Source organism: Sesamum indicum, linkage group LG12 (assembly GCF_026168435.1).
Source record: "Sesamum indicum cultivar Baizhima isolate 11 linkage group LG12, ASM2616843v1, whole genome shotgun sequence".
Classification (NCBI taxonomy): Eukaryota; Viridiplantae; Streptophyta; class Magnoliopsida; order Lamiales; family Pedaliaceae; genus Sesamum; species Sesamum indicum.
In genome coordinates this window covers 6,397,916-6,449,133 of record NC_142668.1, presented here as the reverse complement: position 1 = coordinate 6,449,133, position 51,218 = coordinate 6,397,916, and the positions used below count along the sequence as shown (strand labels likewise).

The 51,218-nt window shown below is 35.2% G+C and overlaps 3 protein-coding genes across 7 annotated transcripts; 1 reads left to right on the top strand and 2 right to left on the bottom strand.

The window, feature by feature from the left end:
* Positions 1–12,940: 12,940 nt before the first annotated feature.
* LOC105178663 (reticulon-like protein B8) lies at positions 12,941–17,187 on the bottom strand. The gene is made up of 6 exons (XM_011102183.3): positions 17,036–17,187; positions 15,794–15,981; positions 15,527–15,707; positions 15,302–15,443; positions 14,266–14,335; positions 12,941–13,439 (listed from the first exon to the last, which is right to left on the bottom strand). Exons 2-6 carry the CDS (start codon positions 15,975–15,977, stop codon positions 13,270–13,272), a joined length of 747 nt encoding a protein of 248 aa, XP_011100485.2. The 5' UTR covers positions 15,978–15,981; positions 17,036–17,187; the 3' UTR covers positions 12,941–13,269.
* An 18,665-nt stretch (positions 17,188–35,852) lies between these two features.
* On the top strand, positions 35,853–40,387 carry LOC105178664 (oxygen-evolving enhancer protein 2, chloroplastic-like). The gene is made up of 4 exons (XM_011102184.3): positions 35,853–36,328; positions 38,695–38,927; positions 39,027–39,077; positions 39,872–40,387. Exons 1-4 carry the CDS (start codon positions 36,073–36,075, stop codon positions 40,130–40,132), a joined length of 801 nt encoding a protein of 266 aa, XP_011100486.2. The 5' UTR covers positions 35,853–36,072; the 3' UTR covers positions 40,133–40,387.
* Positions 40,388–46,539: 6,152 nt separating this feature from the next.
* LOC105178665 (2,3-bisphosphoglycerate-independent phosphoglycerate mutase) lies at positions 46,540–50,794 on the bottom strand. Of its 5 annotated transcripts, none has more exons than XM_011102187.3 (10): positions 50,611–50,794; positions 50,341–50,511; positions 50,081–50,208; positions 49,557–49,707; positions 49,166–49,369; positions 48,471–48,895; positions 48,147–48,339; positions 47,957–48,052; positions 47,467–47,622; positions 46,540–46,895 (listed from the first exon to the last, which is right to left on the bottom strand). In XM_011102187.3, exons 2-10 carry the CDS (start codon positions 50,500–50,502, stop codon positions 46,731–46,733), a joined length of 1,680 nt encoding a protein of 559 aa, XP_011100489.2. In that variant the 5' UTR covers positions 50,503–50,511; positions 50,611–50,794; the 3' UTR covers positions 46,540–46,730. The 5 variants fall into 5 exon arrangements, with proteins under 5 accessions (XP_011100489.2, XP_020554998.2, XP_011100488.2 ...); XM_020699339.2 differs by having other exon boundaries at positions 50,341–50,504; positions 50,641–50,794; XM_011102186.3 differs by having other exon boundaries at positions 50,630–50,793.
* Between the last annotated feature and the right edge of the window lie 424 nt (positions 50,795–51,218).

Below are 51,218 nucleotides of genomic sequence, written 5' to 3'. Positions count from 1 at the left end.
TTTCATAAGGGGGTAATTTGCTCATTTGCGATATCACAAGGAGGGTGCTTGCATTTTTTCCTAAAATAATATGTCAATAAGGGGCAAAATCCTTTTTCAGTACTGTTGAAAAAGGTCATTCTCATTTTTAGTACCACAATTGTTGCAAGTTCAAATTTTGGTAGCATTAAACCCAAAAATAAATTTTTTTAGTACCATAAAGTCATGTGCGGCGCACATGACTGTTATGTTCCCGTTAACTCCACCATTCTGGGGGGAAAAGGCACATGATGCTGCGAAAAAAAAAGGAAAAATTAACATAAGTTAGGGTTTCCAACATTTCAATTTCATTTTTTTCTCATTTTTTGACCGACTTTGGCCACAAACTATAAGAATTTTTATTTTTTACCAAAAAAAAATATTAGAAAATTTTTATTTTAATATATATAATAAATAGTTATAAAACTATAATTATTTTTATTTCACATAATTTCTAGAATCTACTTTACTATTTTTAAAATTAATTTATTATTTGGTCTAAAAATATATTAATATTTGAGCACAAACTATAAATATTAAAATTTATTTTGAGTAAAAGTATTAGATAAATTTCATTTTATTAAATAATAAATTAATTTTTAAATTATAGTTATTTACATTAGAGATAAATATTAGAAATAAAACTAAAATTTATTTCTTACTTTTTTCTATCAAAGTTTATTAAAATATTTTAGAATAAATAATAATTTAATTTTAAAAATAATTAAATATGCTAGAACTTATCTAAAAAATTATTTCCTATAATTTATGGTCAAAGTTTATTAAAATATTTTCAAACAAAATAAAAATTTAATTAAAAAAATAATAGTTGTTACAATTTATCTCGAACGTAAATAATTTTAATTTAAAAATTAATTTATTATATAATAAAAAAATATATCTAATACTTTACTCAAAAAAGTAAATTTTTAGTTTTATAGTTTGTAATCAAATATTAATATATCTTTAGACCAAATAATAATTTAATTTCAAAAATAGTAAAAAAATATCTTAAAAATTGTTTGAAATACAAATAATTAGAATTTTTGAGCTATTTTATTATATATATTAAAATAAAAATTTTCTAATACTTTTATTTTTGTAGAAAATAAAAAAAATCTTATAATTTGTGCCAAAGTTGGTCCAAATAATTTTTTTCTTTTAATGGTACCAAAAAAATACGTTTTTTTTTGTTGTTTTGGTACCATTAAACATGATCTTTGAAGTCAAAGTCACATGAGCAAATAGGAGATAACGGTCACACCCACGACCTCTGCCGTTGACTTGGGACCAAAAAGGCATATTTTTGTATTTTATGGTACCAAAAGTGACAATCGCCACAATTATGGTGCCAAAAATAAAAATAATCTTTTTTGACAAGACCAGAAACGAATTTTTCCCTGTAACAAAGTAACAAATTTCAATGAAAATTTTTTGATAAAAATATTGATATCGAACTTGATTATTAAAATGAGCTCGTATTCAATATTTATACGTTTGGATCTTCAAATGAATGGTAAAATTAATCTAATGGTATGGTAAGAAGCTCTCAAAAACTCTTTTGAAATATTTTTAAATACTATAAAAGCTTCTAAATTTACATATAGAACTTTCATAAAATACTCTTTTATATTTGTCAAAAACTTTGCATCCACAAACTTTCATATTTGTATAAAATAGGATAAATTACAACTACTTTCTCTGAGGTTTGACATAATTATAAATACTTATTTATTATTTGAAAAATTACAAATACCCTCTAATTTTAACGTCTGTCTAACAACAAGCCTATTTTGTCAGATTTCACCACTCAATTTTTGTGATTAACCGACCAAACTGGCCCTTTGAATTAGAAATTATAATTATATATTTTATAATTTTTTAAAATATTTTTATGAACTAATATTCCCTCTAGATTATTTATGTTACACACCTCAAAATTTTTACGTTTTTTAATATAACTTTTTATTTTTTGGAAAATATCAATTGTGATAAAATAGTAATGTTCACTCCACTGTTTAGGTATTGCATAATTATTTTCATTTGAGGGGAATATTTGTAATTTTTTAAACAACCAGGAGCTATTTGTAATTATGTCAAATTTATGGGAGGTAATTGTAATTTATCCTATAAAATATTATATTCTTTTTAACATTCATGCAGCATTTAGTCCTTTTAATATTAACCTCAATATCTTTGTACACCCCTTTAAAATAAGTCATGTTGAAAGTTGTTCATATATGAAATGGTAATATATTGTAACACAATTTGGAACGATTTTTCGCAAATGTTAAAATTTCATTTCTTTGTCGAAAAAGAAAAATATCAGAGGTACAAAATTGTAATTTAAAGTTTTATTAATTTATGTAATTATATTATTTAATTAGTTCATTTATTAAATATTATTTATATTGAGCGATGTACTATTTAACCGGAATATTTTACGAGTTTGGCTATTTAAAATAGTGTCGGATTAAATATCAAATTGGATATAAAAATGATATCGTTGGTCAATTAGATTATTAAATTTATTAGATTTGAATATTACTATAGCTAATTTATACAATTTTATCGGAATTATTAACCAAATACGCAATCCTATGTTAATTGTTCGATTAAATTGTATAATAGCGAGAAATTGATAGAAAATTCATAAAAATATTCCGAAAGTTATATTTAATAAATGGTATGTTAATAAAGAGGAGAAATAAAGATTTGTATTTCGATAGAAATGAAATATTAAAGAATTATTAGAAATTATACGAATAATATTTAATATTATATTTAAAAGAAATTACGATATTCTTGATACATTAACTGTATGTGGTATAACTCATTAAATATTAAAGAGCGATGTTGCGATATGAAAAAGACGTGATATGAAAAGAGCTATGTGCGAAACGACATTGATAAGCCGGCTGTCAAGGGGATTCACTTAAATTTATTTAACGGTGAGATTGAGTTGACGAAAAAAACACGATATCACCTTCTGGTAAGCAAACAAGGAAAAAGGAAGTTTAATTGATTATCTTATTGTGAGATAGCTATGTGGTGTACTATAGCTGATTATGTTGAAATTTAATTGACTGTATTCCATGCATGTTGTCTACTTATCCTGTTTGGGCTGTGTTTGATATACATATATAGATAGGGCAGGTTATTTACTTACTGAGTGGCAGGCTCATCCCTTTGCTGATATTTTCTTTCAGGAGTAGACTTTGAGGTGTCTGCCTGTTGAAGGCTAGGTCTATACTCTATATTCAGGCAGGTCGGGCCAATATGCAATTTTCTCCTCTTTGTCAGTTAGAGTACAAATCACATTTTGTTTGTATAGAGAAAGCGTAAGCGTGGGGATTACCTGTGATAAATTACTTGTGGCGTTTGATATGTATATATAATGTTGTCGGTTGATTATGCCTGTTATGACGTTGGGGTTACGTATGCATATGGATTAGATTAATATGTGCATTTATATATATAAATATAGGGATTACTATAAGTATGACATTTAGGGTAGATGTAGCCCTTGTAGCGAAGGGGGTGTTACATTAGGTGGTATCAGAGCAGGGATTAGATTTTCTTGGGATAGTAGATGAAATGTAATATTATACGTAAGGTGTATATATTAGGAAGCTACTTAGATGTGTGCATTTCATATAGGATGGAAGTGTCAAGGGAAAACACTGCTGGCCGAACTGAGTCATTAGAGTTTGTGCAGGATCATGATTCTGGATCAGAACATCAGGGGTTAGAATCCCGAAATAGAAATGCCCCACAACCAGAAATAAACCCCTTTATGCAACAGTTCCTAGAAATGATGCAGAGGATGGCTCCGCCGCCACAATATCCAACCACAAGATGCAGTTACCGACAAAAATTATGAAATAGTGAGGAGACAGGGGGCGAAGGTATTTGCCGGTACAACTGATCCTGCTGAAGTAGAGGAATGGCTGAAAAACACGGAAAGGGTGTTGGACAGAATTGAGTGTACTTCTGAGCAAAAGTTGAGGTACGCAGTGTCCTTACTGGAGAAAGATGCCTTAGACTGGTGGGAAACAGTTCCGTGGAGCAAGAACCGACCTGTCACTTTGACGTGGAATGACTTTTTGAAAGAATTTGCTGACAAATATACTCCACCGGTCTACGAAAATCGTAAGAAAGTTGAATTCCTTGAATTAAAGCAAAAATGATTTATCTGTTGCTGAGTATGAGTTACAATTTGTGAGATTGTCAAAATATGCTCCAGAAGAGGTGAGTACCGATGAATTGAGGAGAGATAGATTTGAAAGAGGGTTGAGACTCCAGATTCGGGAGAAAATAGCAATTAAACCTCCGAGTTATGGTGCTCTGCTGGAAGCGGCACTGAGGGCAGAAGAGACGTCCATTGAAAGGAGCTCTACTGACGCTAAATGGAAGAAATTGACAGGTAACCTGAATCTTACAGCAGGACAAAGTGGTGCAGTTTCCTTTAGGGGTTCTGGTTCGCAGAGAGGTTGGTTTAGATGCCGAGGATTGGGTCAGACTAGTAGGTCCCATTCAGTGTTTTCGAGTAGAAGCGGCCCTACTTTAGTTGGATTTGGACGAAGACAAGGTTCAGCCAGATCGTTCAGTGGTAGATCTATTCCTTCTTATGCTAATTGCGGTAGGAGACACACTGGTGAATGTTGGGGAGCCCGACCAGTTGTATGTTATCGTTGTCATCAACCAGGACATATTGTCAAGGACTGTCCCACATGGAGAGATGATACCCGAGGACCTCAGACTTCAGGGTGGAGTAGTGTGGGAGAAAACTCACAGTGAGTGGGTACGAGTAGAGGACGAGGTAGGGGTGGTCGAGGTAGTTGGAATGTATCCACGATATCTACAGGATGAAGGGGTTCATCCGACCCTAGTATTTCACCATGGGGAGCACCAGTATTATTCGTAAAGAAGAAGGATGGGAGTATGAGATTATGTGTTGATTATAGACAGCTAAGCCGAATCACAATCAAGAACAAGTATACCCTTTACCACAGATTGACAATCTGCTTGATCAGCTAAAAGGTGCCACTGTGTTCTCTAAAATTGATTTGAGGTCAGGGTATTGGCAACAGCAGATTGAGGAAGAGTTGATCCTAAAGACAACTTTTAAGACCAGGTATGGCCACTATGAATTTGTGTTATGCCATTTGGGTTGACGAATGCCCCTGCATCTTTCATGTTTCTAATGAACAAGATGCTACAACCATTCCTAGATCAATTTGTGATTGTGTTTAATGATGATATTTTGATATATTCGAGTAGTCACGAGTAACATGAATAGCATTTACGGACAATTTAGCAAATGTGAGTTTTGGATGGAGGAAATTACTTTTTTGGGGCATGTTGTTTCAAAAGAAGGGGTACAACCTGATCTGACAAAAGTTAAGGTTATTTTAGAATGGGAGCCACCTAAAAAATATCCGAGATCCGGAGTTTTCTGGGATTTAGTTGGTTACTACAGAAGGTTTGTAAAGGATTTCTCTATAATCACAAAACCTGATGAACTTGTTGAAGAAGAACGCACCATTTAACTGGAATGACAAATGTGCTCAGAGTTTTGAGGAGTTGAAGAAGAGACTCACCTCAGCACCTATCCTTGCTTTGCCGTCTGAAGATGGAGGATATGTGGTATTTACTGATGCTTCACGACAAGGACTTGGTTGTGTTTTGATGCAGCATGGGAGAGTTATATCTTATGCTTCAAGGCAGTTGAGGCCACATGAGATGAACTATTCGACCCATGATCTGGAGTTAGCAGTCATAGTACATGCATTGAAGATCTGGAGGCATTACTTATACGGGGAGAAATTTCAAATATTTACAGATCATAAAAGTTTGAAATATATCCCAACACAGAAAGAGTTGAATTTGAGGCAAATAAGATGGATGGAGCTTTTGAAGGATTATGACTGCACCATTGATTATCATCCCGGAAAGGCAAACATTGTAGCAGATGCTTTTTGAGTAGAAAGACAGTGGACCAACTTGCGAGTATGATCTTCTATAACATGGAGTATTTGACTGCCCTCAGAGCTATGGATGTACACTTTAGCATGGTGCTGATATTCTATTGGCTACGATACAAGTGAAGCCCTCCCTCAAGGATAAAATTAAAGATGCACAGGTTAGATATCCATATCTACAAAGGATGAAAGCTAAGGTGCAAAAAGGAAAGAGCGATCAATTTATAATCCAAGAAGATAGTACATTGATCAATGAAAAATGTATATGCGTGCCGAACGTAGAGGAGTTGAGAATGGAAATTATGCATGAGGCGCACTATGCACCGTATGCTATGTATCCTGGCAGTACCAAGATGTATCGGGATTTGAGACCCTATTACTGGTGGCCAACAATGAAGAAAAATGTGGCAGAGTTTGTAGCGAAATGTTTAACTTGTCAGCAAGTAAAAGCAGAACACCAAGCATCAACTGGTAAACTTTATCTTTTGACTATACCTAAATGGAACTGGGAAAAGATTACTATGAATTTTGTCATTGCGTTACCACGTACGTCCAGAAGACATGATACAATTTGGGTGATTGTTGACAGAATGACTAAATCTGCCCATTTCCTGCCAATCCGTCAAAATGATTCTTTGGATAAGCTCGCCGAATTATATGTTTCAGAAATTATGAGATTAGATGGCATTCCTACCTCTATAGTTTCTGATAGAGATACTCAATTTACTTCTCATTCTGGGGAAGCTTGCAAACGACTCTTGGTACAAAATTTGCATTTCAATACAGCACTTCACCCTCAGACCGATGGACAGTCAGAAAGAACGATTCAGACATTAGAGGATATGTTGAGAGCCTGCGTAATTGAATTCTGAGGAAACTGGGATGATCATCTACCATTGATGGAATTTGCTTATAATAACAGTTTCCATACCAGTATTGGTATGCTCCATATGAAGCTTTGTATGGAAGGAAATGCCGAAGTCCAATCTGTTGAGATATTGAGGGATTGAGACAGCTTGAAGGGCCAGAGTTAGTTCAAGAAACAGTAGACAAGATAAAAACAGTTAAAAAGTGTTTGAAGGCAGCACAGGATCGACAGAAGAGTTACGTCGGTAAGCATCGCAGAGAGATGGAATACGAAATGAGGGAAAAAGTTTCTTTAAAAGTATCACCATGGAGAGGAATCTTGAGATTCGAGAAGTAGGGAAAGTTGAGTCCGAGATATATTGGGCCATATTAAATTCTAGAGCGAGTTGGACCACTAGTCTATCTGTTAGCATTACCGACAGAATTATCGCAGATACATGACGTGTTTCACGTATGTATGCTATGACGATAACGATACGATCCTAGTCATATTTTGCATGAGCCAGAGATGGAGTTATCAGAGGGATTGACATATGTGGAAGAGCCAATTGAAATTCTAGACTGAAGTATAAAGAAATTGAGAAATAAAGAAATACCTATGGTGAAGGTCGAGTGAAGTCATCACTCTCCAAGAGAAGCCACCTGGGAAGTTGAGAAAAACATGAGAGAAAAATATCTATATTTATCCCTTGAGCCGGTAAGTTAGTTAAATTTCGAGGACGAAATTTTTATTAGGAGGGGAGAATTGTGACGCCCCAAAAATTATAATACATAATTGGGGCATTAATTGGTAAATTTTTATAAAACTTAGTTAATTGGTAAATAAATTATAGGTCATAATTCTAATATAATAAAACTTGAACGGATTAAATTGGAGTTCATATAATATTTGGGGAAAACTTATATTAATAGAAAATTTAGGAGGGACGTGATGGGTATTTTGAGAAAAGTCTAATTAAATAAATAAAATAATAATAATATTATATATATATATTACTAATAATATCTATATATATCTATGTAAATGATATATATATACATATGAAGAGAGAGAGAGAGAGAGAGAGAGAGAGAGAATTGAGGGCCCACCTCCCACCGCCTCACTCTCCCTTTCTCTTTTATTTTTCTTTGTGTTGGTACACATATAAATACACATAACACACACAACACAAAATGGAATTGTTAAAATTTCATTTCTTTGCGGAAAAAGAAAAATATCAGAGGTACGGAATTGTAATTTTAATTTTTATTAATTTATATAATTATATTATCTAATTAGTTCGTTTATTAAATATTATTTATATTGAGCGATGTACTATTTAATCAAAATATTTTACGAGTTTGGCTATTTAAAATAGTGTCGGATTAAATATCAAATTGGATATAAAAATGATATCGTTGGTCAATTAGATTATAAAATTTATTAGATTTGAATATTATTATAGTTAATTTATACAATTTTCATCAGAATTATTAACCAAATACGCAATTCTATGTATTATTGTTTAATTAAATTGTATAATAGCGAGAAATTGATAGAAAATTCATAAAAATATTCAGAAAGTTATATTTAATAAATGGTATGTTAATAAAGAGAAAAAATGAAAATTTGTATTTCGACAGAAATAGAATATTAAAGAATTATTAGAAATTGTACGAATAATATTTAATATTATATTTAAAAGTTATTACAATATTCTCGATATATTAACTGTATGTGGTATAACTCATTATAGGATACGGGGTAAAGTAAAAAGACTGAACCACTACCTATTGAATATATAAAGGCGTTGTAAGGTCGAGGTAAGTAAATAATTAGTATTATCTATATATGCTTTCTTTATTTGTGGTTTTACTGTTATATGAATTTATGGTTTACGCTGATATTGATTTATCTGAAAGTATATGAGTGATGGATGATTTGATTTGACGATATTGTGTACGTGGAATGAGGAAATGCGTTGAAATATTATGTTTGTTGTTTGATGTATTGTGGTGTCTGGAATGAGAATATGTTGACATATTGTTTTACGTTACTAGTTGCTTACAAGAATGGTGATATTTGAAAAGGAGGGAGTGGTGGAAATTGAATATAATTATGGTGTGAATACCCCTTAATGTGTTGAGAAGCCTATAAGGTGAAAATATGATATGAAAAGAGCGATGTGGCGATATAAAAAAGATGTGATATGAAAAGAGTTATGTGCGTAATGAAAGAGCTATGTGCGAAATGAAAGAGCTATGTGCAAAACGAGATTGATAAGCCGGCTGTCAAGGGGATTCACTTAAATTTATTTAACGGTAAGATTGAATTGATGGAAAAAACACGATATCACCTTTTGGTAAGCAAACTAGAAAAAAAGAAGTTTAATTGATTATCTTATTGTGAGATAGCTATGTGGTGTACTACAGTTGATTATGTTGGAATTTAATTGACTGTATTCCATGCATGTTGCCTACTTATCCTGTTTGGGCTGTGTTTGATATACATATATAGATAGGGCTAGTTATTTACTTACTGAGTGGCAGGCTCATCCCTCTTATGACATTTTCTTTTAGAAGTAGACTTTGAGGTGTCTGCCTGTTGAAGGCTAGGTCTACACGCTATATTGAGGCAGGTCGGGCCAGTATGCAGTTTTCTCCTCTTTGTCAGTTAGAGTACAAATCACATTTTGTTTGTATAGAGAAAACGTAAGCATTGGAATTACCTGTGATGAATTGCTTATGGTGTTTGATATGTATATATAATGTTGTGGGTTGATTATGCATGTTATGATGTTGGGGTTACGTATGCATATGGATTAGATTAATATGTGTATTTATATATCTAAACACAGGGATTACTATAAGTATGACGTTTAGGGTAGATGTAGCCCTTGTAGCGAAGGGGGTGTTACAAAGTATATTTGTATATCCAAAATTGTTAGTCTTATATAGATGTAACTAGCATCTTGGACTGTTATACTGCATCACCTAATCAAGTTGTTAAAATTTTGATCGGACTATTAGATATGATTAAATCGAGAAAAGACTACATTTGAAGTTTTAGACATTTTTGTAGTACGGATACTACGATATCATATCTGATTTATAATCAGCGAGGTTCAAAATAGTGTAACCTTCAATAAGGTCATGTGATTTTAAATCAAACCGTCAGATATATTCAAACCGACAGAATTTTATACGTGTTTAAATTTGAAATTAATCGATCCAGCTAGTGGATGTTGAGATAAAATAATCGAAATGTACACTAGATATTTTCTATACATATTTTGGAACGTTCTCAACAACATTTGGAACGGTTAATGATTATTTATAATTTGGAATGGTAACTGAATGTAGTTAGGAACGATTTTTTAAAAATATAATTAGGAACGGTTATTTAATATATAACCGTTTCAGGTTTTATTTTTTTCCCATTTTTTTTTTCAGAAAGTGCCAAATGAAATTATGTTGGAACTCATTTTGGAACGGTCAAATTGAAAAAACCATTCCAACAAATGAATTTTCCTCCTTTTTTTGGCAAGAGTAGAACGAGTATTGGAGCGGTAAAATTGAAACAAACCATTTCAAATTAAAATCTCACCAATGTACCGTACAGGTTGGAACTGATTGTGGCGGAATGGTAATTTTTAAAAAAAATGTTCCTAGTGGAAAAAAAATACAAAATTTTGTAAGTAATTCTAAATGAAATGAAAGTAACATATATATATATATATATATATAACATTTTGGAATGGGCATTGAAATGGTGTTTGGAACTCCAAAAATAAGCCTTATAGTATAGCCGTTGCAACACATTTAGGAACAGGTCTTGGAACATATGTAGGAACGGCAAAGTTGTAACGCCGTTGGAATGGTTATTGTAATATCACATTTTCTATCCATCAAAGCTATAACGAAGTGTAACTCACTATGGAACGATTCTTGGAACACATACAGTTTCCCACAAATACTATATTTAGTATTGGACATTGTAATGCAAGTTTTTCTAAGTAGTTAAACCGTCTCAAATTGCACCTCATTTTGGAATGATTTTTCAACTGTCTATTTTTCAACGGACGTGAGACCTCATTTTGGAACAATAACTATGTGCAATTGGTGGGTCGTTCAAATATTTGTGCAACCGTTCCAAATTGTATTACAATATGTTACCGTTTCAAAGTTGGCAAGACTATAAGAACACGAATTTTGTAACATTAAATTTGGAACTGTTCTAGTAACGATATGGCCGTTCCAAATATAAATGATGAAATTTAATAGGATTCTTTTGTCAACGAACTAATACTGTTCCTCAAGAGTTCCAACGGCCATTCCAATTAGGAAAGATTTTTGGAACGATTGCGCTATGCGCCCCAAATCCTGCATTTTTTGTAGCGAATGATCACACGGATATCCACCTAGTCTCTAGTGCCATTGACCGTTGCTAGACAGTCACCCATGGTAGCGGGCTTTCTGATCAATGGTTGATCAAGAATGATTAATTGAATTGGAATTAATTAATCGATAGTGTCGGACACTAGCCCAAGTCTACCTGAAAGGTGAACCTAAAGAGTCACACAAATCACCAAGGAAGGACAATGAATTAATTTGAAATTAAATTCGAAAGATGTAAATAATTGGATTATTTACACGTGGGATGATCCTTAGATAGATTACCCAAGATTAAATTAATTGGATTAATGTAATTGAGCTTATCTTAATTAATAATTAAATTTATTAATTAGAGAAGTTGGGTTATGTCTTTAATTGGATTAAATAACATTAAGTTTAATTTAATTTGAGTTTATTAAATCGAATTTAATTAAATTCATTAGGCCTTGTATTTATTTTAATTTAATTAAAATGAAACTTAGTCTACTAAATTAAGACTAATTAGCCAAAGAGTTGAATTGTATTGTTGGAAGGAGGGTTGGTCAAATTGCACCTTTGGAAAGTGCAAACTTGACCATACTTGGAGCACTTCTCTATATGGCATGATTTGGTCATACCATATAAGAAAAGAGTTGTCTTGTAGGTAGGTAGAATGTATCTAAACACATTTCCATCTTCCAATACAAAGCATATTTATGTGTGTGATCTTCATCATTCATACAACAACTCAGTTGAATGTACAAAACCACACTCCAACTCTCTCCAATAGAACTCTCAGCCTCTCTCTCTTTCTCTCCTCTCATCCCTCTAATTCTCTAACTCTCATTGATCTAGGACCAAGTACAGAGTTGTTGAGAATTTTTTATGAAAATAATACACTAATTGATAGTGTAGTTCTCTTTCATCATCTTCCAACCGATTTTGATTTCTTCTAGCAAAGAGATCAAAACCATCTTGTCATGGTGTGGTGTGGATTAGCTTTAGAGGGATTCTACTTTGTAGCCTAAGATGAACAACGGGTCGAACATACATCGCCAATTTAAACAAAAAACGAAAGAGGTAAAGTTTCATTTGAATGTTGTGTCTCTTTTGTTCATATATATATAGCCGTGTACGTTGGAATTTTTTGTTTTATTTTTCATTACACATACTACATCTGACGCTCGGGAACACCAAGGGTACACCCTTTAGTTAGTCGTAAAATTATTTTAATTAAGTATATTTCCTCACTTGTCATTATAATTTTACTCATTTCAGCTTGCACGTTCCCGAACCGATCCGATTGCTTTTCCTTCAACTACATCAAAAACACGCATGCTTACATCCGAATCCCAAACTTTGTTTTTTGGAGAGATTACAAAGAGGACTAGGGAGAGAAATTTGGGGCTTAGAGAAAACTTGGCCTTTTTTCTTTTTGACCAACTGTGCAACAAACTTGTCCTTATTCAACTAATTGACAAAATGCAGGACAATTTTGTATAAATCTATAAAGTGGAGGAGTCTTTTTTAAAATGGTCTATCCTAAGGGATTAAGTTTGCAATTTTTCTTCTTTTAAACTTTTAGCTCAACTGATAATCTTACATTTTCTCTCAAAACTCATCATCCTCCAACAATAGCGACGCTTTTCTACTAATGGAGTCGCGGGCATCTAGCGTACACTCACCAGCTATTAGACAAGAACTATAAACAAGCAGCATAGCTAATAACCAAATATCATTTCCCAGAATGTAATGTTCTGTCACTAGAATCTCTGCTGATTCTTCAGCAGGATTTCCCAGAACTATAGCTGCTGACATTCTCAGCATCTTTAATCTAACAGTCCCCCGGAAACGTTCCGGTTGAACATAACTGTATACAAACTACTAATGAAAGAACTGAATTATACTAAGATATGTAATGGGATTAGACGGGGGTCGAATGACTTCTAGTAAAATCTTTAAGATACAAAAATTATTATAACAGCAATATGTCCCCAGGACTCGGGTTAGATATCAAAATTTTCAACATCCATCCTCGTCCTATACCTCATTCTACCTTCTTTTCCCTGGGCCTGCCGGTTGGGATTCGGCTGAGGACGCGAGAATCTAGCTTCCGGAAATTGAATTGGAGCTGCTCCAGTACTTTCTTCAGGAAGCTATCAACTTCATCTTCGTATTTTTCGTACAGGGCAGGCAGCGTGTGGGCAGCCACAAAAGCTTAACAGACAAATAAGGAAGTTTGTGAGAACATCAGAATCAATCTTTATATACATAGTTTGCGTGCATAGTTGGCAGTGATATCACTTTCATGTCAAAGAAGATTTTCGTCGTCATGTTACAAGAACACCAGTACAGATCCAAACGAAGCATATTGTAAGTTACAATATATCTTTTCTTTGGATGTAGGTAGAATTATGAGAAAAACAAAGTTGCTATAAATATCTCAAAATTTGCACTTGTATAAACAGTTCATTTCATTCTCAGAGGTTTGTCCTTAGTTTTCCTTTGAGGACAAACAAAAGAAAAGGTTTCTCTTGCAGCTTTTCTTCACCAAAATTAAGGTACAAACATAATATATAGGTGACAATAATCCAAAACATTGATGGAGGATGCAAACTTTCCCAAGTTGAAGTTATTCACACGTATAACAGGCTGCATGCAAACTAAACAATCAACTCAGCTGCAAACATCACAATTATGGTCTACAAGGCATACAAAATCACCTAAAATCATAAGTACATCTTGGGTTTCTGAGTTTGTTTATCCCACTATACTTGTCTTCTCCAAAAGTCAACAAATGAGTGATTTGATTGCGAACTTTGCCCCTCTTCTAAATATAACTAACTAGCTTTTGATCCGGCCGTTGCAACTTAATTGCAGTTTACTTGTTAAATTTATATAATTATTAACTTTTAGAGAAAAGCGCGATTTTGGTAAAAATGAAAAATATTTTAACTTGTCTTATCCTTTAGAAAATGTGAACCCGAATACTATTTAGGAGATTAAGGGAGCAATTCATGTGATTATTAGTAAGAAATCTTACACAGGTATAGCAAAGTGAAAAAATTGCAAAAGCTTCCAATAATAGCAGCAGCCCACAAGCTAGCAACAACCTGCAAGTACCATCAGGGTGTTAAACTGAGTTTATCCTTGAAAGATCACCAATAAAAAAAGCAGAAACAATGTTGCAATACGTTCAAATGCACTGTCAATGTTCAATATCATGGAAAGAAAAATGGGAAAATACTTCAGTTGAGACGCACAAATCAACCGTTTTCCATCGATTTAATACCGCTATTTTTCCCTTGCATATAAGGTCAATTAGTTGCATTGCATACTGGTGTTCATATACCATGTAATGTGCAAAGAGAACGAGAGATTCTAAATCCAGGGTTTCTATCAGAAGATCTTAAAATGAAAAAAACATTATGTTATCACGGCAAACTCAGAAATGGGTCAAACAGATATTACAATCAGAAAATTCTTCTTTTAAAGTGTCAGGAGGAGTAGTTTCAATGTCTCGTCGTGAAGGTGCACAAGACATGACATTTCTACATGAAATAGAAGTACTTGAAACATTTTGATTACGAAGTGAAGAGTAGTTTCATCCTTCCCCTTTAATAGATCGGAAAATAGATATGGAGAGATAAAGTAAGAATTATTGCTAAGGCTCCTTGTTTCTACAACTTTATTGCAACATGATCGTTATATAATCCACAACAGCAAATATCAATAAGAGCAGGAGGAGCTGATGCATCGGCAAGTGCCTTCATCAATCTGTGACAATGCACACAGTTAACTGCATGGATTATTAGAGTCTAACTACATTATGCATGCCGCTATTGGCCTATTATAATGAACAACTCCATGTGATGGTAAAACATGGACATTAAATAGGCACTTTGGTGCGTCATTGATGACTCAAACAAAAAAGAACATAAAGAGAGAACAAAGAAGACCACGTCAAACTCATCCCAATCCATTAGAATATTAGTACTTGCAACTATGTGGATCAAAGAAATTGAAGGGGGAAAAGTCAAAAGTCGAAAAATGAAACACCGAAAAAGAAGAAAAATTACCACTAGAAATTGCTTTACATTTCCGGAACAGGCAACATCCTGCAAAAAGCCTAAACCACGATTCACCTCAGATCCTATCACCTTGCCAATGTTGGCACAAAATTCCTCCCGCAAAACAAGTCGAGGGACTTGAGATGGAGATCTGTCGGCATTGATAGGTTACAGCAATTAGAAATGCAGTGAAATGCTGCCACTACCAGAAAGCAGCATACAAGTCTATATTACCTATTTAATACGCCTGAAAAATTTTTCCAGAAAAATTGAGCAACCATGCCAACAACCAGCACAAAGCAGAGAATTGAAACAAAATGGTAATTGAGCCATTCGAAAATCATCCAAATGGATGTTGCACCACTTAGAAAACTAGCTGACATCTTCTTGTTCCTCCATAAAAGCACATCAGCAGCTGCACATTCAAGTGAGCTAGGTAAGTTAGAAAGAGGTTGATCTTAATGATGATAAAACTGATACCAACATGTGAAGAAATCCTACATTTGCCACCACCCAAAATATGGTGAACTGGTTTTTGACGCCCAAACAACCTGTTGATATGAGAAGTTACAAAGTCTGACTTCTCCTCCTCAAAAAATGACAATTTTTTGTGCTTTGAAACACTATCAGAAAATGTTTCCATGAGATCGTTCACAAGATCCTCGGCTTTTGTTCCCTCAGGCATATTTCTGCACGTGAAAATAGAACAAAGAAACAGCAGTCAAGAATAGACTCGCCTTTCCAATTCAGCAGTAGCTTTTTCAACTTGGAGAAAGTCAGATGAGGACATCACAACATTGTGTTTTTCACAATTTCATGTCTCAGATTGTGTAAAAGCTATTCATCAACATATCAAGTCTTAAGTTATGGCAACTGAAATTGTTTCATCTGTTTTGTTTCGGAAAACTCTTGAATACTACCGGAAATTCAACAAATTATCCTTTTAAACTGAAGTTTCATAATGCAGCTCACCAAACCTGGCAAATTTAAGAGAGCTTCACAGACAAATACAACTATAGCAAGAACCATAAAAGATAAAATCAAACAACACAACAAGATAAAGAATTATAACTTGAAGAATGCAAAAGCTCTACAGGGAGCCTGACATGCTAAAATGTCCAAGAATCAGCAAATTATGCATAGCAGTGACTCCAAATATACTAAAAACTAATATAATTCAGATGTACTGAAGCATTTTCATTTAAAAAACTGTCATCAAACTTAAAAAATTTGAAATCCCAGATGCCGTCGTGGTTTAAAAAAAAAATGCAAGAAACACAAACTAAAAACCAACCCGGATTGGCATAGCAAAATTATAATGAATAATGAATCAAAACATGTTTACAATTCTGTATCAACTAAAACTTCACACATCAACATCCACCACCCCACCCCCACCCAAAACTCCAAACTAACAAAAGAAAACATAGCAATTTCCACCAACCCCAGAACAAAACATACGCACAGAAAACATGCAAAGGTAAACCCAATTAAAAAAAAAACAAACACACAGATTTCCCAGAAAACAAAATATATATATATAGAGAGAGAGCGAGAGCGAGAGAAAAATCCCATCTCAAAAAAAATTCCAGAGCATTTCAGAACAACAACAGAGATGAAAAAAAGCAGACGCCAACATGATTCATGCAAAGCAACTAAAAAACCCAACAAGGAACAAAAATGGCCAACTTTACCAGACCCTCTAATTTGAAAATGGAAGAAGAGAAGGAAAGAAAAACTAACCCGGCGGAGAAAGGCGAAAAGGCAGACTCTTTTTACGGGAAACGATACTTCTACTCCACAGATCGATATCCCTCCTTTATACTTACTCATTACTCACTTTTTCTTTCTTTTCTATTATTCCTTCAAAAATTTTCACTAATTACCATGTTTGAGTTTATAATAATTTAGCAGTATTTGATTTCATGCTCTTATCCCATCCCAAAAAAAATAAATAAATCATACTCTTATATAAATAAAAGAAAATGTCATTTATAGAAATTAATTTAAATTTAAATTTACTACAAAGCGTATTAAATTCAGTTTAAAATATCATTCAATATAATCTATATTATTGTAAACCAAAGGGATATTTTTAAACTCAAAAGTTGTAGTTTTGATAAAGTTAAAATATGTTTTGTCCCCCTAAATTATTATAAAGGTAAATATGTTTTGTCCTCCTAAAATATGATAAATTTAACATTTACTTTTCTAAATTAACAAATGTAATACTTACTTTTAATAATTAAAATTTTGGATAGTATTGTCCTTATATTATATATATAGTTCAATAATAATTTTTCATTTTAAATTTAATCATAAAATATCTTTTAATTATAAAAAAATAAAGTATAATTAGTGAGTTAAATAGTTCGAATTTATTATATTTTATAGACTCAAAATTAAGTAATGGGGTTAATTATTTTTATTAATAAAAAATAAATAAATTATATTAAAATAGTTTATTTTAATATAATAATAAAAATATTACGAGTCGCGGTTTCAAATTAAAAAACTATTTTTTTTAAAAAAATCTACACAAGTCACGGTTTGAAACTGCGACTTTGTGTCGTGGGTGAAATCCACGACATCATGTCATGGTTTTCATCCACGACTTGTGAATCGCATTATTTTATTTTTATTTTTTTTATAAATTAATTATATTTAATTAATTTTTAAAATTATATTAATTTTAAAAATACAATGAAACATATAAATGTAATAGTGTAAAAAACACTTCTCAAAGATGCAATGAACTATACTGATAAGTTTGTCACAGTGTTGGAACCCTTCAATTGAAACCCGAGGCCAGATTTAGAATTTAGGAAAAAATGCAAGTAATTCTTGTGATACTATAAATGTATAAATTATTATTTTAAAAAACTTTTATGTCATAGTGCCTAGTATTAAAAAAAAAACAGCACTTTTCGTTCACAAACTTGGTTTGTGACACCACCCCTTAACTTAAATTAATGTTTATTTTAAATGTATTGTATTGATTTATTTTATTTTTATTCATAATATATTTGAAAGCGTGAACGACTATTTGTTATATATGTACATAAATAACGTGCTACAAAGACTAATAATTAAAAATAAATAAATAAAGAATATGCCCCAAATATCTATCTAAAGAATGTTATAAAATAATGGGTTAAATACACTTTATCCCATTAGACTATGCATCATGTGGTGTTCAAATTTCTAAACTAATAAAATGTGACATTTAAAATAATATTAGCCAACAAAAAAATATGTATAATAAGGACAATTTTGTTCAAATATTCATTTCAAAGGGGGAAATGATAAATTAATTTTCTTAGAGACCTAAATGTGATATTGTGCATAATTTAAGGGAGCAAAATGTATTTAATTCTAAAATAATTTACCTTGAAATCAAGTAGAAAATATTAAAAATATATAAATAACATAAGAATTAATCATAGGGAGAACTATTAAAAATAAAAAATATAAAGTAAAAAATGCTTTGTAATTTGAATACAATGAAATAAAGAAAAAACCATAATGTAATTATACTAGCAATAGTACATTTGAAATTCTTTTGTGACTAAATTTTTTATATAAAAAAGTACGAAGAAAATGAATATCTTTAAAAATTAATTAATTTTAAATATAATATTTTTGTATCAATATTTAGAATAAAATAATTGGAAGAGTACGTAGACATATACTAAAAGTTGAAATCGCTTTGGAAAATGTGAGATTCTTTTACCAATTTTAAAGCCATATAGCTTTGGTATAAATTGTACGTGTTTGCACCCCACCCCACCACTTACCTGCCTCCTATTTCCGTTGATTTAATTATTTTAATATTATAAAAAAGAATAAAAATATAACAACTTTTGAAAAAAAAAATAATATAAATATAGTTCTATGACTTGGAATTTGTTTTTCTAAATATATGCACAGAATAGTGGAAATATCATTTTTTTTTATCTCTTCGTCATTTTATTTAGGAAAAATCGTGGTTAGACTTGAAGTGTATTTTTTTAAATATATTTATTATTATTATTATTATAATAATAATATGTTACGATTATTTAATTATAAATTTAAACATTTTTAGTTATAATAAAATAAAGTTAAAAATATATGAATCAATGAGTGGCGTCTCCTTCGACAGGCCAAGAGATACGCCAAAGTCTATATAACGCACAAGAACTAACAGAGCGAGCTGAAAAAGCAATAAGAATTATTTGTCTAACATCTTACAATGAGTCTAGTAGGTAAGATCAGTTCTCGCTCAGACTGCTCAAAACATCTTAGGTTCAGTTCGTTCCAAATATGATACACACATGAAGCCAGTAGTGCACGATAAGCCAGATTAATAATGTGTTGCCCTTTTCATTTTCTTCTAAGCCACTTTATGTCCATTGGCTAGTCACGGTTAGGCCAATTGAAGCGAACGGATCGTTGAATAGGTATAAGGCACCGTTGGGCATAGGGGCATTGGAAGAATAAGTGCATATACGTCTTAGTCGCGCCTTCATCACATAGAACACAGGCGCCTAGGTAAGAGAACTATGGTTTATCAGCCGTCAAAAGCTTCCCCAATATAGCAAGCCATAAAATAAAATCATGCTTGGGGATCTTGAGGAAACCCAAGAGTAGTGAGACCAACCTATCTTGGGTCTTGGAGGGTCCAGTGATCGGTATAGAGATGTGGATGTAGGACCGTCATTCTCATACCTCCAAATGATGCAATCAATACATAGCTTTTGAGCGTGAGAGCCAGGGACTCCAAATTGACTCCATTAGCCACATGACATTCTCAGGTAGCAATTTTGACAATGCGAGAATCTTTAATCCATGTCCATGGTAACACTTTGTAATGACCGAGGGGAACTGTTCAAACTGATGGTATCTGATGATCTCATGCTCAACATTTTTTCAGACCAACGTTTTGAACAACTTGTATGCAAATTCCGTTCGGAGTTGGTTGTTGTTTAACATTACACTACTCTCCGACATTTTCTCACAAAAATAATGGACAGAACGGGCAAATATTATTTTCACTATTGCAGTCACAGACAGGCGACGAACCCCTTTTAGAACTCCATTAGTGCATTCTAACATATTGGTTGTTAGAATACCATTGTCATCTGCCATCATGAGAAGTTGTCCATTTTTCCTTTTTGATCTGGTCTAGGTATGCAAACGCTTTTAGCTTGTGGCACTTGTTCTCCTCCATAATTAGACTGAATTTTCTGATTTGATACGCGTAGCCAACTTTGGAACAAAGATCTTTCAACTATAAATTCTTGTAACAATTTCTGGAATTAGAATACACGTGTTGTAAGCAATATTGGTGCACTCCACGAGTGGTATAAAGTACAAAATTCGGCCACTGCTCTAATGAGATCCGAATGACAGTAAAAAATAAGGCACATCCTGAACCGCCCTCTTAAAATATGTTTGTTTAACATTTGAAGCAACCATTTCCATGCTAAATAGGAATCGTTATCAACAAATGCAAATGCAAGAAACAGTACATGTTGATTTCCATCAATTACAGTTGCAATGAACATTTTGTACTTATACTTTGTGTATAAATGAGTTCCATCTACACTGATGACTTTGTGACAAAATTAGAACCCTTTTATACACGGTTTGAACGCGCAGAACACATATGTGATCACATATGCACCACTTCGCCGCTTGAAAGGTTTTGTGCTCCCATTCAACAATTATTCCCTTATTTCATTTTTGGAGAGCTCCCATGTAACCTGGTATCTTTCGAACTAGACTAAAATACATTTTATCCCCTTATATTTTGTTGAAATAGCTAATATCCCTCTGTATTTTTGAAATAGGCTAAAACCCCGATCTGTATTTTGTAAAATTCAACAAAAAACACTCCCTTCCGTTAGTAATTAACAAAAGTTGCACTACATGCGCTCCTTGTGCGTTTGGGGGGAGGGGGGTTAGCTGTTATTGGCCTTATTTTTTAGTGTTTTTTTATTAAAATATCCTTATGGTGTGTATATAATCACATGTACAACTTTTACTTATTTTGAGTGGTTTTTTTTTTTTCGTATTATCATCTGTCTAAAAAATATTTTTTTAAATATATTTACTTAAAATATAAAAAATATATATACATTTTTGAAGTTTTATGATTTAAGTTGAAATATTAAAAATAAAATCACAGTATATAAATTAATATCGTAAATTCATTTTTCAAATTTAAGATATCTTACAAATATAAATGTTAATAATTATAAAAGTTATATATTATTAATAATTTAAATTGTTATTTAGTTAAGAATATGCAAATAAATTATATTTTAGTTTAAATTACTTTTATAATTACTGAAACTAAAATTAAAACTTTCCTTAACATTTAAAAATATTTCAATGAATTATTTAAAATTTAATTAATGTAGTTTTTAAATCATTTTAAAATTCAAAATTTAGAAACTAAAAAAATATATGAAAAAAAAGGGCGACGATGAATTGAGGGTGACCGTCACATCCACCATCGCCTAGAACTGCGCCATCTCCCAGAATATAGCAGATCTGATTCGACGTCATCGCCCCCCTCTATGGGAGGCCACGGGTGGTGAGAGGCGGTGAGAAAAGTGGCGAGGGATTGTGGAGAGGGCAGTACGAGTAGGGGGTGGGTTAATTTTTTTAAATTTATTCTTTCAAATAATAATTTTTTTATAATATGTGACACCCTGTATCTATTAATGAAATATCATGTATCGTCCTTAACGAATTAATTTATTATCACTTATGAGATTTATTTATTTATTTATTTATTTATCTATTTCTTTTTTAAGGTTATTCATAAAAGTTTATTTGTGATAATTTGGGGGCAAAGCGGAAGTTATATGAAAGCCAAATGTTAATTTGTACTAGAAAGTTATAAATTGGCTACAAAAAGAAAAGAAAAAAATATTATTTTAGTCCGCTAATTATACATAATTTTAATTTTAGTTCGATAATTATGTCCATTTTTGTTTAGGTCCAGTAACTTACAAAATTTCTTACTTTTAGTCCTCTGGCAGATTTTCAGACAATTTTACCCCTATGAGTGCATATGGACTAAAACTGCTTTTCAAAGTTGCATAGGGGTAAAATTGTCCCAAGATCTGCCAGAGGACTAAAAGTAAGCAATTTCTTAAGTTATTGGACCTAAACAAAAATAAACATAGTTATCAGACTAAAAATAAAATTAGGCATACTTAGCGGACTAAAGAAATACTTTTCCCAAATAAAAATATACGTTATAGCTGGAGATATGATTCAAATATATTAAAATTCTAAGGGATTAAATTGGATTGTACAAAGCTTTACCCCCAAAAAATCGGAGGAAGAGGCAGCAGGTAAAACTTCCTTCCCTCTTTCCTTAACATGCATTTTTGTACCATTTTCTTTCTTGCTCTGATATTAGTTTAAAGGGTGAATAGCAATTTGTCCCCTGTGATATTGAAAATGGGCGTATTATCTTCTTATGAAAAAAATATAGCAATTTTATTCTGTTGTACTTTTTAAAATGAAACAATTTACCTTCTTATACAGGGAGGTAAATGGCTTCATTTTAAAAATCATAAGGGGGTAAATTGATGTATTTTAAAAAATATAGAGAGGTAAATCGCTAATTATTTTTTTATAAGGGATAATTTGCTCATTTGCGATATCACAAATGCTTGCATTTTTCCCTTAGTTTAAATTGATACGACTTAAGTAGTTAACCTTAGTTGATTGGTTAATTAAATTCCAAGTTAAGTCAATATTTATTTGATTGTTCCGATACATATAATAACTAATTACAAGTAATTAATTACACTTATCTTGAATCTGAATATTTATTGGGAAATTATTTAATTGTTCTAATGTTATAAGTATTTGTTAATTGCTCAACTGAATTGAACATTTATTAAGTTAAACTTAAGAGTAATTATTATTGACATTATTTGAGATAGGAAGTTTGATGTACTCTTCATTTGTTGAGGGTATAAACTATTTACCAACTAACTATTAACAAATTAAGTTTGACTGATTTGAATTGGATCAGTACTATATGAATTATAAATAATATTAAAAAAGTTATTTATAGATTTGTTCTTATTTTTCAACTTGCTTTGCTAAATATATTTAGTTAACTAATAAAAATATAAAAGAAATATGATAGATTTGGATGTACTAAAATACCCTCTGTTTCATTTTGTGCATAATTGTAGACGTAATTGATGTGTAGTTACATTCCAGTATACATGACTATCATGTTCATAGTTTTAAATATATTGATAGAATAGGATGGAGTGGCAGATGAACTATCAACCCAACTTCTTCGAGATAAGTTCAACTGTTGACACACACCAATTATGTGGGTTTTAAGGTGAGTGTCATTTAAAAGTGTATTCGTGTCTTTCAAAATTGGAGGAATACTAGATGTTATGTGCATGACTATATATATATGTATCAAAAGTAGACCAACTTGATAAAATATTTCTCGAAATCGTTCATTTATAAATGAATATGAATATGGTATTTGGTTATCTATTTGAATTTGAATGGGTATTGGAACTCTGTGGAGCTAAGTGCTACAACGTGATAATTATTAATTATTTCAAGTGATATTCTGGTATTTTTTTATGAACTTCCGTTGGGAACCACCTCTAGAGTCCATATGAGTATCCCAAAGGTCCCACTTATCTTGATATTGTTCAGTTCGTCATAATATTGAATATGCATGTGGTCTTTAAATGGTCTATTTTCTATACAATTATTCGACTCGCTTTGTGAATTTGATCATGTGATTCATGCTAAGTGGTCAATGGGCCAGGGGATGGACGATTCGTGGGGCACACTGGGGTAGCATTGGACTGCTAGTTGAGGCTTCATCATTCAGTTCCAACTTAAGTATCCTTTCATGGGCACGCTGGAGATTGTCTGCATGTGATTGGCGCCGTCATGTACCTAGGCATGGCCAATTCTATGTGGTTGTGGAATCGCTCCTTGTATGAAGGATAAGATAGTAAACGGTCTTTCAGGAGACACAAGGTGGTGATCATAAGATTCGGCCATTACCTGATATGGTTCTCACAGGCTCCATTGTTATTGTTGCCAGCCAATGTGACATATTTTAAATATTTTGATTGAGTTTTCTAATATTGACTATTTTTTTCCACGTGCATCCACTGACGGCCTCACTAACTTTTGCTTACGTATTTTAAATTTCTTCCTCCATATATAGGGGATAAAGCGAACAATTCAAAATTTAGCTGGCCTAGTAAAGAGGTCGAGGTGGTTAAGAAAGAGGTCAAATGGTCAGGGCTTGTATTTATTTCGGTTATTATTTGGTGAATATATTGATGTTATGATTTTGGCTAGATCGCATCCCAAGGATAGAGCCTAAAGAAGGGGTCCTACTCTTGGGGTGTGGCATAACATATATTAAAAATTAATAAACTATGAGCCCTTTGTTTTTTTTTTAAATTTAAGATCCAACTATTAAGATTAGATCTAACGACTTTGGTATACTAAATACAAATCCAACGATTATTAAAATAAAAAATAATATATATTAAGTAAGATTATAATACGCCGTTAGTTAGATTTAATAGAGATGGGCGATTGAGCTATATTTAAAACAATAAAAGGGTTTTTTTTTTAAAAAAACAAAGGGGGATTTTAGTTGACTTTTTAATACGTGTGTTTTTATGCATTTAAGCCATCGAATTGATCTCTCCCATGTGTCACAAAAAATTTCACGAGTTACCCTCAAACTGTACCATGCCTTTTGGTATGATATGTCAAACCCTATCTGATTCTACATAGTTTGATAATATGCTTAATACCATATGCGGGGTCGGATTTTACCTATCCCAAAAGTAAAGAAACAACAAATTTTTTGTCTACATTGCAATGTTCAAGTGGCATGTCTCTATAAAATATGTGTGGTCTTCCCCATATTTTGTTATAATCCAATATCTAATTTTTGGTTTTATTATACCTCGAAACTGCCATCTACACTGCATATCTGAAAGAAAAAAAAAATCAATCAATCAACTTTGATGGTTTTGGTTATGCAATAATATATATACACATACACACACACACATATATATATATATGTACCTGGCGTGCTATGCTTATAGATGACCTTCCACTTGCTTGTTGTACTCTCAACTACGACATACTCGGGTCGTGCATTCCGTATCGAGTGACCTTTCAGCGCTCCTATAATGTTCTTTAGTTTTTAAGATCATCCCTACATCAAGATTGCCTTTATTAGTATGATAAAATTTTTGCATACTTTGAAGATTGGACATCAATGGAGTCTACAAGTATCTCCAAGAATGTTCGATCGAAGAATGGTACAAAGGCGAAAAACCATTTGCTCAGTAGTTGTATTTGGTATAACCGGTTCACTTGGTGATGGCATACCTTGTTCGAATATTTCAGTCATGACATTTATGTCAACATCATTTTCGGTATCCTCGGTTGTATTGGAAATTCTACTTTGTCCGGTTTAGAATTATGATAAAAAAAATTTGCAGAACTATCGACTTTAGGGACTTCTACGTAATCCTCTTTAGGCGAGAAATCTTTTGCCTCGTGGCCATGTGATAGGGTTGCCCCTATGTATTGAAGTTCAATATTTTCAAGGCCTTGTGTAATAGTGACTACCTCGGGGTATAATGTTTTGCGCTATAATTAGAAGTTGGTACAAAAAAATTATGATCAGATGTCCTTCAATAAAATCAGGGTTAGAAGTAGAAGGGAATGGGTGACCAAAAGCTACATGTATTTACCCCACTATTGGCTCATTTGTGAATTGCCCTCAGGAAAAATTTATTTTGATTCAATGTATACTTCCATTATTGAGCAGTAGATGTAGGGTCCAGAAAGAATGACAAGGTGTATTATGTATTTGTAGAAGAGCTTCTTTTATACAATCAAACTATTGGCATGTATGTTTCGCGAAAACTTTCAACAAGTACTTGTTACTATCAACACTAATTTTCTAATATATCCTCGGTAGAAATTCAGAATAAGTTGATGAACAAGGTAATTTCATCACTATAATAGGCATCCGATCATACATCACAAACCAACCATCATTGGATAATTCACCACAGAATTACACAATTTTCTATGCAAAGAAGAGCAATATGGTCCATGTGATGCAATTGTATTATCCTAACAAGCACAACAAAGACCTGATAATATTCTTGATGGAGACCTCAATGTCGTACTTCCAAAGACAAAACTTACATGTTCGTATGTAGCATGTGCTATACCAGATTGGATTTTATGATGTTTATAGGTGCAGAAGGCTCGTACATGATTGTCATCGTATCACTACATTGGAGGAGAGGTGGCGATCCGAAATATACACTTTTCACCTTCGTGTAGGAAAAGCCACAATTACCCGACAAGATGGCTAAATAATTTAGGCACTCCCTATATATGGTGAGCCTATGATCGGAGCTGATCTCGAAAGATCAACTATTGAATGGCAGGACTACTACCTGACATATTTAGGTTTTCAGCTAAATGTGAATGCATTTAAGGGTTCACGATTGTGATTATGTTAAGTCCAGTTTTGCAACATTATCAAGCCGATTGCACATTAATGCATGATGATACAAATGAGCCAACACAAAATGTGGGTGAGGAAATAAGAAGACCTCGGCGCCAACGCCACCGGTGCAATTGTGGGACGGCGGTCATTTTTAACATTTCTTATTATTGTAATATTTATAATAATAGATTGTATTTTTTTTAATTAATAAAATTTTAAATTTATTATTGGTTATAATTAAAAAATATTTAAATATATAATTAAGTAATTATAACATATAATAATAATAAATATATTTAGAAAAAGAAAAAAAAGAAGAGGCATGAACCCGGTCCTTATGACTTGGCATTTTTCTTAATTTTTTTTTCTCAAGTCGTTGATGTCGTAATATTTTTATTATTGCATCTAAAATATTATATTTTTATTATTTTTTTAATAATATAAAAGTAAATAAGCCTATTTCCATTAAACCCTATTATATTATTTCTGCTAGACGAGGACACACCTTTATTTATTTATTTATTTTTTAGTTTTCAGGTAAAGGATTAAATTTTATTACTAAAGTAAATATGTATGTACATATGCAATGAGCCATCGTAAGTTGACTCACGTTCCCTTTCCAATTTTTCTCATCCCTACCATTCACGATCGATCATCACTAACCTATTCAAATATAAGGCAATACAATAAGGAGATCAATTGCCTTGCTAATAGCCTCATATGTCTCAAGATATTCATCTTGGAATCTCAATGGTTGCCTTACCACGTGCATGGTTAATTTCTCTATCTCTGCAATGATCACTCGATTTCAATGTTGTCAAAGCTCCCAATAAGTTGCCAAAAATTGATCCCTCTTGTAAGCGCTCAATGCCGAATACACTCCCCACACCTAATCTTTAACCTCCATTGCATCCGTAGGAATAATCCTTCACGAAAGATTAGTTAGGGGCTATACCTGTTGTGCAACAGAGCAATGCAACAGTACATGAACATTGGTTTCTCCTCAGCCTTACCATCGAACACAATCCCCTTAGCACCCTATTCGTCGAGCTAAATTAATCAAGGTAGGCAAGGCCTCATAGAACATCCTCCAAAAAACATCCGTACATTCGGCGGAGTTCAACTATTCCACAGTAGCCCAAATTCACTATTCCTTGTCAGCGACATATTTCGCACTCGTGGCATCCGACACCGAAGCTTCCATCAAAGCTCACCGCTCCAGCTCCATTAGGTATGGGGGTCATCCTTGTGGATGCATTGCTTCATGCGGGATGTGATTAAGCTTTGAAGTACTTGATGACCTTGTGACTCTCGAGTTTTCTTCCAATGTCTGGACTTTGCAGAGATGTCTAATCCTTGATTCTTGGCCTTCTTGTCACTCAATCTTTGATGGGGTCCAAGTCTATCGAAGACAGATATGCGTTCCATTTGCTTTCCTTTATTTCCAAGGATCTCATTTGTTGTCAAGCATTCTCCTTCAACAATATTGTTGGTGTTGGCTTTTTTTATGGCTACACAAATGGAATTCTATAGAGTGAACCCAAGGCCTGATCAAGAGATTTCAAGAGTGTGCCCCTATTCTCTTAACATCATTTATGTTGCGTTAAGTCCTTGTACTTGTCCATCATTAGCTTCTGGAGACAGTTATCCTAAAGTAACTCCTTCTTGTTGATTGTAGTTGCTTTAGTAAGGAGTTTGAATGCTCTTGGGTCAAAACCCTTTGTACAAAAGCTTTTAAGGTTCTTCGTGCTCTATTTTGGGTCCTTGAGTTGGTAACCCACTGGGTGGTTGGTCTTCCTTGCATCAAGATTTGTCCATGGAACCACCAACTCTTTTAGTGAATGCAGTGGAGGATTTTTCATTTGGACCAATTCACTGCCATCTACTAGAGAGGTTGTTTTGTTTTTACTTTCCTTATCATGACTACTTTTTGTTGTTCGGATTTTTCAATGGATGACACTTGTTGTATTCTCGATATAGTATTTAGCATCAGTGAAATGGGACTCAGCTTTGGTGAATTATTTATCATAGGAGAGCACTTTCTTTACAACACCGTCTAGAGAATACTTGAAGCATTAGTGTCAAGTACAAGGAACCACACCATCCTCATGTAGCCAAAGTTGCCGAGGAGCATGTTGTATGATGTCTTGGCATCTATGACAAGGGACAATGCGGTTGATGACATATCCTCCATCAACAAGTTTATTCTTATTATACCGAGAGCCCTTTGTCCCCCATGGCTGAAACCTTGGATCATCAGATGACTATTTGTTAGTTCGTCCATGTACATTCCCGACTTCTTCATTGTGCTTAATGGCATGATATTGACTGTAGAACCTCCATCAACTAATATACGGTTGAACATTTGCTCATGTGCATAACAAGTTACGAACAATGACCTGTTATAAGGTTTGGAGCCAAGTAGTAGATCTTCATCAATAAAGGTCATTATTGTCATGTATTCATCATTAGAAGTTATGTTAGAGATACAATCTTCTCTAGAAGGAGTTTCTTCTTCATGAGTCGTGTTACATGAAACTTTATCTTCAAATTTAGTTGTATTCTTCATCACAACATCAAATGATCCAAATGTAATCGTGACCATATTTGAGGCCGCATTATGTAATTTTACTAAGATTTTTCCTTGGCGGGCTAATTGCACAAGTTTTTAAATATGACGCAATCATGGATTTGACGCCCCACTAGTCTATGGTAGTAGCAATAATTTGGATCATCAGTTCTTCTTACTTCTTTGGTGGTTCCATTTCAGGTAATTCAATGAAATTCACATTGAGCAAATCATCGAAGATTCCAAAGACAAAGTCGAGGAAAGGATACTACTTGGTTTGCATATCTTTCAGGATTAATTTTCTTTGCTTCTTTTGTTAGGGGAAGTTCTTCTTCTCGACACCCTATCACTTGTCTTTCCTCATAACTTGAAGGGGTTGTATTCAGTACCATGGACTCTTTGACTAGGGGTGGAGGAAGATTATGCATTTTGTCCATTTATTATGTTGGGAGGTGGCATAATGCCGGATGAACGCTTTAGCATCCTGGAGCATCTTCTGCCAATAGAAGAGGAACTTAGGCGAGCGAAAATGGCCTTGTGCCTCGAGATTGGTAGGCAATGTGGAATCCCTTTGTTATTCTGGGTATTATGCTGAGGTTCCTCTCTCCTTACAATCTCATAAATTTTCCATTCCATTCTATCTCCTTCCAATTCATGGTGCTGATGTGGTGTTGGGAGTCTAATCGCTAAGCACATTGTGACCATTTCTCTCAAACTACTTAATACCGTCCATGCAGTTTTACGATAAGGTCATCTTGATCACATTCTATGGTAACCAATTTGTGACTCCACACTATGCATCATTCTCTCACATCCTTTGTTTCCTCCACATTGACACTATTGACTCCCTCTACTTTCTCTCCATCCGCCTTGTTTCTTCCCCCTAAATAGACCCCTTTACTATTCCTACTGTCACATACCTCCTTGACCTCTATACCCAACTCCAACAATTTCAACACCTATTCCAGTTACCACAAGGCCTTCCTCCCCCTCAGCCACAAGATCACTATATCCACATCCTTCCCTACCATACTCTAGTCAATATAAAACCTTACAGATACCCCTATGCTTAACAGAAGTTATGACTGCACTGATTACAGAGATGCTCCATAAGGGTATTATTCGATCGAGTACTAGTCCCATCTCCTCATCGTGGTGTTGGTTAAGAAGAAAGATAGGTCTTGGTTCTTTTATGTTGATTATCGAGCTCTGAATGCCATTACGGTCTAGGTCGTTTTCCATTCCAACTATCGATGTACTTCATGGTTCCACCATTTTCTCCAAGTTAGATTTACATTCTGGCTATCACCAGATTCAGGTAGTCCCTACTGATTTGCAGAAGATGGCATTTCGTATAGTAGATGACCACTTCGAATTCCTCGTCATGCTTTTCAGGCTCTCTAATGCCCCTACCACATTTCAAGAGGTTATAATTGAGATTTTTTGTCCCCTTTTATGTCGATTCATGTTGGTATTTTTTGACAAGATTCTTGTATATAGTGTTGATTGGAGTTTGCATGTAACTCACCTTGGCGAAGTACTGTAGGTTTTGACTTTTCACAGGTTGTTTGTCAAACTTCGTAAGTGCAATTTTGGCGTTATTTCCATGGACTACCTGGGGTACGTCAGTTTGCAACAGGGTTCACCGCTGATCCTTTCAAGCTTCGCGCCATGGTGGAATGGCCTACACCAACCTCATTATCCGCCCTTTGGGTTTTTGGGCCTCACAGGGTATTACTGGCATTTCGTTCACCATTACGCCACGATTGTTGCACCCCTTGCTGACTTGCTTTGCAAGTATTCCTTCGATTGGACCCCGGTTGCAGAATCAACCTTCAACGTCTTTAAATTAGCCATGGTGACCCTACCTATTCTTCAGTTCCCTAACCTCTCATTACCTTTCGAGGTCATGACAGATGCTTCACAGGTGGCTATTGGTGTCGTACTCTTTCAAAATCAGTGCCCTTGCATTTTTCAGCAAGAAAAATGAGCCCAACTATGCAATTAGCTTCCACTTATGAGAGGGAGATGTATGTCATTACAAAAGTTGTATGCCACTACCTTTTGTATTGCCGCTTCCACATCTACACGGATCAGAAGAGCCTCCTTGGTCTTCTCAAGCAAAATATTCAAACTTCGGCATAGCACAAGTGGTTAACGAACTTGCGTGGGTTCGATTGTGACATTTTCTACGCATTGTCTAGACACTCGGCTGCTTTGGTGCTCCTCCTTTTGGTCGTCTCGTCTGCTGTGCTGCTAGTACTTACCCAATTGAGGGAATCCTTTGCCATACACCGCGAATATTTTTCTACTTAAGCACCTACAACACACACCATACAATCATTTAATGTTTTCCTCTCAGCACGACATGGTGTATTACAAAGATAGATTGTTCATCTTAGAACAGACTCGACTATAGCCAAATTACTTACTGAATTTCACTCTATCCCCTTGGTAGTCACAGGGAAAGAGGGAACAGGTACAACATGGAGTTCTATAAATTCGACGATACAGGGCTAGTTTATGTTGTGAGAACTGCCCGAGTCGATCAAAACAAAGAGAAAATATTCTCAAATGAACCCACGTAAGCAAAGAAGAACGGGGAGTTGGAACCCGCTAGTGCAGCCCTCGACAACTGGAAATGAATCTGGCTAGGGGCTGGTCGGGCTGCAGCAAATGCACTAGGGCTGGGGGCGGTTCATAGAGTCCCGGGTCAGGGTGGAAGGGCTGGTCCGACGGCTCATCCTCATCTAACATCAATAATAGAAAGTGTTTGGCTTTGCATCGATGACCTAGAATAAACTTCTCGTCACAATTGAAATAAAGGCCCTGAGCGTGGCGAGATTACATCTTAGCTGGGGATAGTCGGCATATCGGAAGGGCAGGCTTGGGGGCGGGGGTGGCAATAAGGCGGCAGCCACGACGAGTATGCTAGGTGATTAGTACCCAAAGAAGGAAGCTTCGAATTATTGGCCATGGCCTCCAATAATTTAGCAAGCCCAAAAGCTTGGCTAATAGAGGATGGGTGTAAAATAGTGAATCCACGTTGGATGTCACTCTAAAGGTCGGAGATACAACAGTTTAGAATCGCTTCTGGCGGCAAACCCACGACATGGTTACATAACTGCTCTAGTTCGGACTAGAACACATTCATCGTATCACGTTTTCGTAACTTGAGCAATGTCGGGATGGGGAGTGGCATTGGCCTCGGATGAGCAATACTTCCATGCTCGGTGTCCTGCTGCTTTTACCTCCAATTAGCAGCGTTCGAGATTCCATTTTTCTTGATGGCGGTTCTTATGCCAGTAAAATAGTCTATGATATTTTTCGGCATCTGGGCCCAAAGGTAAGCTGGTCTTCATTACTGATGAGCCCTTTCAAGATTCCCCAGAATACTTTTATCCTATGGTTAGTATTGCATGAGAGCCTCTCCACCATGGATCGACCGTGGCTTCAGTACCTCCATGGTGAGTGTGTATTATGCTCCAATGGTACCATTGAGACTCACCAGCACCTGTTCTTTTGTTGCCCTTATGCTGGACAGTGTGTTCGTCTATTGCGACGTGAGGTCCGATTCCCTTGGACCATTAGAGAATGGATCATTGATGTATTGATTGCTGCATCGAGATGGAGGGGGAAGCATGTTATCAATGTTGCTTATCATAATCTTTTGGCATCTCTTGTGTATCACATTTGGCAAGAACAGAATGGACGAAGCTTTCAATAGCTGGATCGAGATGCACTATCCCTTGCTCAGATTACTCATAATGAGATTAGACTCCATATACTTAGTGTTGAACTTCCTCATAGTATCAGTACTATTGCTTTGGATAGAGTATGGCGGATACTATAACATACTTAAAGTGTCATTTGAGATGTACACTATGTACTTTACTTAATAAAATTTACTTTTATCGAAAAAAACTTGAACAATGTTCACTTGATGGTTGTCATAAGTAGAAGGGCCGAAGCGAAGTTCAAGGGCTCGGGTGAAACCCTCCTAAGAAGATAGTTGTTAGTTGGATTGTATCCATTTGAACCAACTGAGAGCATTACCAGTCACGCAAAAGAAATCATGTCAAAGCAGTGTCCCGACGGAACCTGATAATAAGAAAAATACTGCTCCGCTTGGAAGATCCAATCGAGGGGTTGGGAGCTGTCAAGCAGTTGCATGTGGAGTTTAGGAAGCTTAACCGCATTAGGTGGCGGCAGTTGGAGGTAGGCAGAGGGCGAGGAAGGTGGAGAAGGGGTGAGCTGGAAGGGTGAGAGGAAGAGGGTAGGCTGTTGATTGCTGCTGGAGATCCGCAATCATGGCGGTGAGGTAGAGATGATGGACTCATGGTGTTGCTCCCTGATGGTGTGAAGCTCATCCACGCATTCAGTCAGGGTGAAAACCGTCTCTTCAAGAGCCTGGGTGGGTTTAGGAGGCATGAAAGGGGGATGAAAAAACCGAATTGATAGAGATAAAAAGAGAAATGGGTCTATTCTTCCCAATTCGAGCTTGGGAAGGCGGTTCCAAAAAGTTGGGGAGGATTGACTAACCATTTCTTGCCCCTATCCATTCTTAGATAGTGCTAAATACATATAATTTTGCAGACTGCTGACATTGTCCTTGGCCTATTCTTTTCCTAATAGATTATGTCTTTACATAGCTTTTTCAGTAGCAGTAATCTTTTAACCACGTAGGCTTCACCTTGGCTCGATTGGATTGTCTTGGGGGAGGCCCAACAGACGGCCCAGCAAACAAGTATTCCTATTAGCAGGAGGCCCAACAGACTTGTGAACCCCATATCAAAACTACAATAAAAAAATTATTAAAAAATACTATAAATAATTCAATTCAATATTTATGTGAAAAATGTCTGTGCTATAAAACATTGCTATGATACTAAGTTCAATTTGAAATCTTTTATTATAAATTACATTATATCGTATATTCCATGTACCCTCTATGTATTGCATATATAAATACTTTGGTCAAATATATAAATGATATGCGCTTTACAAAAGAGAGTAAACATATATTTAGGAATGGTTATGGGTTTGAGTGAGAATTGGACCTAGACCCACCTCATTTCAAGCAGGGTTTTGAAGCTATAATCGAGTTCCATGGTAGGTTTCGAATAATATTATTTTGGATTTGAATTCGGCCCAGATTAAATCCTAAATATTCTTTTATGTATATTACATGTACTTATATTCTCCACAACCAATTCATTGGGCATCCGTACCTATGTTAAATAAAACACTTAAATATATTCTTGATCCCATAATTATGACCTTTTGGCAATTTTGGTCGTGTGACATGTTAGGGTAGCAGTTTAATCTAGTACATTTTAATTTTTTGCGATTTGAGGACAAATTGCTTGGAAAATAATGTTTTTTTTTTTGGGGGGGCTAATTTTCATTATTTTCTGACCAATTTTCATCACTATTTACAAGACCAAAAATACAATATTGTTTCCACAATAGAACATCCTCCAAAAAAACCTCTACAATTACTAGAAAAAAACATACTATTGACTATAATTTTAGTAGCTATGGCTAAAAATCGTGGTAAATGACTACTATTAACTACGCTAAAATAAAATCGACACAAGAAACTATCTTTTCACCGTGAAAAATTATTTGCCACGGCTCAGAGCTATGGTAAAAATATTTGCCATGATAAATATTTTAACCACCCTCGCAAGAACCACGATAAAATATTGTTGCGTGATTGTGGTCAATAATTATTTGTTATGGCTATTTGTTATTAACCATGACAATTAACCGTAATTAAATATTATTGTTCTTCTAGTGAATATTCAAGTTCTTGAGATTAAAAAAAGGGATAATTATACCCCCCTATTTAAGGTTTAGTGTAATTACACGTACAACCCCTGTGGTTTGCAAAATTACATCTAGCACCCTTGAGGTTTACTTCTATCTAACAAATAAGTCTCCTTGTTGGTCAAAATTCACTGAATTTGTTGAACCAGAAAAGAAAAAAGACTGAAAAAAATCGATATTTACCCTCGACTGACTTATTGTAAGTCAAATGCATGAAGATGTATGAAGTAATTTGATCATGAAAAGATTTATTTGACTTGTAATAAGTTAGTAATAAGTCAATCGAGATTAAATATTTTGTTTTTTTGTTAATATCAGCAAATTCGGTGAATTTCGATTAATGGAGGGATTTATTTGTTAGATAGAAGCAAATCTCGGGAGTATTGGATGTAATTTTTCAAACTATAAAAATTTACGTGTAATTACATCAATTCTTATGGGAAGGGAGTGTAATTATTCCGAAACAAGTTAAAAATCCAAGTGGATATTTGGACCCTCTAGTTATGACATGGATGTCAAACACCACAAACTCTTGCAAAAACACTTTCGGAGAACACTTGGTACCCATTGCAGCCTCTAGAAACCTTATCCTCCACCACAAATCTAATCTCCCAAATCCAGAACCATCCATTGCCAGCTCTTCACACCTCAGCAACCAACACTCTACACTCTTCTCCATCCACATCAACACACACAAACAAGAAAAAAGACACACACTGCATACAAGACCGATCAAGACAACACAAAAAAAGTAGACGAAAATAGAAAAAAAAAAAAAGCGGGGAGTGACTCGGGTGAGTGATCGTTTGATCATCAGAAATGGCCTCAACTGCATGCTATTGGCACCACCATGCAGCAATCTCTAGCCCATCCGCAGCAAGAACTTCTTCTTCTTCTCAGCGCTATGCGTTGCTGTTGAAGCCCAACCAGCTAATCTGCCGAGCCCAGCAGACAGCAGCGGCGGACGACGGTCGCACAGCCACCGTGTCCCGTCGTCTGGCTCTTACTGTGTTGATTGGTGCTGCTGCCGTTGGCTCCAAGGTTTCACCTGCTGATGCTGCTTATGGAGAATCAGGTACTATAATTCTTCACCATGCAGTGATTCTTGTTTGTTCTCTAATTTTAAGTGTATATGGAGTTTGGTGTAAATTTTTGCAGAAATAAGAATTCTACAATGACTTCTTTTTCTGGAATTGAATTTAGAGACAGGTAAATTTTACTCCAAACTGAGTTTGATTGAACGTGAACCACTTTGAGGATAAGTGTATTATATTTGTCGTGTGATTGGTCTACGCAGTGTTCAGAGCAAGTGATCAATAACAAGAATATTATACTTATTGTGTGATTGATTTAATTCGTAAAGAAAACATTAAATTTTTGTACAAGAAAGAAAACATTAAAAAATAATTGATTACGCATGTGAGAATGGAATATGACATAATTAATTCTAAAACAAGTGATTATGATATCTGAATTCATATTTCATATTTAATAATATAAATATGGTATATATTGTGGTTAAATTTTAAAATTAAACTTATTTTTAAGCTTAATTGAAGAAATTAAAATATTATTTAATGAACATAATAGGGAATTAGATAATAAAATTTTGGATGGGATTAAAAGTAATAAACTATATTTTTTTTTTTTTTGTATCTAATTTTAGTGGAATATAATGCCAAAGGAGATTATTAAAGAAAGGGTCAAAAGGTAAAAGAAATTGCATTTTTATTTGTAACGCATGTTTGAACTGCTTAATTGCAAAATCAAATTGGCATGTAATAATATGGGTATTATAGGGAAAAGTATTATTTTTATCCGCTAAGTATGCCTAATTCGAATTTTAGTCCGATAACTATATCCATTTTTGTTTAGGTCCAGTAATTTACGAAATTGCTTACTTTTATTCCTCTAGCATGTTTTCGGACAATTTTACCCCTATGCAGCTTTTGAAAGGCAGTTTGAGTCCATATGCACTCATAGGGGTAAAATTGTCCGAAAATCTGCTAGAGGACTAAAAATAAGTAATTTCGTAAGTTACTGGACCTAAACAAAAATGGACATAGTTATCGAACTAAAATTAAAATTAGGCATACTTAACGGACTAAAATAATACTTTTCCCGAGTATTATATAAATGTTGCAAATTTAGATGGCGAGTTTGATAATTTTATATAAGAAGGTATATAGCTAATAATTACTTGTAATTAATTTTGTAAATTCTTCTTCCTTTAGATTTACAAGTAAAATGAGAGATTAATATGGAGGAAAAGGGTACGAAGATCTTTTTTCACGCTCAAGATTAAGAGGGTTTTTCGACTTATAACTTTTTTAGAATATTTGAAAACTATTATAAGACATTTCTTGATAATTATTTAGAAAAAGAATTTTACGACACACAAAAATAAGGATTTAATATAATTTACTTCCCTATAATATTGTAAATGAGTAAATTACCCTTCTATAAAAAAATAACGTGTAATTTACCCCTTTATATTTTTTTAAAATGAAGCAAGTTACCTCCTTGTCTAAGAAGGTAAATTGCTTTATTTTGAATAACACATAGGGAGGAGCAAGTTGCTGTATTTTAAAAACACAGAGAGGTAAATTGTTATTTTTGGATAATTGCTCACCTGTAATATCACATATGGGTTGCATGCATTACTAAGAAAAAAAAAAATTCGTAAGGGTAATTTGCAAGTTTTTAATTTATTCAAACATTCAAGAGCCACTGCACCAAAATTTTTAAATGACAAAAATGCCCTTCCATTGATAGAACGTATTTAACTTTCTAGCTCATATTGGATTAACTATTCAATCACCTCCGTTAAGAAAATTAATTCCGTGCAATTACTACACTCACAAATTTAATGTACTCACCTTTGTTTAATTTTATTGTTGATTAAATTAACACAACATATTAGTATTTATTTTGCATGTAAATATAATCATCGTTACTGATATAATACATATTGTACAAAGTTTTAATTTTTAATTTAATTCAAGAAAAATATATATAATGTATTGACAATTAATGTATTAAAAAAGTTATCATCAAGTTTTGTATGTGAGATTATAAGGCAATAACAAACTTTAATATATAGGATCAAATTATGAGTTTCAATAAAATAAAATATTAGTACAATTACGTGCGCAGGTATTGCGTGCCATGGTGTCTAGTTTCTAAAGTAAGATGTGATATCTTATAAGCGACAAAAACCATGCAGCTAATTAATAAGATGTTATGAATAATTTAGTCGTTCGTGCCCCTCACCCGAGGGTCACTCTGTCCCCTCGATTCTCTTTGGGGAAGCTGCACCTTACTCTCAGCTATGTCCCGGTTTCAATCACGACAACCTTAAACGGTATAAGTTGACAACATAGGTAAGTATTCGGTCTATGTATCATGCCGATGACCAACATTTGAATGGTTAAAATGCAGCCAACATCTTCGGAAAGCCAAAGACAAACACAGATTTCAAGCCTTACACTGGGGATGGATTCAAGCTTTCCATCCCTTCAAAATGGAACCCGAGCAATGAAGTCGAATACCCCGGCCAGGTCCTGAGATATGAGGACAACTTCGATGCAACGAGCAACCTAACCGTAACCATCACCCCCACGGACAAGAAGTCGATCACCGACTATGGTTCCCCTGAGGATTTCCTGTCTCAAGTAACTGCTATATGTATAGCTACATCATGTTTTCATGCATTGTTAACAGGAAATTTGTGTGTACATATGCTTATGAGCATGTTTTGCTGCATGTTTCAGGTGGACTATCTGCTAGGGAAACAAGCCTACTTTGGTAAAACTGATGCAGAGGTAACAGCATTTGTACCACATGAATACTAACTGATTTTGCTGCATAATCATGTGTTTGGAGGGCTATTGCACATAAATGATGGGTTAATGCAATTTACTTTTTGTGATATTGTAAATAAGCAAATTATTATTCTATAAAAAAATAAGAGCATTTAGGGAGGTAAATTACTTCATTTTAAAAAATACAGGGGATAAATTGCTGTATTTTTAAAAACATAAGGAGGTAAATTGCTATTTTTTTTTCATAAGGGGGTAATTTGCTCATTTACAATATAATAAGGGATTTACATGCATTTTTTTCCATAAATTACATCGATAACTGATAAGGTTTAAGTACACTATAAAGGAAAATCGACCTATTTTGAAAATTTACATGAATTACCCCCCCCCCCCCCCCAAATTCATGTTTTATATTATTTTATGGAATTTATAATACAAAAACATAACTGGGGTGTCAATATAATTATTGAAAATTGAGGGGTTCTTTTATAATATTATATAACTTTGAGGGGATAAGCTCAATTTTAATGACTATTAAACCATTTCATTTAAAAGTTTAAACTGTTAAAAAGAAAAGAATTGTTTAATATTAATATCTGAAACACCCCATTCTTTGCACGTGGAACCTTTCTTTTTGATAAATGGATGACAATGACATTGAATTCAGATCTTATTTGACCTGACTCTAATACTATATCAAACGACCACCTCATTTAAACGTTTAAACTGTTAGAAAATATAATTATTTAGTATTATTATCTAAATAGTGGCAATCCATTAAAACTTGCTACCAGGGTGGATTTGATTCGGGTGTCGTTGCAACTGCAAACATATTGGAGACTTCGACTCCGGTGGTTGGAGGGAACCAATACTACTTCTTGTCGGTCTTGACAAGAACGGCCGACGGGGACGAGGGTGGGAAGCACCTGCTGATCACGGCGGCCGTGAAGGACGGGAAGCTCTACATATGCAAGGTACAAGCCGGAGACAAGAGATGGTTCAAGGGCGCAAGGAGGTATGTTGAGAATGCAGCAAGTTCTTTCAGTGTTGCTTAATGAGATGAGAAGAGCTATGGGATCATTTGCAGTGATGTGTATGTGTATATTTAACTGCACAAAGATATCAACACTTGACCAAATTGAGTTTGTTTTAAGTTTTAGACTGTTAAGTGGTGCCTAAGTTGTTATTGAAAACTCTTAACATGGTTTTTCCACACCTTTAGAGTCCCTTGTAAGGAAGCTAGAATGTGAACCCCTAAACCACTCGGTGAAGGATTTTTTATCACATTTATGTGTTGCATATTATTGTCATATTTGCATGTGGTCTTACTTTTTAACGCTCTAAAAAATTAAGTCAAATTATCAATATTTTTTTTTTTTTGCAAAATTGAGATATACTTCCGAAAGGTGTGTCGATATATTACATCAATCTAAGGGGTATATTTGTAAATTTTGTTCATGAATAAGAAGTACAGTTGCAGTTGCAATTACAATGACAACCTCGAAAAGTACACATATAATTAAACACGACATGAGATACTCATATAATTCAATATAATCTTAGATGTATAATCATACAAAGAATATGTCGTACGTATATGATTCTAACATATTCTTAGAAATTACTGATGTATTAGCCATCAAAATATTTAAGAGTCACCACATATTAATATATATCATGCTCGTATCTATACATCATAGACATTTAAGAATCAACACAAATTAATATATATTTGCCCGTGTTTGTGCATCATACACGTCGAACCAGAACAACCGAGTACAAGAACGTATACGTTCATTAAATTAAGTATTCAGCTTAGTTGTTGGAAAATTGAATTCTTGTAATTGCCAAGAAACTCGAGTTTTGAAACCTCCAAAGAGTTGCTTATTACCCATTCCAAGCCTCGTTAAGTGTTGTCACGCTTTTGACTGAAAACGCGACTTCAAGCTCAAGCCGTTGGATGAAGAGAACTAAACAGAGCCGTTCGATTGAGGGCGGGATGAATTCAAATGCCGGATTGGGGATTTCTGAGGGAAACGACACCATTTGCGTTCAATTAGGGCTGAAGGATGAATTGGGGATTGAGGCTGAGAATGACGTCGTTTCGGAAGCGGACGCAAGCTCAAAGGGAGGCCACGTGGCGAGCTCTGGATCACGCGTGGGTGGCCATTTCTGAAAACCTGGGCTGGCATGGCTAAAAGAGGAAAGAACCAGAGAGGAGCTGTCCATTGTTGCTTTTACAATTCAAGTATCAATTTTTGAGAATTGTAATTTCCATTAATGATTTTTTGTACTGGTTCTATATGTATGGAGTTGGAGAATTTGATGTTTTTTCAATGAGAATTTTAAGAAGTTTTCTGTCCTTTCTCTTCCCAAACTTCTTCATCTTCTCCCCATCTCTTTTTTCTGCAAATACGTGACAATTGGCCTCAGAGCCACTCGATCCTTGGACAACAATGGCAGACGGAACCAGACTGAAGGAGCTGCAAGAAGCTCATAAGAAAACAGACATTTTGTTAGTTGATGAAAGAGTCAAGAGGCAAGTAGCTGAAGACCAAACACACGCACGCTTAAACCAGTTAACTGAGGCACATGAAGGCTTGCAGTCTATAATAGTGAACATTGAAAACACCCTGATAGCAGTGCAACAACAACTACAAAGTGTGGTTGAACAACTCCAAAGCTACAACATAAACAAATCCATATTGGGAGAAGGATTAACTGCTGGGGTTGAAAGGGGCTCATCTTCACGCATAGCACCACAGCAAACAATAGGGGGAGAGAATACTAGCTTCTCTGAAATGGCAGGTTACAACTCTATTCACAAAATGGAATTTCCACTCTTCAATGGTGAGGATGCCAGGGCATGGATCAGAAGGTGTACACGCTATTTCCAGATGATCCCCGAGGGACAAAAGGTGGCTTTAGCCTCGATTCATTTGCAAGGCAGGGCTGAGTTGTGGTACCAAGGCCATGTAGAGAAGAGAGGTGAACCTACATGGCAGGAGTTGATTGTTAATGTGCTAGAAAGGTTTGAGGATTTGGATTATGAAAGAGTGGTCACAGAGTTTAACAGATTGCATCAAGAAACCACTGTCAAGCATACCTGGAGTGGTTTGAGGAGTTAGAAGCTCAGATGTTAATCTTTAACAAACAGCTAGATGAAGAATTTTTTATGATGAAACTCATTAGTGGTTTGAAAGAGGAGATTAAAGGATACGTAGCCACACTGAGACCTACTACCTTTAACCAAGCAATCATGCTTGCAAGGAAACAAGAGACTGTTGTTGATGCTATCATCAAGAGAACTCTGCAAACTCATAAAACAATCCACAGAAAGCTGCATACAGGCCTGTGAACAGGCCCCTGTGTATAAACCATCTTATAAACCAGCTTATAAGGCTAGAAATGAGAATAGTCAACCAAGGAGGTTATTAACTGAAGCTGAAATGAGGGCCAGGAGGGAGAAGAATCTATGTTACAACTGTAATGAAGTCTTTGTACCTGGGCACAAGTGCAAGGTAAGGTATTCCTATGTCCTTATGAACAAAGAGGAGGTGAAAGCATATGAGGAGGACACTGGTTAGTTAGAAGAACAAAATGAAGGTACAGAAGAAGAAGATGTGGCAGTGTCACTGAATGCCATTTGTAAGAAGCTAAGTCATGGAACAATGAGAGTAAAAGGGCATGTGAATGGAAGGGAAATCCAGATACTGGTTGATAGTGGCAGCACCCATAGTTTTATAAATGAAAAGCTGATGAAGGCCTTGGATTTGAAAACTGAGGAGACCACTCCAATGAAAGTAAGTGTAGCTAATGGTTATAAATTAGTGAGCAAAACCCTTTGTCCACAACTTCAATGGGAAATGCAAGGGACTCAGTTCTCTTATCCAATCAGAACACTCAAGTTGGGAGGATGTGACTTTGTGCTGGGTTGTGATTGATTGGAGGACCACAACCCTGTCAAATTGGACTTCCACCAATTAACCATTACTGTGACTCACAAGGGGAAGGAAATCACCCTCCAGGCAGTGAATAGAAAGTGGGAACCAAGAGCTACATCTGTAGGTCTCTTGAGTGAGTTGCTAGGAAGGAAAACTCATTATCAGATGAGCCAACTGTTGGCTACTCACACCACCACTGATCAGGAGGTTGAGGACCCAATGATACAAAGGTTACTACAGAGGTTTGATGATGTTTTCCAGAAACCCCAATCTCTTCCTCCCATGAGGACAATAGAGCATAGAATTGACCTTATTCCTGATGCCATTCCCAAGAAGCAACCTCCCTACAGGTATGCTTATGGCCAAAAAATTGAAATTGAGCAAATTGTACAAGAGATGTTGAAAAGTGGGATTATCATAACAAGTCAAAGTTCCTTTGCATCACCAGTTTTGCTTGTTAAAAAGAAAGATGGAGGTTGGAGAATGTGTGTGGACTGCAGGTATCTTAATAGACTCACAGTCAAGCATAAGTTTCCTATACATGTGATAGATGAACTGTTGGATGAGTTACATGGAGCCAAGTTTTTCACAAAAATAGACTTGAGGTCTGGTTACTTCCAAATCAGAATGAGGCAAGAAGATATCTCAAAAATCAGCTTCATAACTCACAGTGGTCATTATGAATTTCTTGTTATGCCATTTGGCTTGTGCAAATGCTCCAGCCGCATTCCAGGCTCTAATGAATCAGGTATTTGAACCTTTCCTCAAAAAATTTGTACTGGTAATCTTTGATGATATTTTGATTTACAGTGGGGGGTGGAATGATCACTTACTACACTTAAGAAAAGTACTGGAAATATTGAGAGCACAAGCTTTATGCCAAGAGAAGCAAGTGCTCATTTGTTCAATCTCAAATAGATTATCTGGGGCACATCATCTCAGATAAGGGAGTGCCCACTGATCCACAGAAAGTCCAGTGTATGGAGGATTGGCCCATACCTACTACACTCAAGGCATTGAGGGGATTCTTGGATTTAACAGGGTATTACAGGAAGTTTATAAAAGGGTATAGACTTTTGAGCAAGCCTCTCACTACATTGCTAAAAAAAGATGGATTCTTATGGAACAAAGAAGCTGAAGATGCCTTCAATCACTTAAAAATTTTGATGTCTACTGCCCCTGTGTTGGCTTTACCTGATTTCACTAAGCCCTTCATAGTGGAAACAGATGAATGTGGGAAGGGGATTGGGGCAGTATTAATGCAAGAGGGAAGGCCCATTGCCTATCTAAGTAAGGCCTTGGCCCCTAAGAACCTAGGCTTGTCCACTTATGAAAAAGAGTTCTTGGCTCTTCTACTAGCAGTCACCAAGTGGAAGCACTACCTCCAAGGGCACCATTTATTATTAGAACTGATCAAAAGAGTCTTAAGCATATATTGGATCAAAGAGTGGATTCAGTGTTGCAGCAAAGGTGGGTAACCAAACTGTTAGGGTTGAGTTATGAGGTTCAATATAAAAAGGGAAATGAAAATAGGGCAGCTAATGCTCTTTCCAGGGTAGAGCATTCTTCACTAGAAGGAGGAATTCATGCCATTTCTACTCAATTGCCACTGTGGATGCAAGAACTTCAAATGAGTTATAAGGAAGACCCCTTATTCCAACCTATAATACAGGCAAAGATCATTGATAATCAATCTCATCCTGAGTACAAGTATGAATCAGGAATCCTAAGAAAGGGGAACAAGATGTGTGTGGGCAATCATGGAGAGATGAGGAGAAAATCATACAAGTAGTGCATGATTCTGCCCTAGGAAGGCACTCTGGAATTACAGGTACTTTGCAAAGACTGAGGCTACTATTCTTTTGACCAACTGCTCAGGAGGAAGTTCACACTTGGGTAAGGGAGTGTGAGACCTGTCAAAGAGCAAAGAGTGAGAACAAGGCATATCCAGGTTTGCTACAACCATTGACCATACCTGATCAAGCATGGTCATGTATCTCAATGGACTTCATAGAAGGTCTACCAAAATCTGACGGGAAGGAAGTCATACTGGTGATTGTGGATAGGTTAACTAAGTACTCCCATTTTATTGCTCTAAAACATCCCTACACAGCAGCTAGCATTGCCAAAACCTTCTTTGAACACATTTATAAGCTACATAGTCTTCCTGCACGTATTGTATCTAATAAGGACAAGGTCTTCACCAGTCATTTTTGGAGGGAACTATTCAACTTAACAGGAGTATCATTAGATATGTCCACTGCCTACCACCCTCAAACTGATGGTCAGACTGAGAGGGTAAACCAGTGTTTGGAGACCTACCTCAAATGCATGTGTCACCAACACCCAAAGAAATGGTCTCAGTGGATCACACTTGCAGAATTCTGGTTAAACAAGGTCAAGATCATTCAGTTGCTGAAGGAGAATCTCCAGAATGCACAGCAAAGGATGAAGAATTATGCAGATAGGAAAAGAACTGAGAGAGAGTTTGAGGTGGGGGATGAAGTCTTCCTCAAACTGCAGCCATATAAGCAGGCTTCTGTAGCTCTGAGGAAGAATTTGAAGCTCTCTATAAAGATATTTTGGCCCTTATAAGGTGGTTGAACGAATTGGGAAGGTGGCTTACAAGCTGGCTCTTCCACCGGAGTCAAGGATACACCCCATTTTCCATGTTTCTCTTTTAAAAAAGAAGATTGGCTCTAAATATATGCCTTCTGTAAATTTGCCAGAACTTGAAGATGAAGTGTACAAAGTCTACCCCTTAGCAATCTTAGCACGCAGGCTCATTCCAAGAAACAACGTTGGGGTTCCACACGTCCTCATTGATTGGTCGCATTCCACTCTTGAACAGGCTACTTTGGAGGATTATCATACTATGACTACAAAATTTCCAGAGTTTGATCCTTGGGGACAAGGAGCAAAAAAAGGAAGGGGAAATGTCATGCTTTTAACTGAAAACGTGACTTCAAGCTCAAGCCGTTGGATGAAGAGAACTAAACAGAATCTTCTGATTGAGGGTGGGATGAATTCAAATGCCAGATTGGGGATTTCTGAGGGAAACGACACCGTTCGCATTCAATTAGGTTGAAGAATGAATTGGGGATTGAGGCTGAGAACGACGTTGTTTCGAAAGCGAAAGCGGACGCAAGCTCAAAGGGAGGCCACATGGCGAGTTCTGGATCACGCATGGGTGGCCATTTCTGAAGACCTGGAGCTGGCATAGCTGAAAGAGGAAAGAACCAGAGAGGAGCTGTCCATTGTTGCTTTTACAATTCAAGTATCAATTTTTGAGATTAATGATTTTTTGTACTGGTTCTATATATATGAAGTTGGAGAATTCAGTGCTTTTTCAATGAAAATTTTAAGAAGTTTTTTGTCCTTTCTCTTCCCAAACTTCTTCATCTTCTCCCCATCTCTTTTTTCTGCAAATACGTGACAAGCGTTTATGTAATTACCAAAAGTTCATTTTTTTAGCCTGTGCAGTATGAATATATCGAAAAATGTCAGTTCTCACACACTTTTACATTGGCACAAGAACTCATTTATCACAGCAAAGTACTCCAAATCGTCCAATTGACAAGTAGCAATATCTCAACGTTCAATACCGCTTACAATGGTAATCATAAACTAGTCTGTTCTTATTTAAAAACAGATCGCATATTCCCGTGCCGTCCTCCTATGCAAAAATTTGATGTTACTCTCGGCTAATCTACTTGTCGACAACCTCAATTAGGGTCAGCTCATAATCGTCAGGTGCCTCAAATCCATGCAAGTTCATCACTGTTGCAGCTACGTTCGCCAGCCCACCATTGGGAATGTCTTGGCGGAATCTCACACTGGGCGCCAGCCCAGGCCCACCAATTGCTATGGGAACCTTCACAAGGTAATACGTCGAAAATCATTTAAAACAATCCAACATGCAAGTAAAAGAGACTCCAGTAAAAGGGGAACGTCATAGAAAGCAACACAAGACACATTGGCAAGGCAAATTGTAAAATATAGGGACGAAAATAAGGAAAAAAACGAATACAAGAACACGCATGTTTATGAAATTTAGACGTACATAGCTCCTGTCTCCACCTGCCAATCAAACTACTTCGACTCTGACAGGATTTTTATACAATTTTGATAGAGAGGATACAATAACAGTACATATCTGAGGCATCTGGAAAGTAAAACATGGTAAAATTACAGATATATTCCTAGCTATAAATTTTATGCCAAAATGTAACGTTAGGCCAAGCATCCTTCATCATTCACATTACATGGTGGTTTGCAAAGCAAAGTTCCATGCAAGTCTATCTTGAATGACAACCTTGAAAAGACCAGTAAAATGGGCAAAACTGCTTGAAACATTTTGAGCACAAAATTCTTATCTAAAAAATTGTACAACCTAATTAACACAACCTTTTAAGAAGAAGAATAATGAAAAATAAATCACTTACGGGTTGCAGAGTGTGAGATGTAAGAATTTGAATGTTGCCATTCTTGTCAAGAAGAGGCTCCCCCTTCTTATTCCTCTTCACCATGTCCTCGGCGTTCCCATGATCAGCAGTAACGACATATATTCCACCAACTTGCTCTATTGCATCAAGGATCATCTGTGCAAATCAACACAATTCGCAGATAATCGCATTTAGTTTAAGTACCGAGTATGAAAATCATCCTTAACAATTACAAGCTGATGAGACACTGAACATTGTTAGCCCACCCATCATTCAACGTTGCAACATACATGAGAGCATATTATGGACATTGTTTAAATCAATAATGCACTTCTTCAACCACCAAATAAATATACATATAGCAGACTGCTCGTGTTATCAACAACCAATGCACTGGTGTTACGCACTAATTTTATTGCTTACCTCAGTCCAAACAAATTTTCCTAAACTAGAAAATACTTAGAAAAACGAAATGAAGATTCAACATTACCTTGACGGCATCATCAGCAGCCTTACAAGCCACAATTGTTGCTTGAATATCACCGGTGTGTCCCACCATGTCACCGTTAGGTAGGTTGACACGTACCTTCAATGTGAACAATGCTCATTACCATAAATTGTTTTTCATGTCGAAAAATTCTTCCATCAGCCTTCAAAAGAAAAAGGTATCAATGAATTACCTGGTCAAATTTGCGGCTAAGAATTGCTTCTCTTGCCTTCTCAGCAATCTCTAAAGCCTTCATCTTTGGCTGGACATTAAATGTAATGCCAGAATCACTTGGAATTTCGACATATTCTTCCATTTCTGGGTTAAAGTATCCTGAGCGATTTCCATTCCAGAAAAATGTGACGTGGCCAAATTTAACAGTTTCACTGTAACCACAACAGCAAATAACTTGAGGATATATGCCTAAAATATGATATAGAAATGAAAACGGAAGCAGTAAATAGGAACTTTCGCTACATGAAACAGATCTTAGTAAATTGAACTGCCACGCACTTACCTACAAGCAAAAGTTCGGATACCATTATGCACCAAATATTCTCCGGATGTTCTTTCAATCTCCGGAGGAGAAACAAGGTAATGACTGGGAAGTTTCAGTTCACCATCATATTGAAGCATTCCAGCATAATGAATTTTAGGAAATCTAACTCGATCAAATTTATCAAACTCCTTGTACTCAAGCGCCTTGGCTATCATAACCATACGATCAGCGCGGAAGTTGAAAGTTACAACAGCATCACCATCAACAATAGGCCCAACGGCTTTCCCGTTATCATCAACAATAACAAATGGAGGCAAGTACTGATCGTTTGTGTTAGGAATCTCTCTCAGCTTCTTAACGGCTTCCACGGCACTCTTAAACTTGTGGGGTGCTTCTCCCAACACTTGGGCATCCCAACCTCGTTTCACAACATCCCAATCATTCTGGTAAAGTTCAGAAATGTATTGTTATGTGGGGAAAAGTTTCGCAGATTCATTACAAGAAAACTTGTATAAGTAAGAAAATACAGCAGAGAAACAGTTACACAGATTCAATCAATTCTTGAATAGATAGATTAATGGAGTTTGATATAACCCATGCCTCTGTACTTATATAGATGATCGAACTCTTATGATCTGAATTCAACTACTTCTAAAAGTCAGAATAAACCTTATAGGACAAACATGACCAAGACAGTAATGTTAAAGGTTTACCTCATATCGATCCATTGTAACATACATGCGACCTCCGCCAGATGCAATCCGGGCATCAATACCTTTCTCACGCAGTTTTGCCAGATCATTTTCAAGAGTTTCAACAAAGCCTACACTTGTTCCATCCAACACATCACGTCCATCTGTGAGAATATGAACACGGATTCTTTTAGCACCATGCTCACTAGCACCTTTAAGCAGCAACTGCATCCCAATATTATGAGATACACAATTAGTTCTCTTTATATGCAAAACATTAATGTAGAAAAAGAAAAAGGTCAACAAAATTAAAACACTTGGACACATAAATGAAAGAACTAATGGACGACTATAGTGTTTCTCTATCCGGATGGTCAATAAAATTTTGACAAAATTTAGAAGATGAAAGTACCTGCAACTGGTCAAGCCTAGAGTGGACACCTCCATCACTCAATAATCCAATGAGGTGTAGAGTTCCGTTTTCAAAACATTCTTTGATGTACTTGAAACCTTCTCCTTCGTAGATTTTACCGGTTTCAAGAGCAATATCAACGAGCTTCGCACTAAACAAAAGGGAAATGACAAAATGTCAATGCATGACTCCCTTTGAGGACACAAACCTAAGTTTTGTTGTTCCCATTCATACGTGTATCACAATCCCCCCCACCCACCAAATACAGAGATGGATAGGTAAATGAACCATTCAGAAGCCAATTGAGTAACTGTTGCAACTGGAGAAAAACACACAAAATATCTCAATAAAATTCCCTAAGCATCAACCATTGTATTTTTTCCTTATTTTTCATCAAACATTAGCGAGCAGCAAACATCATAGTATTCCACTTGACAGAATCAACATCTTAAATTTTCAAGATTAACCCTTGATGCATTTGGCCTAGCAATCAAGCAAACATATAAACAACAACTTCAGCTCACCCTTGTGCATAAATCCGGCCAGCACCAAGGGCGTTGTGACCAACCTCACTGTTGCCCATATCATCATCTGTTGGCAGCCCCACAGCAGTACCATGAGCCCTCACCAATCTCCATCTTTCAGGCGCACCCTTCACCAAATATCGCAAAAAAACGCAATAACTTCACATCAACTTTCCCTAAGAAACTGAAAACATAGAAGAAAAGATAAAAACAAGATCAACCATGAAATTCAAAAATGTTTAAAAGTTGACAAGCATTACTTTTTTGAGTGAATCCATGGTGGGGGTATCGGCCACATGGATGCAGTTGTATTCATTAGGGGTGGCCTCACCCCATCCATCCAACACCACCACTGCTATGGTTTTTCCCTTGGGCAATTTCGGGTGATCCTTCAATTTCCATGAAAATCCTGAGCTACCCATCACTGTTTTCTGTCATTTATTTCAAACAAAAACCAAATACTTGATTAGCAATAGCATATATATCACATCTACTGCACTCATACTGCGTATATATACATATAGACACACATGCAGAGAGAGAGGGTACTCTGTGTTTGCCTTGGTGAGCTAATCTCCAAACTAGAAGGTGGGAGAGAAGAATAAAGAGGAGTGTTTGTCTGGAGAAAACTGAAAGGGAGTTCGGATTGGAAGAGTATTACATAGTTCATCAGTTGCTGGGGTGGGGGGTTGAGGTAGTGGCGGTGCTGGGACTTGGGAGCTTTCTGGAGAAACACGTCAGTAGGTAGTTACAAAATCCAAATTCTAGATTGCTCTCTTTCTTTATATTTTATAGATTAAATACATTTTAAGGTAAATTAAATTTTAACATTCGATTATGTTCGTTTTTATATTTTGATATTTAAATTTTTTTTTGTATCAACTTATCATCTCAACTGCACAAAATTTGCATTTTATCATATATGATATTTTTTTACTGATTTTTGTACAGGAATACATCACATATTGTGCATACGTGAAAATTATCACGTCACATAATATTTAAATATCATATATGCACTGTATATAATATTTTTGATAAAAAGCTTTATGAAAATAGTTATAAATGGCAAAGTGCAAAATTTCATAAAATTAAGATGGCAAGTTGACACAACAAAAAAAAAATTTATATGCCAAAA

Bases quoted from the DNA above. Each gene is read 5' to 3' on its own strand.
- LOC105178663 (XM_011102183.3), bottom strand. From the start codon at position 15,977: ATGCCTGAGGGAACAAAAGCCGAGGATCTTGTGAACGATCTCATGGAA. The intron at 14,336-15,301 runs GTAATTTTTCTT...TGGTACTTGCAG, and splicing joins ATGTAAAGCAATTTCTAGTG to GTTGTTGCTAGCTTGTGGGC. The intron at 13,440-14,265 runs GTAAGATTTCTT...TTGTCTGTTAAG, and splicing joins TTTCACTTTGCTATACCTGT to CTTTTGTGGCTGCCCACACG.
- LOC105178664 (XM_011102184.3), top strand. From the start codon at position 36,073: ATGGCCTCAACTGCATGCTATTGGCACCACCATGCAGCAATCTCTAGC. The intron at 36,329-38,694 runs GTACTATAATTC...GTTAAAATGCAG, and splicing joins TGCTGCTTATGGAGAATCAG to CCAACATCTTCGGAAAGCCA. The intron at 38,928-39,026 runs GTAACTGCTATA...TGCATGTTTCAG, and splicing joins CTGAGGATTTCCTGTCTCAA to GTGGACTATCTGCTAGGGAA.
- LOC105178665 (XM_011102187.3), bottom strand. From the start codon at position 50,502: ATGGGTAGCTCAGGATTTTCATGGAAATTGAAGGATCACCCGAAATTG. The intron at 49,708-50,080 runs GTGAGCTGAAGT...CCTTTTGTTTAG, and splicing joins GGCCGGATTTATGCACAAGG to TGCGAAGCTCGTTGATATTG. The intron at 48,340-48,470 runs GTAAGTGCGTGG...TTGTGGTTACAG, and splicing joins ATCCGAACTTTTGCTTGTAG to TGAAACTGTTAAATTTGGCC.